General features: G+C 39.4%; 10 protein-coding genes and 1 non-coding gene across 13 annotated transcripts in view; 10 read left to right on the plus strand and 1 right to left on the minus strand.

Annotated features, from left to right (window-relative positions):
* Positions 1-2,198, plus strand: part of LOC114102002 (keratin-associated protein 4-12-like) — a 6,665-nt gene extending 4,467 nt beyond the window's left edge. The window contains exon 2 of one of the 2 annotated variants that reach the window (XM_027947224.2): positions 1,869-2,198. In XM_027947224.2, coding sequence (XP_027803025.2) covers positions 1,869-2,198 — 330 coding nt within the window. The remainder of the gene's footprint in view (positions 1-1,868) is intronic. The other variant, XM_071603988.1, reaches the window with a different exon arrangement.
* Positions 2,199-6,379: 4,181 nt separating this feature from the next.
* On the plus strand, positions 6,380-6,841 carry LOC139701340 (keratin-associated protein 4-5-like). Its single transcript, XM_071603335.1, has one exon. The coding sequence runs from the start codon at positions 6,380-6,382 to the stop codon at positions 6,839-6,841; it is 462 nt and encodes a 153-aa protein (XP_071459436.1).
* An 8,169-nt stretch (positions 6,842-15,010) lies between these two features.
* LOC139702436 (keratin-associated protein 2-1-like) lies at positions 15,011-15,403 on the plus strand. Its single transcript, XM_071603554.1, has one exon. The coding sequence runs from the start codon at positions 15,011-15,013 to the stop codon at positions 15,401-15,403; it is 393 nt and encodes a 130-aa protein (XP_071459655.1).
* An 8,761-nt stretch (positions 15,404-24,164) lies between these two features.
* On the plus strand, positions 24,165-24,581 carry LOC114084038 (keratin-associated protein 2-3-like). Its single transcript, XM_027925237.2, has one exon. The coding sequence runs from the start codon at positions 24,165-24,167 to the stop codon at positions 24,579-24,581; it is 417 nt and encodes a 138-aa protein (XP_027781038.2).
* A 3,358-nt stretch (positions 24,582-27,939) lies between these two features.
* LOC114084025 (keratin-associated protein 2-1-like) lies at positions 27,940-28,332 on the plus strand. The gene has a single exon (XM_027925227.2). The coding sequence runs from the start codon at positions 27,940-27,942 to the stop codon at positions 28,330-28,332; it is 393 nt and encodes a 130-aa protein (XP_027781028.2).
* A 4,900-nt stretch (positions 28,333-33,232) lies between these two features.
* On the plus strand, positions 33,233-33,625 carry LOC114101889 (keratin-associated protein 2-1-like). Its single transcript, XM_027947033.3, has one exon. The coding sequence runs from the start codon at positions 33,233-33,235 to the stop codon at positions 33,623-33,625; it is 393 nt and encodes a 130-aa protein (XP_027802834.2).
* A 3,259-nt stretch (positions 33,626-36,884) lies between these two features.
* LOC117794555 (keratin-associated protein 1-1-like) lies at positions 36,885-37,364 on the plus strand. The gene has a single exon (XM_034635208.2). The coding sequence runs from the start codon at positions 36,885-36,887 to the stop codon at positions 37,362-37,364; it is 480 nt and encodes a 159-aa protein (XP_034491099.2).
* Positions 37,365-43,259: 5,895 nt separating this feature from the next.
* Positions 43,260-43,751, plus strand: LOC114084040 (keratin-associated protein 1-3-like). The gene has a single exon (XM_071603455.1). The coding sequence runs from the start codon at positions 43,260-43,262 to the stop codon at positions 43,749-43,751; it is 492 nt and encodes a 163-aa protein (XP_071459556.1).
* A 5,213-nt stretch (positions 43,752-48,964) lies between these two features.
* On the plus strand, positions 48,965-49,486 carry LOC114084028 (keratin-associated protein 1-4-like). 2 transcript variants are annotated; one of them, XM_071603460.1, is made up of 2 exons: positions 48,965-49,027; positions 49,145-49,486. In XM_071603460.1, exons 1-2 carry the CDS (start codon positions 48,965-48,967, stop codon positions 49,484-49,486), a joined length of 405 nt encoding a protein of 134 aa, XP_071459561.1. The 2 variants fall into 2 exon arrangements, with proteins under 2 accessions (XP_071459561.1, XP_027781029.2); XM_027925228.2 differs by having other exon boundaries at positions 48,965-49,486.
* Positions 49,487-51,740: 2,254 nt separating this feature from the next.
* LOC114084041 (keratin-associated protein 9-3-like) lies at positions 51,741-52,115 on the plus strand. Its single transcript, XM_027925240.2, has one exon. It carries the CDS (start codon positions 51,741-51,743, stop codon positions 52,113-52,115), a length of 375 nt encoding a protein of 124 aa, XP_027781041.2.
* A 15,553-nt stretch (positions 52,116-67,668) lies between these two features.
* On the minus strand, positions 67,669-67,741 carry Trnal-caa (transfer RNA leucine (anticodon CAA)). The gene has a single exon. It is a non-coding gene; the product is annotated as a tRNA-Leu (tRNA).
* Between the last annotated feature and the right edge of the window lie 3,494 nt (positions 67,742-71,235).

The following is a 71,235-nucleotide window of genomic DNA, read 5'->3' on the forward strand; positions in this document are numbered from 1 at the left end:
ATGTCAAATAATATTTGCAAGGCCTACATGTTTGCACAGAGCTTTCTTCCCATGAGTGATGATATGATAGCCAGTCTCTGTATAAATTCAAAAACTTTCTTAAAAATCTCCCCATCCTACCTGTTGAGCATTACCTTTCTCGACTTTCCTAGACACCTTATCTATACAGATTATTGACCTAGGCAAATGCCAAAAACATACCCCCATTCAACCACACACTCACTGAATGCTTTTTCATTTCTTATCCATCCAAGTAGATTTTATATAAATATGTTAAAGACTGACCAACCTTCACCCAAGGCCTTTACTAGGCACCATGATAATAACTGTAAGACATTTTTATGAGACAATGACCTTGGAGGCTTTACAAAAAGACTGGAAAAAGGAGATCTAAAACAATTATGATAAAGCGTGATAGTCTAGAGCAGAGACACATTTGGGAACAGAGAGAAGAGAAGGATTCATTTTAAGTTTAGTAGATGTCAAGAAAATATTGGAAATGAGTGAATATGCTAAAGGAGAAAGCATCATTCTAGGCAAATGGAATATTCCAGGCATGAGAAATGGCATGGGCTATCATTCTTCACACCTTCCTTGAACATCTTAGGAGGGATTCACCATCACTAATGACTGTGTGCTTCAGTCTATCTGGACCTCAGTGACCTCATGTGTAAAGAATTAAGAAAAATTGTGTCCACCAGATTGAACCCTTGTGAAGTATAAACAAGAAAACAATTATAGAGGACTCAGAAATATTTCTGACACACAGTAGGTGCTCAGCAAAGTCTAATTAGTATGAGCTCACCTTTCATTGGGAATGTATAAATTTTAATACACATTTCTATTTTGTTTACTAATAAAGCAGTCCTCTAAAATAGTTGCCAAACTCTTTCCTATGTATATCATTTGCCTTGAGTTTATGGGACAGAGATTAAAGTTTATCCTTTATTTCTTCTCAATATTGAATAAAATATCTCCAACATACATTGTTGAGAGAAAACAGTTCAGACTATGAAACAATATAATTTTATTTACATTTCAGTTATAATATGCACTTTGGATATATTGCCTTTCCAAAATGTAGGTCCAAAATGGTCCCTTATAATGCTCTACTTTTGAAAAGCAACATATCAATAAAATTTTAATATTTTATAAAAATCATGCCAATGTGATTTTTTATTATTTAAAAGTAATGAATCCATTGCATTATAATTCTTCAAACTGAATAGACTCAGTAAGACAAAATAGACAGGAACATCACTGGAATCCTTTACACCTCACTGGCCATTCAGAAAATCCAAAGGAATCACAGTATTCCTCATTGCACACAAGCTATCTCCCACACACCTCCAAAATATGGGTCTTTCAACTATTTTCATGTCAGAATTACATATTACTTGCTTTTAACTTTTTTCAAAACAGAGGGGATTTAATCACCATAAAATCTATTCCCCGTATATTTTCTGGAGGTGAATACATAAATGAAAAACAAACATTAAACCCAATTAAAGTCATGTAAGGGGTCTACCTTAGGAGACATATCAGACAAGATGAAAAATGGAGCTGATTCACATGGCTTCACCAAATTGGAGAGCTCATAATACAACAGGAAAAAGAAATGGTCCCTTTTCTATAAATAGCAATGTTTACCAGATAAACACAATTATCTAATTAACTAAACTAAATGATCTTTTCTTAGTATAAACAAGATCCTTCACATGATCATAGTAGCCCTCAGCAGGGTATAAAAGCAAGAGAGAGCAAGGAAAGATCAAACCTGAACACTCACCCACTTGGAAACCCACCCAGAACCTCCAGTCTCTGACACCATGTGCAACTCCTCTTGTGGCTCCTGCTGCTCTGGCCAGGGCTATGGCTGCTGCCAGCCCAGGTGCTGCCAGACCACCTGCTGCAGGACCACCTGCTGCCGCCCCAGCTGCTGCAGGCCCTGCTGTGTGTCCAGCTGCTGCCGCCCCTCTTGCTCTGGTGGGTCCAGCTGCTGTGGCTCCAGCTGCTGCCGCCCCTGCTGCTGCATCTCCAGCTGCTGCCGCCCCTCCTGTGACTCCTGCTGCTGCCAGACCTGCTGCCGCCTGCGTCCAGTCTGTGGCAATGTCTCCTGCCACACCACTTGCTATCGGCCCACCTGTGTCATCTCCACCTGCCCCCGCCCCATGTGCTGTGCCATCCCTGACTGCTGAATCTTGTCTTTGAACACCCCATCTCCTTATCTCCTCTCCCCCACAGATGTAGACCTTCCTTCTAAAAAAAAAAAAAAAATGTCATGCCCTAGAGAATTGATCTCCTGAGTCTCATAAGCCAATCTGATTCTTAGTTATTCTGAATATTCCACTTCCTGAATTTTGTCCAAACTCCTCACCTTGCAAATGAATTCACTGAGGATCTCCTCATAATTTAACACATTACCTCCAGCATTTTCCCCTTTATCTTCAGGACGTCCATTCGTCATGCTTAAAGAATTTGAGATTGCTTCTGTCACCTGTAGGGCCGTAGATGTTTAACAGTTTAACACCTCTGACATTGAAATCCAATCAAGTATCACTTTATGTTCCTTTGCAAGGATTTTCTTGTACCTTGTTATTCCTATATGAAAAAAATAAACTTCCATTCTATTGTCATTGAAAATTGAATGTGGTTGTTACTCTTTTTTTTTTACTATAAATTTTTATTTTATTTATTTATTTTTGCAGTAGTGGGAATGGAATCAAGGCATTTAGATTTTTAAAGACTATATACTTAACTCCAGCTGCTGCCGCCACTCCACCACTGAGCTACATCACCCATCCATTTCATTTTTTATTTTGAGATGTCATTGCTAAGTTACCGAGAGCAGCCTGGAACTTGTGATCCCTCTGCCTCAGCCTCTGAAGCTAGTGGGATTACAGGTGTGTACCGCCATGTCCAGCTTCACTAAAAGTTTTGAAATGAGATCTTAATACATCTTTTTTATAAGAAAAATAAGAAAATGTCCAAATATCTATTGATCAGTGAGTAGTTAAATACACCTTGGTAGCTTCCTAGGAACACAATATAACCACTGGGGAAAATGAGGTAGCCATACATCAGTGTTTCTCAACAAGGGGCAAATTTGCCCTCAGAAGATCTCAACAGTGTCTAGAGATATGGTTGGCACAAGTGGTGGAAGGAAAGTCTTGTTGCTGTTGTCCAGCGGGAAGACCCAAAGGATGATGCCAGCCATTGTATAAGGCACAGGACAGCCCCAATATCAAAGAGTGATTGATTCCACACCAGATGTCTATGATGTCAAGGTTTGATTTATATCTACACTGTGGACATCTTATACATTGAGTTAAATAGAAGAAATGAACAAACCTGTACATTAAATCAGGTATCCAAAATGAAATTATACAATCCCCCCACACCTATAATCTTTGCCATGATAAAATTGAGACATTCTATATACCAGGTCAAATGTTTCATATATATGAGGCTTAAGAAGATCCTATAATAAATATATAGTCTTTAAAAATCTAAATGACACAGAAGAATTTGACCCAAAGTAAGTTTTCTTTCATTAGTCTTTGCCAATATCATTCAAGAGCCATTGGTATGAGATAAACCCTTATTAAATGTATGTGTACTACATGTATGCCTTTAGTCACAAATCTGGCTTTAGTTATACATTTTTTTGTTCTGGTGTTTATTAAAATACCATTTGATGTCCTTCAGGAAATATTACTACTTTCTCCCATCGAGGCCAATTGGATTGCTCAGCAGATTTTAATATTTTTATTTATCATAAGAATGGTGAGTTTGGGGCCCATTACATTTTTGTGGAGGATTATTGCTAGTGCATAAGAAATCTGTTGATTTTTACAAGTTCATATTTTAATGAACTCATGATTAATGCCACTTCTTAGTTGATTTTCTAGAATATTCTGAGCATAAAATCATGGCAGTGAAATGCTTCCAGCCTCAGGCATGTACCCTCGGCTTGTACCCAAGTTGCTCACAGTGGTGACCCCATCATTAACACAAACATTCTTCCTCCTCTTACTTTCCATAATTCCTCACTTGCATCTCCTAAACTCACCCCTCAAGTATATTATTTGCACTCAAGTCTCTGTCCCAAGTTCTGCACTATATAAAATAAAAATGAAGACAATAGATGTTCAGCAAATAAATTTGGTTGACTGATATCAAACTAGTAATAGTGACTTTTTTTTTTCCTAGCAATAAGAGTAAAACAGGGAAGTCAGCAGGTGAAGGACTGGTGCTACCATTTGGTGTTTCCCGCCTTCCTGGCTTCTTCTGTGTGGATATGGGCATTTCAGTTAAGCACAGTATTCATGGATATCTATAAACAAGTCTCAATGCAAACAGAGTCTTAACTTCCACAACTTTTCACATGTCATTTATCAGGTGACATGTTACCACAAAAATGCAGTTTTCCTCAGATGGAACTGCAATCTGTTTGTCTGGAATGTTCCTTTTCTTTGCTCCAGCAGTCAAAAGATACTTCATTCACTCCACAAACACTTATAGCCAGTGTCCTCTCTCTCCACCTTATGGTAACAGAAATAAATGCCATAGCCCAGGACTTCAGGGTATTAGGATTGCACCTGTGGGAATGGCAGAAGTCAGTAACTAGGATACAGGAGAGTGCTAAATTAGAAACACAAGACAAAGAATAATGATATAGGTCTTATTAGGAGAGGCAGCTTATTAGGAAAGATATTGAGAAGGAAGCACTTCAGCTGGGTCATGACAGAGGAGTAGGTTTGCAGAGCTGACAAGGAACAACAAACATTCCCGGAAATTCAACAGCTTCAGCAAAGGCTTGCAAGTTTTATTGTTCACTCCTTCCCTGACCACTTGGAGACATACTAGGCTTAGTTTTTGTTTAATCTTGAACAACTTTTATTGAGAGCCACAGCCAAGGGGCCCCAGCAAACTTCCAGCTGCCAGCTGATTGGCTCCTCTGTGGTGATGCTCTTTGGGCTGTTTCCCCGGCCCTTTCAGACCACAGAGCTGCTCATTGGGGAACTCTTTTGGCTCCACCCACACGACCCAGCCAATAGGCCTCAAGAGCAGGAGGAGTGGGGGTTGAGAGGCTTGTGGGAAGCCCGTGGTGGCAGTTGGGCTCTGAGGGAATTCCTGAAGAGCTCCTGTGGTGAGGTGTGTGTTCTAAAAATAAAGTTCATTTCTGCTTGATAAGTGGCTCCTGAATTGTGCCCAGCCAGACTGCTGCAAACTTTTAAGTTTATTTAAACCTTTCTGTGTGTCTTTTGACTCTTCCACTAAGAGTAAGGACACTATTTCATAGGGCTGCATTAAAGATTAAAAACAATATGGATAAAAAATGTTCAGCACAAAGCCTGACACAGTGAACATGTCACTATGATACGCACACACCGAGGGTGCATGGAATGCATCCACAAACTGTATATTTTTATTTTAGTTGTGGAATTAAAGTAATTGTAATTCTTTAATTTTTGCCACATTGTTTTCTGGTGTGGATCTTATACAAGTACCCCGAGGAAAGACATGAGGGGTTATCTGTTCTGTTTTCAGAGGCGACAGTAGGATATCTTGAATACATATTTATTGAAAATTACTGATTCTAGAAATTAACAAATGCTCCTGTGAAAGAAAAATCCATTGTGCAATTTTAGCAATAAAAAAAAAAAAAAAAACTCCATGCTCCGATGGCTATTCTGGAAGACATACAGCAAAAATGTGTTTTGATTATGTCAAAACCATGAGTCATTGCCAAATGCTTCAGCTGAAGACCCTGGAATGAGATCTGACACAGAGCTTGGAACTTCCTCAGGTCTGACCCTGACCTTCTAGGGAGGCCACACAAAAATCACCATCATCCTCATGACAGATGGGACATCCTCCTCCCAAATGGGCCTTTTCTTCTAGTTCCTTTCCAACATTTCACCTAACCAGAAAATTCTTCAACAACAACAGATACATTTGAATTATGAAAAACATCCTCTATGATTTGCATACAGATAGGAGGAAATATTACATCTGAAAAAAAAATGTCAGAATTTCCATTCTTGAGTACTTCATAAAAGACCACTGCATAGGTCAAGGTCAAGTATGACACCAACTAAGGAAAAAAATGTCAAAAATGTTTTAATGGGAAACACAGGAGCACAACAGGAAAAGGAGATATGCTATTTTCTTTCTTTGGAGTACTTAATTAGAAGCATTCTATTATGTAATTAAATAATTAAGTTTTCCAGGAAGGTAAATAACAACAAGGAAATAATGATATGGTGAAAGAGAAGTTCAGTAAGATATAAAAGGGGGTGTGGGCCAAGAACACTTTCAAACCCAAGAATTCACTCTCCTGGAAACCCACCCAGAACCTCCAGTCTCTGACACCATGTGCAACTCCTGTTGTGGCTCCTGCTGCTCTAGCCAGGGCTATGGCTGCTGCCAGCCCAGGTGCTGCCAGACCACCTGCTGCAGGACCACCTGCTGCCGCCCCAGCTGCTGCAGACCCTGCTGTAGTGGGTCCAGTGGCTGTGGTGGTTCCAGTGGCTGTGGCTCCTGCTGCTGCCGCCCCAGCTGCTGCCGCCCCAGCTGCTGCAGGCCCTGCTGTGTGTCCAGCTGCTGCCGCCCCTCTTGCTCTGGTGGGTCCAGCTGCTGTGGCTCCAGCTGCTGCCGCCCCTGCTGCTGCATCTCCAGCTGCTGCCGCCCCTCCTGTGACTCCTGCTGCTGCCAGACCTGCTGCCGCCTGCGTCCAGTCTGTGGCAATGTCTCCTGCCACACCACTTGCTATCGCCCCACCTGTGTCATCTCCACCTGCCCCCGCCCCATGTGCTGTGCCATCCCTGACTGCTGAATCTTGTCTTTGAACACCACCTCCTTATCTCCTCTCTCCCCACAGATGCAGAACTTCTTTTGGGCCCACCATTAGGACACATGGAATCTGGTTAATGTCATTCAACAGAATGGGCTTCATGATTCCAATCAGCCCAACACTGTCCCAAAGAAGCACCTTATATTTCATTTTAAACTCTCTTCTTTCCAATGCTGTCATCAAATAAAAATTAATTTGTAATCCACTAGCAAAGAAATTACCTTCATCCTCCAAATTACTCATTTTCCTTTCGGCTTGGAGGGTCTACATTATTTTTCTCAAAAAGTTAAACATTAACTCTAGCCCCAATGTAGGCACTAATTTTATTCCCTCAGTCCTGGGGGTCCAGTTATATCATAGATTCTCTCCTAGAGTAATTTTCTTATGTTTTGCTGCTCTTCTGTTTTGAAATAAAATTTTTCTGCCCAAAAGAATTCTTTGATGTTGTTCTCTATTATTTTCAGAGTCATTTACTCAGTAACCAGGCAATTATATTTTATATAAAGACACAGAAAAGTTCATGTTGAAATAATTTTGAAAATAAGTGTTAAGTCAAATATAGACAACTTAGGATATTAACACAAAAGTGGTGCATTTGTAAGTGTAAAAAGTGGTGTGTGGTGTGTGCCCATGCATGCACATACATGTGGCCTGTGTGTCCATATCCTAAATTAGGACTTAAAAATCATTACATTGTTTGTACATTATGCCTCTTAATACCATTGGTTTTGTTTTGGAGAAAATGTACAACCAAATTTCTGGGGAAAAACAGCCAATGAAAGCAGGAAAATCTCCTACAAAGAAGATAATGTACCCCATTCATTCATTCAATAAACAACATTTCAAAGTGTGTTCACAAAGAGGGTTGTATTTTGCTAAGAGCCATAGCCAAGCAGTATGATGCGTGGCATTTTTGGTTGAAAGATGACGCCAGCAAGCCATTGAGATGACATGATTATGTTAAGATCTGCACTCTTATGGATATTAGATTCCTGCTGTCCACCTCGGCCTGCTACAGGACTCCTGGAGAGTTCCCATTGGTTGGGGAAGTACCGTAGGAGGCAATTCCGGAGGAGGGACTTCCTGTTGGGGTCCGGGGAAAAACGCTGCCTTTTCCCGGAGGAGGTATTGGCGGCAGTTTCAAAAATAAAGTTTGTTCCTGCTTGAGCGGCTCGTGATTTTGTGCCCAGCCAGACTGCGGCAGTATTTCCCATTGAGTTCTGATGAGAAGAAATGCAGATTTTGCTACATTTTTAAGAAACAACATTTCATCTGGATGGTGTGGTATGTTTCCAATTGTGGTCTTTCAGGGTTTTTCTTATGATTCAAACATCTCTACACTTCATATTCTAACATATATGAACCTAGAAGTCTAGAGTTTCAAAACTCATTTTCTCTATCTAAGGATTTTAAAAATTATAATTAGTTCCTAGTAGTTCTCAGCTGGGATGCACATTGGAGATAGAATGTCCAGGAGTGGTGGCTGCACTTGAATTTGAAAGACACAGTGTTATGACATGACCCTCCAGGAGGACTGACTGCTTCAGTAATCGTTACTGGTATCAAAATGAGCCCATGACCATGCACTGAAATGGATCTAGACTATTGAAACAACAGGGGTGAAGATGATTTGTGTAGACATCACTGGTAAGCTTCGTGTTTCTTCAGATGCCATTAGAAAAAGGCTTCCGAGATTTTAATCTTAGAATTAAGACACCCTCATGAAAGAAGAAAATTCCCCCATTTCACAACTCATTTGGAATCTGCCTTAGCTGTTTGGAATAAAGAAGGAATGTAGAGGGAAGGAAAGAGGAGGTGGGAGGGAGAGGAAGGGCAAATACCAGGGGTTGAATTAGAACAAATTATATTCCATGCTTTTATAATTATGTCATAATATATTCTATTGTCAGGGATAACTAAAAAAAGAACCAATCAAAAAAGAAGAAATAAATAGGATGAAATATACTTTAAATTTTACACAGAAGAGTTAGGAGTGTTGTTATGAAACCCTAAGTTCTGAAATCACAGATGAAATTATAAAATATAATATTGGGGTTTTACATATCCAAAACTTTTCGGTACATCAAAGGTAAAAATAAAAAACTTGAATTATTTTATTTTATCTGTGACATTGGAGCAGGCTGGCATTAGGAGTTAACCCTGAAGTGATGCTTTGAAATTCCCTCCTCTTTGCATTTCCACCACACTCTTGTCCATCAGTAAACCCCATGAAAAAGGAAGGTTATCACAAAACATGTAAAAAGTAATAATGAAATGTTTAAATGAAAAGTTCAATAAAATCAACTTCATAAACAACTAAATAATCCGTAAAGTAAGAAAAGTCTGGCAAAACTGATCAGAGAGAGAGTAAAGAGTGACTAAAGGGCTAATGGATAAATAATACATTTGATAGGAGGTATAATCAGCCACCAGGAAAGTGTTTTTTTTTAAAACAAACTAAAAAATTATACATAAATTTATATTAATATGTTAAAATATTATGATTGGATTGACTATTTCTATAAAAATATAGATTAGCAAAATTAAATCCTAGAAGATGTAGAAAACAAAAATAATAATCATTAAAGAAACTATGTATATGATTCAAAACCTACCCTCTATATATGTTGATATGTGTGGAGGGTAGGCACCAGTCTCATATTGATTTAGAAGTAAGTTTACTAAATCTTAAAGGAAGTTCACTTCCATTCAAACTGGAAAAATTAAAAAAATAGAAAAAAAAGAAAAATCTTCTCAATTCACTATTTTATAAGGTGAATACAAACATAATTTCAAAACCAGACAAGCACAGTGTGATAAAGGAAAATTACAGGCTTATATTACTGAAGATCACAGATGCAGAAACCAAATAAATGCTAATAAATGAAACAGCAATATCCAAAAAGAGTAATACATCATATCCAACTAGAGTTTGTTCTAGAAATTTAGAAGTGCTTCAAAATTAGAAAATATTTAGCTGGGTAAGGTGGAGCATGTCTATAATCCCGGTGGTTCAGGAGGCTGAGGTAGGAGGATTGAAGGTTCAAGGACAGATTCAGCAACTTTGAGAGGCCTTCAGCAACTTAGGGAGACATTGTTTCAAAATAAGAAATAAGAAAGGGCTTGGGGATGGGGTTTAGTGGTTGAGGGCCTCTGGTCTCAATCTCCAGTACCCACTCCTTGTAAAATGAAAATATTTAATTGAATTTTATGTTAGTACATTAACAGAAAAGTACAGGATGATCTCACCAGATGGCTCACATGACTGTGGAACATGAAAAGTCACAAGATCTGCAGTTAGCAAACTGGAAACCCAGGGGAATCAATGTAGTTCCAGTCCACATGTGGGTAGTCTTAAGGCCCACGAAGAGCCAAGGTTTCAGAGTTCATCTAAAAGAGGCAGAAAAGACTGATATCAGGGCAGTGGGAAGAAGGAATTCCTTGTTAGGCAGACAGACATTTATTCTATTCAGGTCTTCTATTGATTGTCTAAGACCCATCCACATTAGGGAGGGCAACATATCCAAAGTAATGTTTAATCAAATGTCCACTTTTAGATTTTCAAAAATATCGACAGTGGATATTTAAAGTATGACACATTGATTCATACAATGCAATAACAGCGATCAGGGAAAGCACGTGAAATAGAATGAAACTTTTCATCTTTTCCTATGGGCTAATGGAATAAGTACATCCAATGTCCCCCTCCCTCTCAAAAACGTGATTTCACTAAGGAATATCCAAGCAAAGGATTTCAGCCTCATCATTTTCACTATCATTCAGACAAACCATGTAGTTTCTAGTGGTAGACAATTGCATGGGTGAAAGTGTAGAGGAAAATCATGTCCGTCACTGTAACACCAAACTAACCAGAGTGGAAGCCATACTATTCACACATAACTGAGGCCAATAATTAGGTTTTGGTTATATATTGGTAAATGTTATAAAGACACTCCCACACCCAAGGAACATTCAAGACCCATAATAAAAAGAAATTCCTGTAGAATATTAACTCATGATAAATAATGACACCCCATGTGAGCAAATGGACCGGCTCTCCCCCACAATGGTTTCAAATTTGCTATTGCAAGAAGCTCCAGAGATTTATCTAACCTGAAACAAATATATTTCTTAGCTTGGTATTCTCACACACAGGGAACTCTAAAATTGGATTCCCAAACCATATTGCTATAAGTTTTAGTATTGATATAGATTATTTTCTTGTTCCAGCTATTTCCCTCAAAGAACAAGATTCATTAGTCTTCTCTGGATCAGTGAACTCTGTTTCCAGTTCTCCTATCTCAGGCAGGAGGTCCTCCCAAGTCTCAGCTTTTTAGTATCATTAGTCTCTGTGAGAGGACATTAAAATCCCAGCCCTGCATCACTGACTAATCTAAAATTACATTACCAGGTCACAGAGTGAAGAATCTGGTTTTGAGTTCATTACAGACTGAACAAAGTGGCAGCTGATATCATCTTCATTCGGGAATCTGAGAATTTCTTTCTTTTAGCTAAAAATTTTATTACTTTAAAATCAGAATCCTAGCGGGGTGCAGTGGCACATGCCTGTAATTCCAGCATCTCAGGAGGCTGAAGCAGGAGGATCAAGAGTTCAAAGCCAGCCTCAACAAAAGTGGGGTGCTAAGCAATTCAGTGAGATCCTGTCTTTAAGTAAAATTTAAAATAGGGCTGAGGATGTGGTTCAGTGGTTGAGTGTCCCTGAGTTCAATCTCCAGTACAAAATATATATATATCAGAATCCTTACATCTGTATAGTCAGAGGAGAGGCCCATATTAATGCAAGTCCCAAAATCATATTTCTCTCAAGAGAAAATTCCACTTGTCAATCATTAAATAATCTATTTTTATTTTAAGCAATGAAATAATATTGCTAATGAAATATTTGAGTAAGTCAATATTTTATCTCATAAAATTAGTGTTATTCTTAATAGGTATATTTTTTCCCTCTATTGAATGCCCAATCAAATATAAATTGGTAGGAGAGAAACAATATGAACTTCTTATAGAGAAATCAGGTGGTTCTTGTTAAGTCAATGACATTTCTTACTGACCAGGAAGAGAGGAGGGAAGAGGAGTAAAAGTGACCCACATGGATGGAGACCCTGGACATGATCTAATTTGACATTCTCAAACTTCACAATAGAGATCACTAAAATAATTGATTCTCCACTTCAGTAAATTAGATAAGTCTTTAATATTTTTTTTTCTCTCTCTCTCCCTTTTTGCCAAGAGAAATATCCTTTTCAGCTCAAGCAGAGACTTGAAATGTGCCTGCGTGACTGGAATTGCTGTGCTGTGCTAATATAGAAGAAAGAAGAAGGGGAGGAAGGGGTGAGAGCTCAAACAGGACACCTCATTAAATGTGAATTTCAGATAAACAACAAATACTTTTTAAATATAAGTACACCCCATCTACACCGGGACATAGTTATAAAAATTATCTACTGTTTATCTGAAATCCAAACTTAACTGAGAACCTGTATTTTTATTTGCTAAGTAAGGAAATTCAAATTCAAAAAAAAGTTCCAAACCCACCTGCAGCCTGAAGGCCAGCCTTAATCAGCCAACCTCAACTGACCTGCAGACACATGACCGAGAAATAAAGACTTATTATTGTGTGTGATGAGAGTTTGTGGTTGTTTGTCATGAAGCAAGAGCTGGCTCATTAAACCATGGTAGCAATGAGAAACTAGCTTAATACATCAGTCAGTATGCAAAAATAAGCAGATTGTTTTCTACAAAGAAAATAAAAATGGAGTAAATGTCCAAGAGTATGTGCCACGGTTAGTTATATTTTAATGTTTGATAAATTTTCTGGAGAGTTCAGATTAATAAATTGTAGATTAATACATAAAATGAAGCTAATATGAATAGTATAAACTGGCCTATTCATGTTAAATTGAAGGATAATCCATTTATTTTGTAAGCATGTTTGTTAAAACACAGGGTTCTAGGTCAGACATGCTTTGATTTGAATCTAGACTGTGTTTAGAGCTGTGTGACCTTGGGCAAATTAATTAATCTCTTTAAGCTCCAGACTCCTCATCTATAGAGTGGAGATAATAATACCTATCTCTATTGATTATTATGATCATTAATCAGATAAGATCTTTGTATCATCTGTGTGACCATCCCTGGGACATATGAAGTACTCAATAAAAGGTAACTTGAAGTTCTTGCATAGTAGGCAGGAAAACGGTAGCTGAAATCCATCATTGACAAATGAAACCACCATCCAGGGGAGATGAGATAAACTGCTTTTACAGGAAGAGACTAGCTTAAAAGAAAATAGAATTCCTCATAAAACTGTGTTATAAGACATAAGGCTCAAAGGATTGCTGGACCAAAAATGACCACAGAAAGTTGAGCATTCATAAAAATGATGTGTGTAAATAAATCAGGAAAATATTATCCTTCTATCAAAGCATTTTGCCAAGAACAGTGCCTTTAATTCTAGACACAGTATCTTGGATAATTATCTGTCTATAGTAAAAATCAACTAATATTATGAAGGCGTCAGGAAGAAATCTTGGCCTGAGGAAAGATGGAGAATGAATTTGACACAGTTCACATCTATGATGTCTTCCAGGGTATCTGAAGTGCAAAATGGGACAGATTCCCTCATGATGACAAAACAAAACAAAAACCCTTGAATCTTGAGATGGGGTGATTTTAGGACTAATGACATTTAAAAAGCATTTGAATGAGGTTTTGCAAGATTTCTGCTGTTATTTTTTTCCCTTTGGGGTTGTAGAGTTTAAGTGGGGTTGATTAGAAAGTATTCTCTTTTTTTAGGTCCAAAGGGAAAATGTAGATCTACTTCAGAAACAAGAAACTCATAGATGGAATCCATCAAAAAGCATAATGTACATGGTGAAGATGTAAATAACTTAAAAGAAATTAGACAAGGGCATGTTTCACAGCTTCACACTTTGAGACTGACATTAGGGAAACTAGTAGTCCAGCAACTCTCTATTGACCTTCCAGAGAGCCAGAGCCCAGGGCTGACCCCACTTGGAAGTCCTGAGACACTTTCTGGTTCCCTGTCACTGGAGTCAAATGCTCCTCTTATCCTCTTCCAGTACCACTTCTAGTGATGCTGCTTAAATAAAGGAAGATGTTTACTACTTACTTTAATAAAAACCCTGGTTCACTGAGCCTGGTAAGCAAAAAAAAAAAATTCAATGTCAAGGCCACTTACTGATGAATGAGGAGTCTTGGAGCTCAGTCTTCATAATGCAAGCTCACTGTGTGACCTTAGTCAACCCTTACAACCTCCACTCTAAAATATGGGGACAGACCTATATACCCTCTACAGCCCCTTCCCAGACTCCACAGATGCAAGGATTAATCCCAAGTAAATGACAAAGATAAAAATTGCAATGAATCTTTGCAGCAGGTTTTACAAACAGGGTAGACGTTGAGTTCAGATTAAAAGGAGGAGGAGGGCATTCCAGGTGAATGAGGGGACATCAACAACCAGGGTAGGGAAGCTTAGATCCCATTCAGGGGAGAGTGACAAAACCAGTGTGGCGGGATTGCATGTGGTCCATCCTCACATGGGAAACCGCAGGCCTGCCTTCAGGTGAGTCGTGGAAGGAGACATCTGGGAAGCAGATGCCTATTGGTCTGCACTGGAATGATGCTATTAACCTGTTACTGTCGTGTCCCTGTGTAATAATAAGCAAGTCACTGCTTGGGGGATAATCCTGAGCGTCTTTGAAGGGAAGAAATAAATTGCTGGCCTCAGGGCCAAGAGACGGAGTGATTAGGTACTACCTAGTTTAGAAAACACATTCTTTTCTCTTTAATGGGTTAGAAATATTTCAAAGGCAAATTCATCAGGATTGAATCCATTATCTAAATTTGCTAAAAACAAACAAAAGGAAGGAATATTTGTGGTATATATGCATGAATATGTATGAGGTAGGGGTGACCAAAAAAAAAAAATTAGTCAATGCTAACTCCTCACTTCATTGGCCAGAAGATGAATAAGGAATGCTCTTGTGTCCAGAAGTCCCACAGCACCTGGCAGCATATATAAAGGGCCCAGAGAAGGAAGAAGCCATCACACCTGAGAACCTCCAGCTCCTCTCAAGTCCTCAACACTACTCCAGCCCACACTCCACCATGACCGGCTCCTGCTGTGGCTCCTTCTCCTCCCAGAGCTGTGGAGGCTGCTGCCAGCCCTGCTGCAGCCGCGACCCCTGCTGCTGCCGCCCCGTGTCCTGCCAGACCACCGTGTGCCGCCCTGTGACCTGTGTGCCCCGCTATACGCGCCCCATCTGTGAGCCCACAGGCCGCCCCATCTGCTGCGACCCCTGTGGCCTGCAGGAAGGCTGCTGCCGCCCCATCACCTGCTGCCCAACGTCCTGCACGGCCGTGGTCTGCAGACCCTGCTGCTGGGCCTCCACCAGCTGCCAGCCCATCAGTGTGCAGGCGCCCTGCTGCCGCCCCCACTGCTGCCAGCCTGCGCCCTGCCGCACCACCTGCAGGACCTCCTGCTGCAACCCCTGCTGCTGAGCCCCTGCTGTCTCCACAGAGCACCAGAGCCTAAGCACCTATTGGGCATTTTAATCAAGTTGCAAGAAAATAAAACTTTTTTCAAAGGTGACAACAGTTAGTTTTACATCCTGCCATCTGGAGGCAGTCTCATGTAAGCGGATTTTCATCACCACCCTCTGCCCAATTCCCAGGCATCTACATCAGCCAACAATGTAGATGCTTTAAATGCTTCAGCTGACCCTTTAAATGTCCCCAAAATGGACTCTGCAAACCCATCCTGAGCCTAATGGTTTGGGCTGCCCAAACCCTCGCCATCATCCTCTGTAATGCATTGCTCACTGTTGTCAATAAACTAATTTTTCCTGGCATAGCAAACCACTCTGCTCCCTGATTCATTCACTAATGCATGCTGATGAGTGAGTGCACACAGATGGACAGGACTTTGGAATCTGCATAAGGAAACTAAAGCTCAACCTAATTGAAACTTTATCCATACAGATTCCACTTGGTCAGTCAGGCATTCACTGCTATAGAGGACCTTCTTCAATGGCCAGGGACTGCCCATTAGTGATTAGCTAGCCACATCCCGTACACTCCAATGCGTTAGACAATTAAGTAAACCCAGTGTTAGTAAAGAGGGGTGGAAGGAGTGGAAATAGACTATGCGAAGTCCACCGTGGCCACTGGCAGCAAGCTGACCAGCTTGGCTCCTCTCAGCTCCTTACCACAGTTCCTGGAGCAGTGGTTTTCAAAGCACAATCTATGCACTTTGAAATCACCCATACCAGAATCTCTTGGGTCACTTATTAAAATGCATATTCTTAGGCTCCAAACTAAACCACTGAATCAAAATCTCTGGGGCTAAAACCCACTAGTGTTCCTCTTTTCTATTATTTCCACGTGATTTTCATACACATCAGAATTTCAGGACCGTGATTCACTCAGAGGAAGATCTAGATTTGAGCTACTTTGAGGGTTTAATAAAGCATGGCCCTAGAAGTCATCCAAAAACTTCTGCCAGAACAAGAAATAATGAACACACTCTCAGTTAAGAAAAAAAAAAATGCAGACATGAGACTGAAGCAGCACTACTAGGCTGAAATCCCAAGGATCAGTTTGGAGGAGAAATGCCTCTAAATAAAAGTGAGAAAGGATGGCCTCTAGAGCCTCCTCTGGATGGAATAAAAAGGAGACTTGAAGGAAGAAAGAAGAGAGGGGCTCAAGAACAGACGGGAGAGGGGAAGGGAAAGCAATGACGAGGAAGCAAGAGGAAGAAGCAGAGGAGACAGAGATGGTGAGGAGGACAGGCAGGTGCTGCAGATCCCGGTGCCAGGATCTGAACGGCACACAGGGACCCCAAGCTAGTCTATGACGGCTCACATAGGTAGGACCTCTGTGCCTCTGTGGCCTGTCCATTGCTCACCTCTGAGATCCATGTCTCACTGTTCACTCCCCACCAAGCTTTGCCTCAAGCAACTCTGAACTTCTCATAGTTCCTGGGCATCTGTCATTCCCTGAGGTTTTGATTTTGATTTTGATTTTGTTTTTTTCATGTTCTTTTTCATGTTCTTTCATTTATCTCAAATATTCTTTCAGCTACCTATTCTCTCCACCTTCTTTACTTACCTAACTCTGATTCATTCCCAAGATTCAGATCAGTTATCTCCAGCAGACATGTCTTAAACCTCCTACCGCAAAAACACATGAATACATGTGTGCACACGCACAAACACACAAACACACACACATGTGCACACACACCCTTGTACAAACATCGGCTAGGTTAGGAGCTCCTCGCATGTTCCAGTAGATCTTGAGCTTATCTCCCTCCCCACAAAGCACTGTATCTAAATGATCTATTTCTCTGCCTTCAAGGAAAGGACTGTGGTTGGTTGATTTGGGTGTTTAGTACTGAGCTCAGAGTTCAGTACTACAGCAGGTACTTGATTTCTACTCGTTGAATCAAACTAAATTGGAAGAGAATTGTCTTCACAAAAAGAATTCCAAATGTATACTTCTTTAAGCAAAAACTTCAGCAGTCATATAAATTAACTTCCCTGACCCTCAGGTTTTCTATCTGAAAAATGGGAAAATTAATACTTAATCAATGTATATTGTTGGAAAAAGTTAACTGAATTTATGCACATAAAGCACCTGGGGCATTCTAAGTGCCCAGTACCATTCATGTTTAGTTCTCGCAGTACATCTGCACATCACTGTATCAAACTGGATAAAATATATATATATATATGTAACCATTACACATTCAATCTTCCTGAGAGTCAGAAAAAATTAGGGGGAAGATTTTACCAACCACATTTCAACAATTTTTTTTTCAATATAGTCCACATCCACTGTTAGAAATAGATTTTTCCAATAAATATAGCAAAAGAGGCAAAAAAAATCTGACTAGGTAATAGATTAAGGTTGTCTCAGGATGAAAGTGGTCTTTAAGTATTGACTCCACAAATCCATAAGAATGAGTCCTACATTATAAGATTTATAAGCAAGAGCTTAGCAGCAGGGAAAAAAAAAAACAAGAACTGGATATAATACGTGAATCTAATAGACAGATTAAGCCATCCAAGGGAATGAAACAACAAAAAGTAGAAAGAGATCACAAAAGATGACCTGTTTTAGTCTTCCCTGACTTTAGACAGATGAACACCAAAACCACTGAAAAAAGATAAATATATTTTAATTCCAGGGGGAAAAAAATCCACAAATTCCACCACTTCCCTAAGGATTGTTTTTCTGTATTTTCCAATTAAAATAGTTTCTCTCTTTCAGTCAAAGCTATCCATCTCTCCGTCTTCCACGTTTGTGTGGATTTTATAATAAACCAGCTCATGAAGAACACCAGGCCCTGAAGACTATGCCCACTTTACAGATGAGGCTAGGAGGATATATGCCATTTGTTCTAAGTTAGAAAACTGCTAAATGTTTTTTAGGGATTGGCTAGCTTCACTTAAAAAACATTTAGCAGTTTTCTAACTTAGAACAAATGGCATATTTGTTCAAAAAACAAATGCCAAATGTCTTCTTTGATATAAGGAGAGTAACTAAGAACAGAGTAGGGTCGAAGAGCATGAGAAGAATATTAACATTAAACAGGGATGAGAGGTGGGAGGGAAAGGGAGAGAGAAGGGAAAAAGCATGGAAACGGAAGGAGACCCTCAGAGTTATACAAAAGTACATACAAGAGGAAGTGAGGGGAAGGGGAAAAATAATACAAGGGGGACAAACGAATGTCAGTAGAGGGGGCAGAGAGAGAAGAGGGGAGGGGAGGGGAGGGGAGGGGTGATAGTAGAGGATAGGAAAGGCAGCAGAATACAACAGACACTAGTATGGCAATATGTAAATCAATGGATGTGTAACTGATGTGATTCTGCAATCTGTATATGGGGTAAAAATGGGAGCTCATAACCCACTTGAATCAAATTGTGAAATATGATATATCAAGAACTATGTAATGTTTTGAACAGCCAACAATAAAAAATTAAAAAGAAAAAAAAAAGAATTTTAGGGCTATAGAAATATCAAAAAAAAAAAAAAAAAGAAAACTGCTAAATGGTGAGAAGAATTTGAGACCTTTTTCTTTTCTTGTCTTTCTGTTCTTTCCCTCCCCTCTTCCTCATCCCCATCTCTGACTCTTATGATTAGGAAATACTTCTACAATTATTTCTGAGAGCGAATTCCCCAGGGAGTGCACGTTCTATTTCGACAATTTAGAAGTTCCCTGACATCCAGCAACCTCCAGCAACTTCCAGACACAACAAAACTCCTGAGACTATTAATTGGCATGTCTCACTGTCAAAGTCACCATCACTACATTCTTTTTCAATCAAACACAAAAATTCCACAATAACTATTACTGCTGTTAAAGTTTAATTACTCCCACTGGTGATAATGCTCTTGCAAAATGTGTGGAGCTGGAGTGATATGACTAAAAAAATTCCATGCCATAAGGACCAGGGACACACCTCTTGTCCAACACACGTAGATCTTAATTGGGACAGCAAGGGAGTCCACACAGCAGAGAACCATGGGAAGAGAAATGTCATTATGGGATTCTTTGTTTTTATTAGTGCATCATAATTAGACAAATAGTGGGGTTCATTTTGACATAAACATAAATGCATGTAGTACAGTTGGCTCATCCTCAATCCCCAGAACTTCCCCTTTCCCTACCTTCATCCTGCTTCCCTTCCTCTACTCCACTGGTCTTCCTTCTATTTATTTACTCTTTTTTAATTGATGCATGAGCGATATACATAAAAGTGGAATTCGTTGTGATACTTATACATGCATAAAGCAAGTGTTGGCCAATTTCATTCCACAGTGGCTCTTCCACCTTCCCCTCCTCCCTTTCTCTTGACACCCTCCCTCCACTCCACTGTTCCCCATTTAATTTTCGTGATATTCCCCCCAACATTTTTCCCCTTATTTCTTTCCAGGTTCATATATGAGAGATGACATTCAGCCTTGGACTTTCTGGGTCTGGTTTATTTCACTTGACACAACATTATCAAGTTCTTTCCATTTGCCAGCAAATTATATAATTTCATTCTTCTCTATGGCTGAATAAGACTCGTGTGTGTGTGTGTGTGTGTGTGTGTGTGTGTGTGTCTGTCTGTCTGTCTGTCCCATTTTCTTTATCCATTCATCTCTTGATGGGGACCTAGCCTGGTTCCATAAGTCGGTTTTTGTACAGTACACTGCTATGAACATTGGTCTTCATGGACCACTGTAGTACGCTGATTTTAGGACTTTGGGATAAATATAAGGAGTGGGATAGCAGGGTCATATTGTGGCTTCATTTTAACCTTTTGAGGAATTTTCAAAGGCTTTCCAAAGTGGTTGTACTAATTCACAGTCCCATCAACAATATGTAAATATTCCTTCCCATCACCCCCCACACACCCACATCATCACCAGCAACTATTGATACTTGTTTTGTACTTTTTTTTTCCTTTTTTGATACTGGGGATTGAACCCAAGGGGCATTTAACACTGAGCTATGTCCCCAGTCCCTTTTTATACTTTATTTAGGTACAGGGTCTTGCTAAGTTGCTTAGGATCTTGCTAAATTGTTGAGGCTGGCTTTGAATCCTCAATCCTCCTGCCTCAGCCTCCAGAGCCACTGGGATTACAGGCAGGCACCACCACACCTGGCTGCTATTTGTGTTCTTGATGATTGCCAGTGTGACTGGAGTGAGATGATCTCTCAGGATAATTTTGATTTGCATTTACCTGATTGCTAAAGATACTGAACATTTTTTATACATTTGTTGGCCATCTATGTTTTTTTGAGAAATATCTGCATAGATCATTTGCTCCTTTATTGTTGGGAAATTTTGTTTCATGGCTATGAAGGGTTTTTTTTAGTTCTTTATACAATCTAGATATTAATTCCCTGTTGGAAGAGTAACTGAGAAATATTTTCTCCCATTCTATAGGATCTCTCTTCATGCTCTTAATAGTTTCCTTTGTTGTGTAGAGCTTTTTAAAATTTGATCCTACTTATTGATTCTTGGTTTGATTTCTCGAGTTTTAGGGGTCTTCTTAAGGAAGTCTATGCCTGTGCCAATATGTTAGAGTGTTAGTCTGTACTTTCTTCTAGCAGTTACAGTGTTTCTAGTGTAATCCCTAAGTCTTTGATCCACTTTGAGTTGATTTTTGTATACAAGGAGAGAGAGAAATCTAGTTTCATTTTTTCTACATATTGGTAGCCAGTTTTCCCAACACTATTTGTTAAACAGACTATCTTCTCTTCGATGTGTATTTTGGGCATCTTTGTCAAGGATTAGAAGACTGTATGTGAATTTGTCTCTGTGTCTTCCATTTTATTCCACTGGTCTTCATATCCTGTTTTGGTGTCAATAACATGCTGTTTTGTTACTATAGCTCTGTAGTATAGTTTGAGGTTAGGTATTGTGATGCCTCCAGACTTGCTTTCCTGCTTAGTATTTCTTTGATTAGTCTGGGTCTTATATTCTTCCAAATGAATTTTAGGACAATTTTTATTTTCTAATTCTATGAAGAATATCATTGATATTTTGAAGGGGATGGCACTGAATAGATAGATCACTTTTGGTAATATGGCCACTTTGACAATGTTTTAAATCTACCTATCCAAAAAACCTGGTAGGTCTTTCCATCTTCTAAGATATTCTTCAATTTCTTTCTTCAGTTTTCTATAATTATCAGTGTAGAGGTCTCTCTCCTCATGGATTAGATTTATTCCCAAGTATTTTTTGAGGCTATTGGGAGTGGAATTGTTTTCCTGTTTTCTTTCTCAGCAGATTCATTATTAGTGTATAGAAAAGCTATTGATTTTTTTATGCTAACCACGTATCATGTTACTTTGCTTAATTTAATAGCTCTAGAATTCTGGGGTCTTCTGTCTGCAGGATCATGTCATCAGCAGAGATGATTCGACTTCTTTTTTACCTATTTGCATCCCTGTAATTTCCTTCTTTTGCCTGACTGCTCTGGCTAGAGTTTCAAGAAGTATATTGAATAGCAGTGGTGAGAGTGGACATTCTGGTCTTGTTCCTCAGTTTAGATGAAATGCTTTCAGTTTTTCTCCATTCAGTATGATGTTGGCTTTGGATTTATCATATATAGTCTTTATTATGTTGAGATAAGTTTTCTTTCCCTAATTTCTCCACTGTTTTTTAACATGAATGGGTGTTGAATTTTGTTGAAGGCTGTATATGCATCTATTGAAATGTTCATGTAATTTTTCTCCTTAATTCTATTTACGTGATAGATGACATTGATTGATTTGTGTATATTGAACCAACCTTGCATTCATGGGATGAAAACAATTTGCTTAAGTAATTGTTTTTAATGTTTTTTTGAATGCTGATTGCTAATATTTTATTAAGAAATTTCACATCAATGTTCATTATGGATACTGGTCTGAAGTTTGCTTTCCTGGATATATCTTTATCTTGTTTGATATAGGGTGATATCACTGGCATCATAGAATGAATTTGAGAATGTTCCCTCTCTTTTCACTTCATGGAATAATTTGAGGAGGATTGGCAGTAGTTATTCTTTAAAGAACTGGTAGAACTCTGCTGAGAATTCATCTGGTTCCAGATTTTTCTCTGTTAGAAGGCTTTTTATTATTGTTTCAATCTTATTGCTTGATATTTGTCTGCTTAGCTTTTCCATGTCCTCTTGGTTCAATGTAGATAGATCACGTGTATCCAGAAATTTGTCAATATCTTCTAGACTTTCCAATTTATTGGAATATGTTTTCAAATAGTTTTTAATTACCTCTGGATTTCAAAAATGTCTGTGATGATATCTTTCTTTTCATCTCTAATTTTGTTAATTTGGATCTTCTTTTTCTTTTGGTTAGTTTGGCTAAGAATTTGTCAAGCTTACTTATATTTTCTAAGAACCACTCTTTGTTGCAAAGATCTTTGGAGAAATCATTTAACTAAATGGTCTTCCAAAAATTGTGAAGGATCATAAACTCAGAGACCTCAAGAATCAGGGATATGGTGAATGAAAAAGTGTATTGAAAATAAGCACATAAAACAAAACACACCTCAGAGGCAAATTTAGCCCGAAGACTATCAGCCAAATTGGGACAATGCTACCTTTTATCTCCTTTATTTTCTAGATTCTTATTCTTCTTAGCTATGCCTTTAAAAGACAAAGCTGTTTATCAGCCAAGAGCCCACTTAATTCCCCTTGTCTTTTTTTTTTTTTTTTTTTTTTGTCTTTTTTTATACCATACCTTCATACCTCATATGCAACCAAAACCTCAGGCAACAGCCAGTGTCTACTGCAAAAAAGATAATAAATTCCTTTATAAATATTTTCAATAGATTCATGAATAAGTTAGTGGAGAGGGCTTATGTCCCATCTAGAAAGCAAGAATAACTCCAATTTTAATTGTATATCCAAGACTATAATCAGGAAATGGCATTCAAAAGACAGTATAAATAAAATCTTCATTTCATTGGACCTTATTGATCCATGAAAAGTTCTTCTCCTCTATTTACTTTATCTACTTTTGTATTGCCTTTTTAATATTTGTGATTAGTATATGATAGGAAACTATTCAGAATTTACTCTATTTCTATTTCTCTTTCTATACCCCGAAAGAGTTTAGCACTGTTTACATAAGTTGATTATGAATTAGAGACCTACTCACATTATTTGTTTTTTAAATCACACTAGTATTTTTGGTGATTGTTTCCTTATAAACAAGGAGAAGTAATATGTTCCTTGACAAAAACACAGGATCATTTTTCCCATAGGAGAACAAATACACATCTTCTTTAATGAGTCATTTTGTCTTTTAGAAAATTGCCCCTTGTCTCAGAGTCAACCAGAAACCAGGCCTGTGATTCATGAACAGCCTCATCACAGATGGTGAACAAGAGGAAAGTGTGGTGTGACATCACTAGGTCCTTCAAACTTTCAACCAGTCACATGACCTGGTCTGGAAGGATTGGCTGATGGCTAAGCAATTTTTCTGATGATACAAATCATTAAATATTCATTTCAAGGAAAAAGGCAGACAGGTGGAAAGGAAATCATCCTACCCCAGGCTGGAACTGCTGCTTCAGGAACTGAATCCAGAGTTCTTGTTTCAGTGGGCAACCACAACTCCAGGAAACGTCCTTGTATCCCGAGGGCCATCAGCACCTGGCCAGGGTATATAAAGGACACAAAGTGGGAGGAAGACATCACACCTGAGAACACCCAACTCCTCTCAAGTCCTCAGCTCCACTCCAATCCCCACTCCACCATGACCGGCTCTTGCTGTGACTCCTGCTGTGGCTCCTTCTCCTCCCAGAGCTGTGGAGGCTGCTGCCAGCCCTGCTGCTGCCGCGACCCCTGCTGCTGCCGCCCCGTGTCCTGCCAGACCACCGTGTGCCGCCCTGTGACCTGTGTGCCCCGCTACACGCGCCCCATCTGTGAGCCCACCGGCCGCCCCATCTGCTGCGACCCCTGTGGCCTGCAGGAAGGCTGCTGCCGCCCCATCACCTGCTGCCCAACGTCCTGCACGGCCGTGGTCTGCAGACCCTGCTGCTGGGCCTCCACCAACTGCCAGATCATCAGTGTGCAGGCGCCCTGCTGCCGCCCCCGCTGCTGCCAGCCTGCGCCCTGCCGCACCATCTGCAGGACCTCCTGCTGCAACCCCTGCTGCAACTCCTGCTGCTGAGCTGCCCAACACATAACATCAACAGGTGTGAAGAAAAATGCACCAACTCTCACCACTCCTGCAGGATCCAAGGAGAGATGCAGCCTTCCCAACCATCTGTTCTTCAACCCCTAGCTCAACAGTAACTGCCTAGTTTCCTACATAATTATGCAGCAAATCCTGGCCCTCTTCACAAGCTTTGGAAAAATCTCAGCTGTCAACATTTGAATTCCTGGATATTTTTTAAAAATGCATAAACAAAGATCAAAGTTTCTCTGGAATGAAGCTCTAACCCACTGACTCATCGTCTTTTTTCCACTATCTCAAGGGTCTCAGACGGGGTATTTTTTTTTCCGGGATATTATTTTTATGCTGTGAATTTTGCATGGTTCAAAATAAATAAAATTTTATTTTTGGGGAAGCAAATATGTTTGTTTTTATTGTTCTGAATCTTCAAAAGCTCCTTTTGAAAAAGAAAAAAAAATGTGCTATAACATAGGAACAGTTCAGGGGCAAGGTCTGTAATGGTAATGGTAAATCGAATAATTCAGATCATCTCATGTGCTGTACCTCCATCTTCCAATACAACAAATTTTGTGGAAACCATGGGACTACAGCAGGTCTCTGATCGTGAATGTGACTCATAAATGATTTATACACATAATAAGGGGAAGGAAGCTTAAGGTACAGTTGCATTTGCTTCCCCAGTATAGAAAATTGTGCAGTGATGGATGTCAAATAGTACTTGGAAACCCCGACCCCTGAATGCCCTACGCTGAAGCACCCACTCTCCCATTCTCTGCATGGCTCTCACAGCACCTCCAGGGCCAACTCTGCTTCCAGTAAATTGCTGCTGCTGAGAAAAGAGGGACAAATATAGCTTTGGATGGAACCATCCTGACTATGAACTTGACATACATTTTACTCTTTAAAAAATAGCACTGTGCAGGTATTAATCCATATTGGATACGGTTTTGTAGTTAGACACGTTTAGCCTGGCAAAGACGACTGATCAAGATTGTTCCCCTGAAATCGATGTTTTGAGTTCCCCACATCTAATCTGAAAGAGTTTGGGGAATGTGCTGTTCATATGCTTAGGCATACATCCTGCCTGTTGAAGACTCAAGTGAGTAAGCTCTGTGACCAGGGATCTTGATTGAATTTGTCTGCTACCAGATTCCACTGACCTGCACAATATTTGGCACATAAAAGATATTTGGGGATTATTTGTTGAAGAAATACATATTAAGGGCGTCAGAGGAGTAAAAGGCATGACACCCCATGCCAACTCTTGTCTCATTTTGGACATAGGCATTCTTACAATTATACAGTAAGTCACCTCATGTAGAAAGTTGTTTTTTTTTTTTTAATGTGGTAAAAGTTTATCAATGAGAAGCCTACTATACTCAAAATATTTACATTTTTAGTATGCCGTTTTCTCTTTATTAAGGGTCTAATAGTTCACCAATGGATAGGCTTACAAATCAAATTTCTTTCTACATGTTCTTGATCAGCGTTTTTAAAATTCTCTAACTATACTTGTTTTCCTCCTCTCAGATTTTCCTTCTTGAGCTTTTAGAGACTCCTTACCTTAGAGTGCTTTCTCAGATAGACAATGCTTTGTTTTCTCCCAAACTCATCATTATTATTGAATTTTTTTCCATGATTACCCCATGCCCTGGTCAACCACAGTGTCTGGTGGAAGTCCCAGTGAGCCTGTCAGGGACTGTGAAAGCAACATGGTTCTGAAGAAGGAAAAATCTTGAACCTCCAAGCCCAGATCTAGCTGTACAGAAAAAAATGTCAGACCCAAGCAAATCAAGATGTAAAATCTACAGAGTGGATCATGGAATATTTTCCTACAAGTCCTAACAGTTTGAAACAATAGAAAATCATAGCTGGTTTTGTAAGCAGAAATGAGCTCAAGCCTCACACACAAGGAGGTATTGGAGACACTGGGTATAGACAAGATGGGGCCTGAGATCACTTTCCCCTGGGGTCACTACTCAGACATTTTATCACATTGGAAGATGGCAACCTTCATCCAAATTAACTCAGGTTCTTTGATTTTTGCATTATATTGATGGCTTTTCTATTAGTGCCCCATGACTATTTAATTATGCCCAACTATACTATCTCATTAGGGCGTGTTTTAGAATTTTTAGAGGGCTGAGCAGCAGATAATTCTTTCAATTCCTGAGGATATCAGTAACACGTAGTCTTTTCAGATGACTCTAAAAATCAGTCATATCACAAATAACAATTGCTTTAAAATAAATACACTATTAAAATTCTTAAATAAATCAGATATTTCTTAACACCTGGGAATGCGGTTCCCACCTCTTACTATTCAGCTCTGTGGGCTTACAATGTTCCTGCAGATATTTCTGGAATAAGCATGGGCTCAAACACTAACTGGATACATGCAAGCCACTTATGTAATTCCTGAGATGGGAAATAATGCAGCCTCAAAGGAATGTTATGAAGAATAAACTAACACATGTGTTTCATGAAGCATGATGCTTGAAACATAATTAAAACTCAATGATATTCAATGAAGATTGTAAATAATAAAATTCACATTGAGACCTCAAAAAATATTTTTGATAATTTGGATGAAATGAACAAATTCCTTGAAAAAAAAAATGCAACTTTCCAAAACTGACAGGAAAAAAAAAAACAACAAAGAAAGACAGAATATCCAATAAATAAATTGAATCTATCATTTGATAACCTGGGGGAAAAAAAAAGAAATTCACCTTGCTTTGGAAAGATTTAAGCCCAGAAATCAGTGAGCATGTTTCTAAGACAAAAACTACTGATAACACAGGACTAATGCTCCAAAAGTAGATAGAAAAATTCTTCTCTTACTGGGGAAAAAACAAAAAACAAAAAACAACTTGGCTTTTAAAATATTTCTATAGTATTATTCTCAACTTGTTTCCCCAGAAAGCTTGCAGTAGAAAAGAATGCTCAAAACTTAATTAATTAACTTCCACTGTTAGTAACCCTAAGGGTATGACAGCTACTTCGTGCTATCGAAACATCAACGGGCAAAAGCATCATCAAATTCTAAAGATAATTGGAGACTTTGAAGTTAAGGTCATTAAGTTCCTATGTGAACTATAAATAGCAAAATATAATGAATCTCCATTAAAGAAGGAAAACAAATAGAATTTTATGACTACCCAAACACCTAAAAGATGTCTAGAGGACTTATTCAGAAGAAATACACAAAAACAAAGAAATGATCATGTGCCCTGGGGTCATGAGCACCTGGCCAGGGTATATAAAGGGCCCAGAGAAGGAAGAAGTCATCACACCTGAGAACCTCCAACTCCTCTCAAGTCCTCAACACTACTCCAGCCCACACTCCACCATGACCGGCTCCTGCTGTGGCTCCTTCTCCTCCCAGAGCTGTGGAGGCTGCTGCCAGCCCTGCTGCAGCCGCGACCCCTGCTGCTGCCGCCCCGTGTCCTGCCAGACCACCGTGTGCCGCCCTGTGACCTGTGTGCCCCGCTACACGCGCCCCATCTGTGAGCCCACAGGCCGCCCCATCTGCTGCGACCCCTGTGGCCTGCAGGAAGGCTGCTGCCGCCCCATCACCTGCTGCCCAACGTCCTGCACGGCCGTGGTCTGCAGACCCTGCTGCTGGGCCTCCACCAGCTGCCAGCCCATCAGTGTGCAGGCGCCCTGCTGCCGCCCCCACTGCTGCCAGCCTGCGCCCTGCCGCACCACCTGCAGGACCTCCTGCTGCAACCCCTGCTGCTGAGAGCCTATTATAACTAAGGGAGCCTCGGGAGATGAGTGGGTCTATCCTATGGCCCTTTGGGGCATCGTGAGAGACCACTCTGCATTTTTCTGAGAAGCCCATCCCTCCTCTTTTCCTACTAGCTCTGGCTATGTCCGGAAGACACTTCTCAGATCAATTACTGATGAAGACTCCTCTGTCCTCTTTGGACCCTCACCTAACTCCTATATCACGTTGTCTGTTTCTAATAAACTGAATACTTTCAGCATAGAATCATGGTCTTTGTAATACTTCCTTCTGCTAGATTGTCATCATCCAGAGATTTTCAAGGGCACGATGCAGAATAATTTTCTTAATTTGTTTTCTGAAACAATCTAAGTAGTTTTTTTTTTTTTTTTTTTTTTTTTTTTTTATGTTGTTGTTGTTTTCATAATTATGGTACATGGCAAGTACAGAGCATTGTAGCTGATGAGGAAGTTGGAAGTCAGTATTCCAGGATCAGCCAACTGAGAATTGTCCTCCATTGGAGGACATTAGGAGGCCAAATCTGGGTTGACGCTTAATTTCTGGCCTGAGGGTTTGTTTACTGAACTGATCCCTGTTGGTACACCACAAAGGCCTGGTAGCTTGAGAAGGAAGGAATCTTGACATTCTTTTTTCTTTGTGCCCAAGTGTAAATGCTATCCTGGATAAAGAATCTCCTTTTTTGTGTTTGAGATTTGAGAATGTTATTGACAACACCGACTCTTGTGAATACTATATCTGCACTTGCTGTCTGGGGCTATTTGCCTTTATGTTCAGAAATTCCACATTAGTGGTATTTTCCAAGAAAATGAATCAAGGATGACAATCTACACATGTTTATTGAATATCTATTATGAATGTGGCATTCAGTTCACCACCCTGAGAGGACACAAAGGAATAAAATGGTGTCCCAGCTTCAAAGATGTTATAGTCTATTTGGAGAGATGAGATATAAATAAGAAAAACGACAAATAATGTATAATATAAGCAATTAAATAAAAATAGTTATAATATAAATAAAAATATTTTTATAAATAAAAAATAGTAAAAAAACAGTTGAAGATTATAAACATATTAGGAAATATCATGCAATTGCTTCTCACATATATATTTAAGTGAAAAAATAAACAAACTATAAAGTATAAAACCACATTGTGAAGGAAATTTTTGTTGCATGTCTATATGTGTGTATGCAGGAAAAATTACCTATAACAGCCAGGTGTGGTGGCACATGCCTATAGTCCCAGATATTCAGGAGGCTGAGACAGGAGAATCATAAGTTTGAAGCCAGCCAGGGCAACTTATTGAGACACTGTTTCAAAAAATAAAAAGGGCTGGTAATTTAGTTCAGTAGTAGAGCAGCTGAGGTTTAATCCTCAGTACTTACAAAAAAAAAAATTGTGGCATTATATAACAAAATCTAACCATAGTTTATGAGAGCATTCATTTTCTTTTTTAGATTTTTCTTAATTATATAATTTTTAAATGCACATATATTTTATTTTTAATGGAATATATTACCTAACAGTTATAACTATTTTGGGAAAAATATTTAAACATTTCCCTTGACTATGTTTTACTTTGAAAAACTTACCTATCAAAATCTAAATGGACTTAAAGGAGATAAATTAGACAGCTATTGTTTGTATTACTAACAAATTTTCTTTGTTTAACAGAAAGGTATATCACTATGTTATTTGTAGTGGACTTCTCTGATGTCTTCAAAATGTGACCAAATTATTAAATCTTGAGTTTATCTTTTATCATTTTATGATCATCTCCACTATAGAAATCACAATGCTCTACTGTTGTGCCCCCAAATAAGTATTGTTTAAAAGTTGCTAACAACTAATAATAAAAAAAACTAATAATAAAAAAATAGAAATAAAAAAATAAAAGTTGTTAACTATTCACCTTAAATATACAATTGTTTTTGTCCATTTGTACAGGCAACCAAGAATCCAGAAAACTAGATGATATTTTTCAAATTAAAATTTATTTTAATGTTATTGTTGGATATAATGATTTTAAAAAGCCCTAGGATTTGTTATGACAAAAATTTCTTCAAATCTAAAACACAAGATAACATTTCACACATTAAAATGTATTCATAATATTATAGTTAATTAACAAAGCCCTATGATTTGTTATGACAAAAATATCTTCTACCACCACCAGCAACCTGTCTAAATTTGTTTTGCTTTAAAAAAAAAAAAGATTTTTGTCCCTAAGATGCCACCCTGCATTGCTGGGCTGTGGAGTTTTCAGTAAAACTTATATATTTTTTAATTGATTTTTTAAAAACTAAATGATGGCAGAATGTATTACAATTCTTATTACATATATGCAGCACAATTTTTCATATCTCTAGTTGTATATAAAGTATGTTGACACCAATGTGTGTCTTCATACATGTACTTTGGATAATGATGTCCATCACATTCCACCATCCTTGCTAACCCCCTGCCCCCTCTCTTCCCCTCCCATGCCTCTGCCCTATCTAGAGTTCATTATTCTATCCATGGTTCTGATATCTGTGTTTCCTGTTATCAAAATAACAACCTGATTCCACTTAGCAGAGATTGACAGAGAACTCTATATCTGCCTTCCAGGTATTTTAGTTTTACTTTGTGCTAGTCATGAAACTTGTCACTGAATAATCTTATTGAATGTGTATTTCTATAGTGACTGAGAAGACAACTGGTCATTTTGAATTTTTTGTGCCATATTAAGCACGTTGGGTTTTGTTCTAAATGCAAAATTTAGAGTTTATCAGGCACAAAAAGGATGTGACCTTTTAAATTACTTTTTTAATTTGATAAATATAAGACACTGTCCTCATGACAATCCTGACATGTACTTGGGTTATTATTATATGCCAGCATGTGGCACGGTTTAAATGAGTGTTGCCTGGTTGTAGTGGCCTCAGAAAGTAACAGCTGACTTGCCTCCAGTGTCAAAGCACAATGCCCACCTCCCTCAACCCTACAGTGTGGACACTGGGAACATGAGCCACATGTTCTCTGCCTGAAAATGAATTTTGGTCTGCGGTGGGAAAAATGTGTTAAGGGAGTAAACACTGGGACAGTTTACTGAGTGACTCTCAGATTCTTGATCTTTGTGGATCTTCATACATGAGAAAGAAAAATCTCTTTGGAACGACATTAGATGAGAAGTATTTGCAATAGAGAAATTAGCCCTGATAACTTTATGTGTTGTCTGAAGAGGCTCCCATGGGGTGGGGGGGTTGGTATTCATAAAAACTCCAGAGCAACATGAAAATTGATTATGAGGTATTGTGTCCTGAAAAGAATAGAATATCTAACTTTTTATCTAGGTTACTATTTAAAAAAAAAAAAAAAGTTCATGAATGAAGGCAAGAATGTGAAGCGTGAGCGTCAAAGGTCATTAGCAATGAGACTGCCTAATTTCTCCCTCCCCTGTCTCCTCAACTGTGGAATGTGTTCAGTCAATTTACATTCCTTTAAAAAATCTGAAATTCCATTTGGGAAACTTTAGATCCTGGGGCCCAAGCTACATTCTTTTGAATGGTGGAAATGCTCCTAAAGTGATCCAAATGCTACTAGCAAATAATAGGAAGGTTCAAGCTGGAAAGTAGAGATTGCCCTGTCATGCAGTCCTTACACTGCCCCTGCTGATGTTTCCTAAAGAAGTATGGCCATCACATTTCGAGCAGGGCCACAGCGGGATGACTGGGTGGCAATATCCCACCTGCCTCCCCTCAATAGTGTATTGTATAATATGTTTGCAAAGTAGGATGAGAAAACCTCCAAAATGTCACTTGGTAGTCATAACACCCATGTCAAGGTGTAGGAAGCAAAACCTTCCCATGATATAACTCTTATGTTGTAAAAGGCAAATATAAAAAAAAAATGTCATATGGTGGAGATAAAAATCAATAAACAATGTCATGTTGTGGAGATAAAAATCAATACCTGTGACAGAAAAACCAGAACTACACATAGCCTACACTGAAGAAAAGAAAAAAAAAATACATAAGTCTCAGATCTCTTATTTCAATAAATAAACATTTGCTTTTCTTTTTAGGAGCTCCCATCCTATACATATTCTTCTATATAAAATGATAAACAAATATATCCCCAAGGAATTGCATGGAAGCATGTGTCTAACACCTGTCTGATTCACAGGCAAGTGTTTTCAGATAACCTGCTGGAGAACAGGTATCTAGTCAATGTTCTGTGTATTCCTCTATTCCATTTATTTTAATAAAATGAGGTTCCTTGGGACCATTTTATCCAGGTTTCATTGGGTCCTATCTCCTCACAATAAGCAACAATCAAGAGAGGGAGATAAGGAAAGATGTTGGTTAAAATGTATAAACTCACAGCCTGAGAAGAAAATTAAGTTCTGGTACTCCATTCGACTGAAGATAGATATAGTTAACAGTATTGCATTATGTGATTAAAAATAGTTGGAAGAGAGGATTTTGAATTTCTCATCACAAAGAAATGGTGAATGTCTGAGATATGAATAGCCTGTCTTCTGGATTGATCAATACACAATGTAAAAATGTACCAAAGCATCATACTATGCTCCCCATAAAGATACACAATCATCTATCAATTAAAAGGGAGTGGCCACATCCCAAATGGCTATGAATGTTAGGTTTTCATGATAAACCGTGTGAATACATTCATATTTAGAGATGCAACAAGAATTCTTCAATGAGATCATGAGTATGTCACAAGGAACCATTAGTCAAAAAAATGTCCACTTAATTGGTCAAAAGACAAACAAGAGGGTCATCAGCACCTGGCCAGGGTATATAAAGGGCCCAGAGAAGGAAGAAGACATCACACCTGAGAACCTCCAACTCCTCTCAAGTCCTCAACACTACTCCAGCCCACACTCCACCATGACCGGCTCCTGCTGTGGCTCCTTCTCCTCCCAGAGCTGTGGAGGCTGCTGCCAGCCCTGCTGCAGCCGCGACCCCTGCTGCTGCCGCCCCGTGTCCTGCCAGACCACCGTGTGCCGCCCTGTGACCTGTGTGCCCCGCTACACGCGCCCCATCTGTGAGCCCACAGGCCGCCCCATCTGCTGCGACCCCTGTGGCCTGCAGGAAGGCTGCTGCCGCCCCATCACCTGCTGCCCAACGTCCTGCACGGCCGTGGTCTGCAGACCCTGCTGCTGGGCCTCCACCAGCTGCCAGCCCATCAGTGTGCAGGCGCCCTGCTGCCGCCCCCACTGCTGCCAGCCTGCGCCCTGCCGCACCATCTGCAGGACCTCCTGCTGCAACCCCTGCTGCTAAGAAGTGAGCTGACTCCCGAGCAAGCAATCAACCTTCTGAAACTTGAATTTCCATTTCTCTACCTAACAAACTCCTGACCTGAGCCACCAAGACCCTAAACCAACCTGCCTGCGAAAGGAGACCTGAGCTCATCTCTTAAGACTTGGGATGGTCTCAAGTCTCTGAATAGAAGTAATGTCCTTATTTCCATCTTGGATCTAAGGTCTTGGGGGATGCTTATTTTCTAATAAACTTGACTTCTTTGGCCTCACAAATGCTGCTTTGGCTTTATTTACTAATGCTAAATGTTACATTAAATTTCAACTCAGTGAAAACTGTGCTGGTTGCCTACCATCTGCATGGTATACCAGAGACATTAAAACTGACCTAAAAATGTTCCCCTCTCTTTAAAACATTTCTATGGGGATGAGTGAAATCCACCATAATTTGACAAAAGAGTATCGTATGAAAAAATAAAAGTAAAATATACTACACAGTGTCACCAGATAACTCACTGTTGATTGGAGAGAATAAGAAAGATTGAAAGAAGCTAGAGTTTTCTATGAGTTAAGGTTCTGGCATCCAGGAAGGGCACCAAAACTATGGGCAAAATTACAGAGGGAGGTACCATAGAGTCGTGCAGAGGAAAGTCAGGTTAGGAGCACTGGATATATGTAGAGTGATAGTATAAGAAAAATTTGAAAAATGTGTATGATTTACATATTAGTCAAAGGAGTGGGTAAGCAAACACTAAGGGGCTGTTGAAAGCTTTGGGGCAGGAATTGACATGATGGTATGAAGTCTATGGAAGCTCCTTAAAATGACAGAGGTCAAGTCCACAGATTAAAAAAAAAAAAAAAATACAGCAACTAATCAGGAGGCTATTGCCCTGGTGCAAGTGACATAGGAGCTGAATTAAGATGATGGCTGTGGATTAAGAACACATGATGAATATGACAGATTGGAAGCCCAGAAAGCATATTCACTAAGTTGGATACAGGAAACATGGAATGATTAGGGAACCAAATGCGATATGTTGCATTTCTGAGGGAAACTCTTCTGGTCTGCAAACAAAAGAATTTTAACATATTTGCATTTATTTACTATGAATTTAAAGTCACTGCTCCACAATATATTCTTCCCATCATCCCATATTTCTCTTCTTGAGCTATTCTAAAATATTCAAAATAAAAGCAGGAGACATGAAGTTTTACTAATGCTAATTAATACTGGAAATCAGCGTGGTATAAAGAAAAAAGAAGTGGTCTAAGAAAGAGCGGGTAGGAATTTTATACCCAATTCTTCTGGCTACAGACTGTAGCAATGCAGAAAGTCATTCAACTTTTCCAAAATGTATTTATTCCCAGACTCAATAGTATTCTAGCATAAACTAAAAAATAAAGTAGAAGTGGTCCATACCACAAGAGCAGTGTTCCAATTTAGAACTCTGATGCCATATGGTTAACACATTTTCTTGATTAATGCTTCCTATTGATACCACACTGATTTGTGCACTAGAGCAAGATATGAGACAGACAAATAAGATCTTGTTTTCTTTGCAAATCCTTAGTGCTCTGTGAACAGTAAAATTAAACAAACATGCTATTTATATTAAGAATGATGTCAGGCTGGGCATGGTGATACATGCCTATAATCCCAGCGGCTCAGGAGGCTGAGGAAGGAAGATCATGAGTTCAAAGCCTTAGCAATGGCGAGGCACTAAGCAGCTCAGTGAGACCCTGTCTCTAAATAAAATACAAAATAGGGCTGGGGCTGGGGATGTGACTCAGTGGTCAAGTGCCCCTGAGTTCAATCCCTGGTCTTCCCCAAAACAAAACAGATGTCAGTTTCTACACCTACAATATTAAGAGGTTGGAAATGATGATTTATTTATCTTTAACCTCCACTATTCAATGATTACATGTAATCATACCTACTGACATGGTTACCATAATATGAACTGGCATGAATCATATTCCACTGTAATTCTATTTAATATACAAACTGATATCTCATAAAAACTGTGTGCTTCTACTTATTATTGGAAGGAAAGAATAAACGTATCACAGGTAGCAACATGTTTTCTTGGTCAACACTTTTTTTCATGTAACCCTAAACAGTGAAAAGCCATGTTCTTTTTTTTTTTTTTTTTTTTTGGCAACTACCAGGAGTTGCTTAAACTTTTGCTAAAATTTGCCTTTTTGTTTTTTTAACAGTTACCAAATAATAAAGTCTACCATAAGAAACTATAAAGCAGCTGAAATTTATTCTAAAGTTTTTAAATTTATAAACTATTTAAGTACAATTGATCATTCATTTCCTAAACTGTCTTCTGTTGTGATCTAGAAAAAAAAGAAAAGAAAAAACTTTTTTCTTTCTTTGTTTCCTTTTCATAAGTCCAACTGTCATGCTCTTTGGTCCAATATCATTTTATAAAACACATATGTAGTAACATAAAGTGACCTAAACTGAAAGTAAATCCTGCCTTTGAGAAATAAATGCATCTAAACAATCCATATAGCAATGATGTTCACCTTTTGTGGAGTTGAATAAACTTCTCTACAAATATTATGATTTTTCACAGTTATTGAATATGAATTTTATCCTATTTCTTATTAAAGTGGAACGGAATAGCTTTGTTCCATCCACCCTCTTGAGTTATAGATGTTTTCTCAAGTATGACTGTCTGAAGTTTAGGAGAGATCCCAGAAATTGAAAGGATGCAATATCTAGAGCGATCTATGAATTTCTATGAATGTGGAGTTTATCAGAGTTTTTGCCTAGCTTATTGTAGAGACTATAATCTTACCAATCTAAAAATATAAATATAGCCTTCATCTAAGTGGCCTTACATGAAGGCATTCCTTGATTAATAGTTCTTTTCTGGAAATTTTAGTTCTGGTGAATATGATTTCAAAATCACAACATCGTATAGGTAAAGAGTCACCTTGTCAGATGCCACAACCACAAGCATGAGACTTGAGTGGGAATTACGGCATTGTTTGAAAATGAAACATCAATATTGCCACCAAGGACGAACACATTTAGTGAGCATTAGCTGAGCAATCAGGAAAAACCTATTTGGAGATATGTTTAAAGTAACTCAGCATTTGAATAATCAGAGGGCCCTTAAAAAAACTGGTTTAAAGACTAATAAGATAAAAATGCCGTCACAAACGGAGGAACTGGCTAAGGCTTATAAAAAGCCCGAGGTGGAATAAGAAGCCATAACTCAGAAACATCCTTTTGCAACACAATCCTCCAGCCAACCCCCGACACCATGGCCTGCTGCTCCACCAGCTTCTGCGGATTCCCCAGCTGCTCCACCAGTGGGAACTGTGGCGCCAGCTGCTGCCGCCCCAACTGCTGCCAGACAGGCTGCTGCCAGCCCAGCGGCTGCCAGGATAGCTGCTCCCAGCCCAGCTGCTGCCAGACCAGCTGCTGCCAACCCAGCTGCTGCCAGACCAGCTGCAGCCAGGATAGCTGCTGTGGCTCCGGCTGTGGCTCTGGGAGTGGAATTGGAGGTGGCCAGGATGGAGCCATGAGCTACCGCATCAGGTGGTGCCGCCCAGACTGCCGCGTGGAGGGCACCTTCCTGCCACCCTGCTGCGTGGCGAGCTGCACACCCCCCACCTGCTGCCAGCTGCACCATGCCCAGGCCTCCTGCTGCCGCCCATCCTACTGTGGACAGTCCTGCTGCCGCCCAGCCTGCTGCTGCTACAGCTGCCCACCACCCTCCTGCTGTGAGCCCACCTGTTAAAACTTCCTTCTGAGAAGAATATCAAGAAGATGGCACTTCAAACTAACCAAAGAAGAGTTCCAACAAATTTCTGAATTCCAATCCCCTTAACCCAGCTCACAACTCCTTGTCACACAGGTACATGATTTCCTAGGAGGTAGATTCATTCTCGGTGGAAGATCAAAAACTTCTCATAGACCTTAGCATCAACAGAAGTCCTACAATCTGAAAAGGGATGTGTGATATTTTACTATAAATGTCATTTAAATTGTTTCAACAGCTTCTTGGGACTAGAATTTAATAAAAGCCATCTTTTCAATGATGAGTCGTTGTTAGAACTTTATTTTCTTTGGAATCTGTTAAATATGGGTTTTTTCAAAATCTCTACAAAGCTCTATAGTTTTTCTTTATTTTTATTCTTTTCATAACGATCTTTGAAAGTGGTTTTTGTTTTAATTTGTTTTGCTAGTAAATGGCCCAATATTCTTCAGCCAAAGTATACAGTTAAAAGAACCCAATGCATTTATGTAGAATAAATAAATAAATAAAAACACAACAGTAGTCAGCAACTGTTTCCCAATGCCCTCACATGTACAAAGCTACACATGTACAAAGTGGTGGGCTCAGTATTAGAAAAGATCAGTTTTGCGAAAAAGGAAGTTCTTGTGATTCAGCTTTTTGAGGTGCTGCTAAACCCATCCATGCATCCATTTGAGTTGGTGTATAACTCTTTCAACATCAAAGGTATACAAAAGCAAATGCAAACTGGGGAAGATCATAAACTCAAGGTTGTAAAACATCACCATAAGATGTAGAGGCGTCCTGATTTCTAGTCCCAGCTTTGTAACTAACAATCCATGGCTTCCTCTTTCTTTGTTGTTCTTTCGTTTTGGTACTGGGGATTAGACCCAGGGACACTATACCACTGCTATATCTTTTTTAAGCTTTATTTTGAGAAAGAGTCTTGCAAAAGTGTCCAGGCTGGCCTTGAACTTTTTATCATCCTGCCTCAGCCTCCTGAGTAGCTGGGATTACAGGTGTGCTGTCCCTGCCCCCAGTTCAATTCATGACTTCTTGGGCAAGTCACTCCACTTACCAGGACAACCACTTCTTTTTTATTTTTTATCTCTTATGGGTATATATTAATTATACAGACTAATGAGTCTCATTGTGGCATATTTGTACATATATATGTGTGTGTGTGTGTGTGTGTATGTATATATATATCATAATTCAATCAGTTGGACTTCCCGTGACCTCCATGAATTCTCTCTCTCTCACCCCTTTCTCTACCCGAGTGGTCTCCCTTCTGCTTTCACGTCATCTCTTTTCTTTTTCTTTTTCCTTATAGATTCCAAATGAGAGGAAACACATGACACTTGTTTTTCTGAGTCTGACTTATTTCAACTTAGCATGTTCATACACAAATAGATAACTTCCTAAACAAGTGCCATACCGTCAATCCCTTCAGATGTCCCAAGGGGGAAAAAATGTTGAATGATCAAACAATATTCCATGCTTCATCACCATCTTTGAGGTCTATAAAGCACATTAAACTATATATTATATATATTTAATATACACAAAGCATATTAGACTATATGGTATGTAATGTATACCATATTATAAAGTTTCATATATATTTAATACATTAATACATATTTAATATAAATTTATAAGTATTAATACATTTAACACATACAATACATATATAATATATGTAATATAATAATATATACATAATATGTTTAATATATACATATGTAGCACTTTAGAAAACCAAGTGTCATTAAAGGGACTGAGGTGACCTGCAATAAAGAAATCTCTATAGCCATCATTCTCAAATTGATTTAGCCAAGAAATCCTCTGTTCATATTTTGCTTGTTAATATCCTGTCTCTCTAATGCTATTCCAAGCATGCTTTGGAAAATGATGAGAGGGAGTACCAACTGATATTTTCACAATATGTATACAATCCTGTCATGTATTGTGAAACAGAAAATATGATGTTGGACCATGCACTGTCGATATCACTCTTTTTCTAATCTCCAGAAAGTGTTCTGAAATAAGGCAAAGATAAAATAAAAGATACACAATGGGGTTCCCATTCCATAGGATACAATCTTTGGTCATAAAATCAACATGGCGATCCACCACTGGGAGTCAAGGGACATGGGAGGTGATTACTTTAAAGATCATGGGGTATTCTTCTGGGATGATGAAAAAGTTTTAAAACTGGAGAGGTGGTGGTTGTAGATTAAGGCACTGAATGTCACTCAATTATATACTTCAACATGATTAATTGATGTTATGTGAATTTCACCTCAATTTACAGTAACTGAAGGAATGTGACCTCCACTCATACAATTTTACTAGAACTAGATAAAGGTGCCACTTTTATCTAGTATGAAGGTTTGAAGGTGCCACATCATACCTGGGCATGCAGCTTATGGAGCCTACAACATCTTGGTATGAAGAACAATGCACTCCTTCCTCAGAATGGACAGAACCCCACATCAGGGCACAGCCTGCATTTCTGCACTTAGTGGCTCTATAGCATGGTCAACATTCAATTCCCCTCATACACAGATTTCTTTTCTCTCATTAGGATAAAAAGGTTTAGTATTGATGTACCTTTCACTTAAACGGGCTTTAGCTCAGAAGCACCAAAAAGAGCTGGGTTGGCATTCAGGTGAACTGAGAAAGATCCTAATACTTGGTTTATAATAAAAAGTTGTAGGTGAAAGGAGATCCTTGAAGTTTATTTGCTGTCCAGTCCAGGTCACCAGAATCCAGGAGCAAGGATGCCCTTGGTGTGCTCCCTTGATTGATGCATTCACCAGATCTTATTCCTTGGAAGTCTAAGTGAGGCAGATGCAACTGGATTAGAAAACTAGTAAAATGGAAGTGAAGGATTTGGAAGAACCCCCAAAATTTGTAACTAGAAAACATTATTCCTAACTTCTTTTTTAAATTTGTTTTGTTACCTTTTGGGTTTGGCATCACAGATTGAACCAGGGCACTTAAACACTGAGCTACATCCCCAGCCCTTTTTATTTTTTATTTTGAGACAAGGTCCCAGTAAGTTGCTAAGGGCTTCCCTAAGTTGCTGAGGCTGGCTTGGAACCGGCAGTCCTTCTGCCTCAGGCTCCCAAGCTGACATAAAGAAAGACACAAAGAAAAGACAACTCAAAACATTAGTGTCTCTCCTAAATAGAGGTCAAATGGTCAAAAATAATAGCCCCAAACATGTCCTTTCTTCTTATGGTACTAGAATGGCCTGGGCCCCTCAACCTGAAAGAAGTAGTGAAAACCAAAGAGAATAAGCACAGTAATTTTAAAAAATCTTTTATGTCAAGGTACTGGCATGTTACCCCCTAAAAACAATAGAGTTGTAACACCATGAATGCTTGTGACCTGTTCCTCTATTTCCGTGGACCCAATCAAGAAGACATGGGTTCAAGTGGTAGAAGAAAAGATGCCGGTTAATTCTCATTTTCTTGATTGATTGAGGGGAAGTAAGGGAATGATCAGATTAGTTTTCATTCTGTTGCTGAGGAATAGAATTCTCACTGTAATGCCAGTGGCTCAGGAGGCTGAGGCAGGAGGATTGGGACTTCCAAGCCAGGCTCGGTAACTTAGCAAGGCCCTAAGTAATTTAGCAAGACCATGTCTCTAAATAAAAAAAGTAAAAATGGCTAGGAATGTGGCTCGGTGGTTAAGTGCCCCTGGGTTCAATCCCTGGTACTAAAAAAGAAAAACATAATAATTCCCTAAGGGCAATTCAAAATCAGAACATGGAAACTGAGTTAAATTGAAGAAGATGTTGAAAGCATTACCGTGGCGGAAAAGCCCAGAAATTGAAATCCGAAGTGCAACACTTACTGTCTACAGTGCTATTATCAATAAAGTATTTCAACTCCTCAAATATCTAAACTTTTTGCAAGCGAAGATTTTTTATTAGTGTATTATAGCTATACATAATTGTGGGGTTCATTCTGATATAACTATACATGCACGGAATATAATTTGTTCCATTTTAGTCCCTAGTACCTTCTCCCTCCCTCCTGTTCTTCCCCTCCCTATTTCCCCTTCTCTACTTCTTTGGCCTTCCCCCTATATAATTATCTTTATAAACTGGTACTTTATAGGGTTTATAAAGGTGGAATTCACTGTGGTACAGGCACACAGTGTAATTTGGTCAAACTCATTCCACTGATCCTCCCCTTTCCTGTCCCTCTCCACTCCCCTTCCAACCCCCTTCCTCTGGGTTTTTTTATCATCTTCATAGAGCTGGTGAAATCTTCTTGAATATCAAAGATTCTGCCAAGTATAGATATAAATTCAATAGCTCCTACAAGAGTGACAATGACTTAAAGCGCATTTTAAGCATCCAAGGAAAGAATAGCACGTCAAAGAAACTTAAGAAGCAGCCAGAAATTCACAAGGAACATGATCTTCTATTTCAAATAGGATGCGGGATTTTCAAATATGTCTTAATTCTGACTTGGGAATAGTTTATGACCTCTGCTCAAAACCTTCATTTTTGGACAAACAGAACAGCACTCGGTATTCTGGTTCAAAGCCCCTGGCTGGCATTTGAACTTCCCTTTCTCTGCAGTACAGCCCATGCTCCATGGAGGCCTGGTCACCTTTCACTTCACCCTAATGAAACCTTCATCTTTAATGGGCTGGAAAAATTATATGATTTGAATGTGGCAACAGATGAAGGTAGACTAGTCTCTAACATCTACAACGATCCGCATACTGTAGTTCTAACAAACAACTGACACATACTCCATTGTAAATATATTGAATATAACTTTATGCAACTAAAACCATTTAAATTTATAGAATATCCTGAGATAAAAGATTGGGCACAGTCACAATTAAGTTCACACTTTTGGCACATGTTCATGAAGCTATTAAAAAATAAACAAAATCTCTAGCAAAGTCTCTAATTAACATTGTTATTATTTATGCTAAGCTAATACCTCTTCACCCTCAAAAATGTCTGGAAGAAAGAGGGCAAGTTTTCACATCTGGGTTCCCCCCTTCGATTTTCCTTAGAACAACTGCTTACTTGAGGGGGGAAAAACGGGAACTAGCTACTGCGGTTCACAATTTAGTCTGGAGTCAGAGAGTGGAGGGTCAGATTCCAGCTTCACATTGTGACCTTGGTGTGGCCTTGGACCTGTTAATTAAATCTGTCTGTGGCTCATTTTCCTCACCTGGATCATCAGAGTAGCAGTGATACCCACCCCATAAGATTGCTGAGAAAATTAAGTGAATTGATACATATAAGGTATTTGGAACATTGAGGTATTATAACAAGCACTCCCAAAACGTTACAAATGACAACCCATTCACATTTCCCAGTATGAAAGAAAGCATCCCTTTTCTGACCAGTTTAATCTAGTCTTGCTTCACAGCTAAAGTGAAGATGAGAAAGAGAAGGAGCAGCCATTAACATTGGGGGCCATCGGCTAGGAATTGAACTCCCATGGGAGACCCTAGTATCCAGTTATAAGGGTCAAACTTGAGTAATATTGACACTCCTTAAAGGTGAGCAGCATTAGTCAATTATCCTTTGGGCAATGGAAAAATTTTAACAAACATGAGGGATTAGGGGTATGCTCTCAACGAACGCTAGTGACTACTGCACCATGATACAGAACCCTAATTGAAAGCCAAATAAAATCAACTTTTAAAGGCTTTAAGAAGGTTGACCAAATAACTCAGGAACAGGACAATTAGCATTCAGAGGCAAATTATCTAAACACAAACAAGGAAAAGACTTTGGGAATAAGGAAAAGAGAAGCTGACCAAGGATTATAAAAGGCCCCATGTGGCAGTCACTGCTAAAATTCAAGAACTTCTCTAAGCAACACAATCCTCCAGCCAACCCCTGACACCATGGCCTGCTGCTCCACCAGCTTCTGCGGATTCCCCAGCTGCTCCACCAGTGGGAACTGTGGCGCCAGCTGCTGCCGCCCCAACTGCTGCCAGACAGGCTGCTGCCAGCCCAGCGGCTGCCAGGATAGCTGCTCCCAGCCCAGCTGCTGCCAGCCCAGCTGCCAACCCAGCTGCTCCCAGCCCAGCTGCTCCCAGCCCAGCTGCTGCCAGACCAGCTGCTGTGGCTCCGGCTGTGGCTCTGGGAGTGGAATTGGAGGTGGCCAGGGTGGAGCCCTGAGCTGCCGCATCAGGTGGTGCCGCCCAGACTGCCGCGTGGAGGGCACCTTCCTGCCACCCTGCTGCGTGGCAAGCTGCACACCCCCCACCTGCTGCCAGCTGCACCATGCCCAGGCCTCCTGCTGCCGCCCATCCTACTGTGGACAGTCCTGCTGCCGCCCAGCCTGCTGCTGCTCCAGCTGCCCACCACCCTCCTGCTGTGAGCCCACCTGTTAAGAGCCGGCCTGCTGATTCTCAACTTGAAGTTTCAAGTTTGCACTCAGGCCAGGAACTAATTATCTCTTCAACCACTCCTGGAACACTAACAAATCCTTGACCCTTTATTTGGCTTTTGTTATGGGGGTTACCAAATAGTTGGGACTCACAGAACTATGTTTTCACTCCAGAAAGACTTTGATCTCTCCTCTGAGGAAAACACAGATTTGACTGAAGAAATGGGAAAACCATTTGTGATCTTCTGCAGATATTTGACAACACTCTCCGAAGCTCATTGAGGAAGAGCCCATGGAAGAACTATCTCTTCTTCTCAGATACTTTCCCCTCTGCTACTTCACCATCCTGCAAATTGTTCCTCTTATGGAAGAAGAAGAATATGCCAATATCTAATAAATTATATCTAATGGTGCAGCAGAAATCTCTTTTCTTTATTGTGTTTGTGATAGATATTTCACACAAAGTCACATGGAAGATTTCAATCTGTTTTTTTATCCCACACTATTCTTCTTGTTAGGAAATGTGATGAAGTATGGTGGATGTTAAGCCCCATAAAAATACACAGTAAAGTCAATTACCCTAGGGTCTCGGAAATGTCCTAGGTTCTGTCACCACACATTGACTTCTCACAGTGCTTTTACAAATAAGACAGGTATAGAATCTAGAGCCTAAACATGACTTATTCTTCAATCACAATGTTGCAGGGGACAGGCGAGGCAGGACACCAAATAGAAAACTGAAAGGTAGGCTTATTTGGCTATAGTCAGGTTCAGAGGGCAAAGCTTTCACTGTAACCAATCAATCCTTCTGCACCCTGAGGAGAGGCAGTTTAGAACTTTATACCCAGCGTGTAAGAGGAGGGGCTCAGAAGTTCACAGTCTGCAGAACTTCACCCCAAAGCAGCTTTTTCTTTCACTGTTCTGGGCAAGTCAACCTTTCTTCTCTCCTCCTGCCAGTTGTTACCATGCAGTTACCCAATTAGTAATTTTTTTCTTTTATCTTAGAAAAGTAAACATCTCTGTGAAGCTCCAGCTCAAGGCCAGAGACCTGTCTTTTTTTTTTTTTTAATCACACTTTGCATTTGCAAACACACTTCTACAAACTACAATACCGGATAAATGTTTGTGAAAAACTAGTAAAGGGGCATTCAGCACCTGGAGTGCTGATCTCTTCCAGGCCAGAGGCCAAGTAAGATAGAGCAACAGGAAATGGAAAGTTTACCTTTATTGAACTCTTCTATAGAGACTCTTCTGCTGATAGTCCTAAGATCAATTATGGTGAAGATTTCTGGAGAAGCTTAGTTAAGAAAATGAAGCTTAATTTTCTGTGGAGCCACTGCAAGAGGGATGAAATTTCAGACCATCTTCAAACAGTGGTAATATGTGCTAATAAAGCACATTTTTCTGTTTGTATGGAATCTCACAAGTTAGAGCAAGAGAAATATAAGGAGGAGAAAACTGAAAAAAATACAGTCCCAATGAGATGGAGTATTTTACTCCAAAAATTTTTTCCCATTTCCTAAACAGAAAGTGAGAATAATATATATATATATATATTATGTATTGTATAATACATAATATATATAATATAATATATATACATATATACATAATATATATTATGTATATGTGTATATAAAATATATATATTATGTATATATGTATATATGCACATATATACACATATATGCATATTTATTATATATAAACACATTTGTATATCATACACATACACAACATATTTATACACTTTCCAACCTAAGTGTCAGGAAATGCTTCATGTGTTTAGATAGTTTTTCAGACAAGGTTCAGGATTAATTCACAGTTCCCTGGACTTAAACTAGAGGGTACTGAAAGTATTTTTTTTATATATGTATAAAGAATAGCACTTTGTTTAAATTCACAACACTTCATTCATTTCAATGTTAATGAGAACTGGAAAATTAGAAAGCATAAACAAAGGTAACAAATAGTCAAAGAATCATCCAATCCAAAGAAAAACCTCTGAATGACAAAACAGTAGCAGAGACACATTCTATCCTCTTTCCCCCTTGATTCTAACTACTGACCACTTTTCAATATTACAACCTAAATAGCTCTTGCTGAGAAAAAATAAATAAAGTAAAATTACAAGTGACTTTGGTAAAATGCAAATTCAGCTTTTCATCAGGACCATGAACTGCTAATCATTCCTTCAGTCTGCATTCCACAAGCAATTATTGAGCATCTACAAGCAAGGTAGTATAGAGGCACCATGTAGACAACCAAGGTGAATCTGACATGGCCTTAGGGATCATGCCCTTAAGGAATGGATGACTTAGTAGAACAATTACACATTTTTAGCCCTGGAAGGCGTCTGAGAGATCATCTCATTTTATAGATGAGTAAATCATTGTTCAGAGAGATTAAGTGACTTTTCTGGGCTCACACAGTCACATAGTTGTAGAACCAGTTTGCAAAGTTCACTTAGTTGAATTAAATGATTTCTCAGTGAAGATCTCAGTCCCCTAATCACCTAAAGCTTGGCCCATTTAATGTCTCTTTCAGCTTCAAATCCTATTATTATTTTAAAATTCAAACTCACCAACTAAAAATGATTGAGGTCTTATTGGTTGGGGAATGATTCAATAAATTCTGGTATGATCAGCATCTGGAAAATTGTATAGCTATTAAAATGAGTTACAAGTATAGGATATATTAAGAATTTGAATAACATAGATAAATCTTATCCATAGGTCCACAAATCTATATATGAATTCTTAGAAAAACACAACCTACCATGAAAAAAGGAGAAAATCTGGACAGACCTATAACTAATAAGGAGATTGAATCAGTAATCAAAACTTCCCAAGAAAGAAAATCCAAGAACCAGATTTATTCACTGTTGAATTCTACCAAAGAAAAATTAACACCAATCCTCAAAATCCTCCAAAAAATTGAAGAGGAGAGAACACTTCCAAAGTCATTCTGTTAAATCAGCCTTACTATACCAAAGTCAAGTTAAGTACACTCTAAGGAAAAAAAAATCCCTTATGAATAATCATAGAAAAAGCATTAACTTAGTATTAACAAACAATGTTCAATGGCACATTAGAAGGATTGAAAAATCACTACCAAATAGGACTTTATCCTAGAATGCAAAAATGGTTCAACATACACAAATCAATCAATGTAACACACTGCTTTAACAGAATTAAAGAGAGAATACACAATCAAAGGAAGCATTTGAAAAAATTCAAATTCCTTTCATAATTTAAAAAACATTCAATAAACTAAGAATAGAAGCAAACTACTCAATATAATAAGTGCCACATATGAAAATAATATACTTCCCTTATACTCGACAATGAAAGACTAAAACCCTTCTTTCCCCTAAGATTAGGAACAAGATAAGAATGCCAACTTTTATCCATTTGATTTATAAGAGTCCAGGGTGTTCCAGCCAAAGCAATTGAAAAGGAAAAAAAGCAAATTATCTCTGTTCAGAGACCATATAATCCTTGATGTAGAAATCCCTAAAGATTTTATACACGCATACTACAACCAATAAGTGAATTTAGCAAAGTTACAAATACAAAATCAGCACACAAAATATCATTTGAATTTCTATACATTAGCAATGAACAATCTGAAAAGGAAAGTAAGAAAGCAATTCCATTTATAATAGCATCAAAAAAAATAAAACACTTAGGAATAAATTAACCCAGGAGAAATAATTGTACACCAGAAACTGCAAAATATTAACTGAAATAAATTTCAAAAGATGCAAATGAAAGATTTCCCTGTTCATTGATTGGAAGACAATATTGTTAAGATAAAAATATCAACGAAATCTACAGACATAATGAAATCTCTATCAAAATCTCAGTGGTGGGCTGGAGCTGTGTCTCAGTGGCAGAGCACTTACCTCATATATGTGAGGCACTGGGTTCCACTCTCAGCACCACATAAAAATAAATAAACAAAATAAAGATATTATATCCATGTATAACTAAAAAATATTTTAAAAAAATATCAGTGGTGATTTGCACAAATAGAATATTAAAAATTCATATATAATCATGAGGGATCCAAAATACTAAAAACAGTCTTGAAAAAGAAGAATAAGGTTAGTCTCACACTTCCTGATTTTAAAATTTATTATAAAGCTGCAGTGATTAAAACATTGTAGAACTACTTAAAGACATACATATGGACCAGTGCAATAGAGTACTCAGAAATAAACTGTCAGATAAATGGTCAAAAGATTTTCACTATGAATAGTTTTTAAAATTTTCTAATTTAAATGTGTATTAGACCCAAACTTCACTGAAATAGAAGATGTTTGTGTGTATGTGCATACGTGTATTGCAGAAGCAGAGGTAAAGGTGTTAAAGAATATACAACCAAGTGCCAATATTGATTATCTTGGTGTATTAGTTTTGGAAAAGGTGTTGTGTGGGGTGGGGGAAATAATATTAATTTGTCTTTAATCTGTAAAGTTTGACTTGTTTCAATATGTATCTATCATTAGCATGTGGCATATATTTTTAATTGAACAACCAGTAAACAATTTTCAGGTAAAAGTCATTAAAGGCTTCAGTTGGTAATATGCGCATTGGTGACTGAAGGCAAGAATACAAAAATACAGTTCTAGGACCCTGTAACTTGCAGCTGATCACAGAAAGGCAAACTTGGTTTGGATGCTGATGAATTAAGAGATTGCTCATGTTTTGATGGCAATAATATCATTTGTCTTTTCGAATCTGAACAATTTGTTGATGAAGTCATAATCAGGATTGAATGTCAACTTAGGAAGAAATTTTCAGTTCAGATAAACTGTGTCTAAAGGTTATAGAAGGACAGGTATGACAAAGTGAGCCAGGGCAGTGTGTGCCCCAAGTCTAGTCTGCCATGTGAATTACATAAAGAGGTGCTGCTGGGATTGGCTTCCATGAAGCACCTTCTCTTAGTTTAGAGGGCAAAAAAGACACATAATGAGACTTAATTGAACATTGCCCAGAGCGGACAATTGAAATGCTATTTATAATTTTCTAAACAACTCAAGCATGAGCCAATCAAACACTGACAATTCAATTGGCAACAAGGAAAGATGCTAAACGTTAGGTAAACATGTAGCTCAGGGGACTATATAAAAGGCTGGGTTTAGAAGGTAGGTACAACCAAAACTCAGAAAAATCACTTAGCAATTTAGCTCTCAGACAGACTCCTGACACCATGGCCTGCTGCTCCACCAGCTTCTGCGGATTCCCCAGCTGCTCCACCAGTGGGAACTGTGGCGCCAGCTGCTGCCGCCCCAACTGCTGCCAGACCGGCTGCTGCCAGCCCAGCGGCTGCCAGGATAGCTGCTCCCAGCCCAGCTGCTGCCAGCCCAGCTGCCAACCCAGCTGCTCCCAGCCCAGCTGCTGCCAGCCCAGCTGCTGCCAACCCAGCTGCTCCCAGCCCAGCTGCTGCCAGACCAGCTGCTGTGGCTCCGGCTGTGGCTCTGGGAGTGGAATTGGAGGTGGCCAGGGTGGAGCCATGAGCTACCGCATCAGGTGGTGCCGCCCAGACTGCCGCGTGGAGGGCACCTTCCTGCCACCCTGCTGCGTGGCGAGCTGCACACCCCCCACCTGCTGCCAGCTGCACCATGCCCAGGCCTCCTGCTGCCGCCCATCCTACTGTGGACAGTCCTGCTGCCGCCCAGCCTGCTGCTGCTACAGCTGCCCACCACCCTCCTGCTGTGAGCCCACCTGTTAAGAGCCAACCTGCTGATTACTTAAAAATGGAAGGGGAAACAAGGGAAAACTATGTTCTTCTCTGAAGAAGTATACCATTTGTTGGATGCTAAGTATCATGATGTTGCTAAGCTACTCCTAAATAATGGAACTCTTGGTCAGGACCCCTAAGGAAACCACATATGGATCATCATGCACTGGAGACCCTGCCTGGCTTGAACAGGTCTCCAGGATGGGGAAGCTCCTCATCCAACAACACCTCAGCACTCCTCCCCATTTCTCTATCCCCACACATCTTCAGACCTGCTTTCCACTGTGACTTCTAATAAAACGTTGTAATGTCCAAAGCAAACAGACTTATGTCCTTCTTCTACCTTTAAGCATGTTCACCTACAACTGGAATTCAAGGAGACCACTCTCCTTTTGCATTCCAATAATAATCCTTGGGGATAAACATATAGGCTAAGCTAGAAATATTAAATGCAAGTTAAATTATGCTTAAATCCATCTATTACTAAAATTTTCCATTCATTACTCTTCATAGTTATTCAAATTTTTTCATGCTGTACTCTACCAAGATTGGGTCTAGACCAAGAGAGCCACTTTCCACTGAAATTTTCGGGTTGATCAAAGCTTTTGAGTTCCTACCTAGATATCTAATCTCTCTAATGTCTAACCTTCTCTAATCTCTCCCATTTAACATACCAGGTGTTTTCCTTCATTCATGCCCAACATAAAGAAATGGTATTACCTACTAAATAGGTTTGAAAATATCTATCAGATACTATCTATTTTCTAAGAGCATTTGGGTTTAATTCCTATGCCTTAGCCTGTCTCATTCATTCCTCAGACTCTCAAATTGGTCTCCAAACTTCAACTCTCAATATTCACCTTCATTTACTGTACGTATAAGAGGTATCTGTGGTCTAAATGACAGAACAAGCAGCTCAGCAGCATACCTAGTGAGTTCTACCATCACCATGTCAGACAGCTGCATTAGAAACCTGAAACAGCTATGTCATGATGCATAATTTGTAACCCAAGCAAATATTGTTCTCTTAAGAAGCGAACACAAACTTAGAACAAAAAGAAATAGCTTTTACCATTTAATTTTTGAATTCTTCTCTAAGCTTTTGAGTGTAATAGTCAAAAATACAAAAACACACAAACACAGGAAAAACATTAAAAATTTTTTCAAAGTTATTTTATAAGCTCCTAGCACTTACCTCTATCATTTAATTGATGGCAGGGACGTATCATACAGAAGATGCATTGCAGGAAATATAAAGCAGATGACAGTACATTCTTCAAAAGATCATAACTCCTAGACATTTTTTTTCCTGAATGTCAGTTCAACTATTGAATTCAGATAAAAATAATTCAACATTTCCCAGTCTCTTCTCACAGGAAATAACAAGTCTCCTTCACAGGTGTTACAACTTGAAAGTTCTGTTTAATAATTTATGAGTTGTGCAGGGCATTCATGAATCATGCCTTTTACTCCACCCCACTCAATAAACATTTATTGAATCAATAATAAATTCAAAAAACATTTATTAAGATGCTACCAGAGGCTAAGCTGGATACCTTCTTTTCAGTAAGCTGTTTGGTTCGCAAAAGTAAAATAAAATAAAATAAATAGTTTTCTGGCCTGGAACACAAATAGTATTTACTCATTTCAAATTAGTAGAAATCAAAGGAACTGTAATGGTAATTTGATATGATGTTGGAGTATTTGTGGTGGAAGTTTTAACTCTATGTGACCAAAGTACTACTTCATTTCAGCAAATATCCTGGTTCTAAACTCAATGGAATTAATTCTATATATCCAGGAGTGAAAAAAATAATACTTAAAAATAACACAATTACCCTAAGCTTTAGAAGTCTGGACAGACAGTCACGTGGAATGAGGACTGTCAAAATGAGGGTGTCAACTGACTGGTCTAAAGTGGGAGGAGTCTTTGAACACGGGAAACCACAAACATATTCTAAAGAGCAAAAGGCTGATATGACGAGTCCCCAAAACCTTATAAAACAGAGTAATTTCCAAACTGCTGCCCATAATATGTCTTAAGTATTTCAATGCAAGCCAATCAGAGGACCACTAAGGAACAAATTTAAACAAAAACAAGAAAAATATGTTAAGAATTTTATAAACAGCTGCTGGTTCAGATATATAAAGGCCCCATGTGGCAGTCACCTCTCAAACTCAGATACTCCTCCAACCAACCCAGGTCTCAACCCAACTCCCAGCTCTCAACCCAACTCCTGACACCATGGCCTGCTGCTCCACCGGCTTCTGCGGATTCCCCAGCTGCTCCACCAGTGGGAACTGTGGCTCCAGCTGCTTCCAGCCCAGCTGCTGCGAGTCCAGCTGTGGCATTGGGGGCGGCATTGGAGGCGGCTTTGGCCAGGAGGGTGGCTTCGGAGCCGTGAGCTACCGCATCAGGTGGTGCCGCCCAGACTGCCGCGTGGAGGGCACCTTCCTGCCACCCTGCTGCGTCGTGAGCTGCACACCCCCCACCTGCTGCCAGCTGCACCATGCCCAGGCCTCCTGCTGCCGCCCATCCTACTGTGGACAGTCCTGCTGCCGCCCAGCCTGCTGCTGCTACAGCTGCCCACCACCCTCCTGCTGTGAGCCCACCTGTTAAGAGCCAGCCTGCTGATTTTTGATTGCCCAGGATGCAGCATCTCTGAACTATTCATCCTCTTGACCATCCCTGAACCACTAAGATGTTCTTGGACCTCTATTTCATTTTCTCTTGTGTGGGCTATCAAGGGTCTGAGAATCACCATTCTGATTCTATTCTATAATGAATACATTAATCTTCACTGTGGACAGAAAAATGCTGTGAACCCATCTTCAGTTCATCAAATTGCATGATGATATTTCTGATCCTCTTGCAAGACTGAAAACTACCACCATATTCTGGAGTTTTTCCTTGAAAACTGTCTACAATGCTTATTTTCCCACCTTGCTTTATGATCTATATTTATCTTGTTTGCCTGCGATTATTTTACAATGCCAAGGCACCAGAGTATAGCCAAGAGACATTCCTAAGATGTCATCAGAGAGAAAGGAAGGTCTTCACCCAACATCCAGCTTCTAAGAAGTCAGCTGAACCTTTCTACAGTTCAGCATGAGACCTCTCCCTTGTTTTTTGGATCATAATGATCTTGCCTGTTGGCTATTTCAATTATATCTGTGGCACTGTGTCTTCTGATGTTTCTTAATAAAGGTTATATACTGGGCAAAGAAACCATGGTCTGTGTTTCTACTTTTACATCTAGTGGTTTCACTGCTTTTAATTCAAGAACATCTACTTGAAAAAATTCAGTTGTTTCTTTTTGAGAATGAAGCCATATAATATATAACATATCACATATTAACAATAAAAATATAGTAATCGCCCCTTCTAAAGCAGGGATGATGGCAAAAGATGAAGAGTGAATGCTTATCCCTGAGGTCCTTATTATCCAGAAAAAAAATAAGTATGAAAATAGCTATACAAAATATAAGGAGGTAAATTGTGTTCTCATAGCAACTCATAGAAGAATCCCTCTTGGGTGAATAGATACTTTTCAGTGAATCTTCCCTGATAGGACAACATCCAATAGGGTGTATCCCTACAGGACATGCAGCCCCAAAAGCCAAGAGAATGTTGGCAGCCCCAAAAGCCCAAGAGAAGGATGTGAAACAATGTACGAGGTAGGGAAGAATATTTTTAATCTAGAAATGTAATAAGGAGAAAAATAAAGAGAGGATTGATCTAGTCAGGAGGTCAGGAATTTTGCTATATGTTCCCCTCCCCATTAATCCTTGGGATGGGTCAACTTTCCTGCAAAAAACAGTGAACAAGCTAAGTCTTTTGTCTGGTTTGATGTCATGGGAAGATCACAGCCTGGGACCTATATAGAGCAAGGGGATCATGAAAAAGTAATACCTCAGGAATGTGCAGAAATTGTCAAAAGGCTTTGGAGTGCCAATGCAGTGGAAATTAATGCCTAGGGTCTGTGAACTGCAATGAATATGGGAGGGTCTTAAATAGGATCTGGAAAAGAAGAAATCACTTCACTTTAAGACCTGTAGGGGCTTGTGCAATGGGGGCTGCATCAAGGAAATCTTCACAAAGGAGGTAATCTTTGAGATGAGGTTTGAAAGTTATTCCAAATGAAAAGAAAAGAATGAGTAGAAAAGAGTCGGATGCACACCTGTTAGAATGGCTTAATCCAAATCAATGACGACACCCAATGCTGGTGAGGTTGTGGAGCAGCAGGACCTCTGGTTCATGGCTGGTGGGAATGAAAAATGGCACAGCCGCTTTGGAAGACACTTCAACACTTTTTCACAAAACTAAACTTGCTCTTAGGTTGCGGGGAAATGACAGGCTAGAGGAACCCACCATATAGTAACTGCTCCCCAAGATTCAATCAAAATGGCATGTAGCTGCATGATGGGGGAAAGCCTCGGAATGTGGCTCAGAGAGCCAGCAGCCAGGTGAGACCCAGAAATATGGGGTTTTTGGATAGGAAGAGAATTAATCAAAGAAATGGACTGCTGCAGCATCAGGTGGGCAGTGAGTGGCTCAGAGCGGGAGGGGTGGCTCCCCAGCAACCAGTGAAAGAAAGTTTCCCAGCAAGTTTAAGAAAAGTAGGCTCTGCTGTCCAGAGAAACCACAAGGAGAGCAGAAAAACAGGCCCAGATACTTTGAAGTGTGGGAGTGTGTCCTGGCACTTCCCAGCGGATGCAGTGAAAATAAGGAATCAGTGCCAGCTGAAAAAATCTTATTGTTCAAACTTTCTGTGTGGGAGAATTCTGTGTGAGAGATTTTTAATCTCCCACACAGCAAAGTGAAAGGCACCTTCCTATGAAATTGGCAATATGAACTCTGTGGAAAGGAGCAAGGCCAACAGGGGTTTAAGTGAGCTAGGTCTGAGTTGGGTAGAAAGCTGCTATCTGCGCATCCCACCCTGGGCCTGGTCCTGTCCCCCACACTGGGAAGCAACTGGTGGATCTGCTGATGAGACCTGGGCACTTCCCACATACCTCTCCCTAGCACATGGACAGAGGCTCTCCAAACAAGGGGTATCGTGCAGTCCAAATCAGAAATATAGGCTACCTAGGTTACAGGGCTGGCCTACCAGAGCCACACCCCCATGTCTAGATATCAAAACAGTGATACTGAGGCTGACTTCTCTGAAACACGCGTCTCTCCCCAACACTCGCTGGCAGGCAAGAGGAGGCACAGCTCAGCAAACAGACTACACTAACACGTTTGGCCAGTTTGGGTCATAGTTGAAAAAAAGATTACACAAACAGTATTATAATTGTGTCCCACAAACCTCCTCATAGCTGGGGGACTCCAAAATCAAAGCCCTGGGGGAAAAAAAAGAGTCTCCATTTTAAATACCTCAGCAAAGGGAAAACTGAATCTTTTTGATCGTTGCCTCATGTGCTATTTTGTGCACTATTCTGTTGTGTCTTCCCTCACTATTTGGTTTTTTTTTCATAATTTTATGGTTTTATTTTCAATTAACTGGATTTTTTTCTCTGTACCTCTCTTCTTTTTTCTAATCCCCGTGCCTTCTTTCTCATCCATTTTTCTTTCCCCCTTTTGTCTACTGTCTCCCTTCCCTCCGTTTTCTTCCTTTTTTATTTCCCTCTTCTTCCAATACAATTTAATATTAATATCCATCAATAAGGCTTAACTTTTCAGCCTATTTTATATTATTTCTTACCCACTTCTCTCATTTAGTAGAGTTAAAGGGCAACCCGGTAATAAGTATTGTAAATATATGTTGGTTTATGGTTTGTCCAACAGATTAGACCAAGTAGAAGATACAATCTCAAACTTGAATGCAAGATAGACTTGAGCATTCAGACAACACTAAAGAGAAATATTGAAAACTCTGATCAGAATATCCCAGAACTCTGGGACAGCATTAAGGAATTTAAGGCTCATCGGTATTGTGGAAGGATCAGAGACTCTGGCTAATGCTATTGATAACCTACTCCATGACATAATAACAGAAAAACTTCCAAACCTTGGGAATGAAATGGACATTCAGATGCTGGAGGCATTCAGAAGCCCAAATAGACAAGACCAGAAAAGAATCTCTCCACAACACATTATAATTAAAATGTAAAAAATCCAGAACAAAGGAAACTTTTTAACTTACAAGAGAGATATAAATGCCAGATCATATTTAAAGGAAAAACCAATTAGAATAATATGAAATTTTTCATCAAAAACCTAAATTCCAGGAGGGCTTGTAACGGTATATTTTAAGCCCTGAAATAAAATAAATACCAAGATTTCTATATGTAGCGAAGCTATCCTTCAGAAATGAACAAGAAATAAAAATCTTCCATGAACTAAAGGAATTCATGACTACTAATCCAGGATTGCAGAATATGCTTAAAGGAATTCTATTCACAGAAGAAGATAAAAACAACCAAGAGAGTTCAGAAAAGGAATTAATCTCAGGAAAGATTAATATCATTATAGGAGTAGATAAGCAAATGAGAATCAGGATTGAAGCAAACATTGGAAATAAATCAAAATGACAGAAGAAAATAACACTGAATGTAAATAGCCTCAATTCATTCCAAGGATGCAAGGGATGATTCAACATATACTACTAGTCACTAAACACAATACACACATAAAAAGAATCAAAGTTACATAATCATCTCAATAGATGCAGGAAAAGCCTTTGAAAAAAATTCAACACTCATTCATGATAAAAACCCTGAAGAAACCAGGGAGAGAAGGAAGCAACTTGCTTCAACCTCATAAAGGGTATATATGACAAATCCAGAAGCCAACATCATATTTAAAAGGGAAAAACTGAATGGGGAAAAGCTATTCTTCTAAAATTAGAAACAAAACAAGGATGTCTACTCTCACCACTCCTCCTCAATCTAGTACTTTAAATGTTAGCCAGAACAATTAGGGAAGAAAAGGAAATAGAAATGATACAAGTAGGAAAGAAAGAAATCAAATTGTCTTGTTTGTGGATGATATAATCCTATACACAGAAGACCCTAAAAGCTCCAGAAGAAGACTTCCAGAGCTGATAAATTCATCAAAGCAGCAGAATTTTAAAAATTAACATACAAAAACTAAGAGCTTTTCTATATACCAATAATAAATTTTCTGAGAAAGGTATCAAGATAATTCCATTCACAATAGCTTCCAAAGATAAAATACTTAAAAATAAGTTAAACTAAAGAGGTAAAAGACCGGTACAAGAAAAAGTAAAGAACACTGAAAAAAGAAGTAAAAGAAGACACCAGAATTAATATTGTTAAAAATGGCCATACTACCAAGAATGATCACTAGATTCAATACTAGCTTTATCAAAATACCAATTATATTCTTCTCAGATCTAGGGAAAAAAAATGGAAAATTCCTGTGGAAGAACAAAATACCTAGACTAGCCAAATAAATACTGGACAAAAAGAGTAAAGTTAGAGTCCTTATAATATCCAAGCTCAAATTATACTGCAGAACCATAGTGACAAAATACAGTTTGGTACTGGCATAAAAACAGACACATAGACCAATAGAATAGAAGACACACAGACAAGCCCACATAGGTACAATCATCTGAAATTTGCCAAAAACTTATTTTGGAGCAAAGGCAAAGGGTTCCAGGAAAACTGGATATCCATATATAAAAGAAGTTTGAAACTAGAGTCCTATCTCTCAACCTGCACAAAAGTCAAATCAAAATGGATCAAAGACCTAGGAACAAGAACAGAAATTTTGCAACTGCTAGAAGAGAACATAGGGGAAACACTCCAACATTTAGGCATAGACAGTGACTTACAAGGACTCCTCTAGCTCAGAAAATAATACAAGAATCAATAACTGGGGTGACATCAAATTAAAAGCTTCTTCATAGCAAAAAAGAAACAATTAACAGCATGAAGAGAGAACCTTCAGAATGGGAGAAAATGTTTACCAGTTACTCTTCCAACAGAATGTTAATATCGAGAATACATGAACAACTCTAAAAACTCCATGCCAATCCATCCATCAATCAATCAATCAATAACTCAATCAAAAGAATTGGCAAATGATCCAAACAGACATTTCTCAAAAAAGGAATTACAAATGGCCAACAATTGTACAGGGGAGAAAAAACTACACATAGAGATGGAAGAAGACCACATGCCCACTGAGAGGTGGGACAAATGAAAAACAGAGTGTACAGACAATGGAATATTATTCACTCTCAAAAAGGATGGAAATTCTGAAACATGCTACACCATGAATCTCCAGCATATTATGTTAAATTAAATGAGTTGGTCACCAAAAAAAAAAAAAAAAAAAAGACAAATACTGTACGATTTCACTTATGTGACATTCTTAGATTCCTAGAGACAGAAGTAGAATGTGATTGCCAGGGCCAGGTTGAGCAATTGTTGAATGGAAATAGACTATCAGTTTTGCAAGAAGAAAAGGTTCTAGGGGTGGAGTTATAGTCGATAGTAGGAAAAACAAAAAACAAAAAAAACTAAACATACGCTTACCACACAATCCAGCAATCATGCTCCTGAGTATTGACCCACATAAGCTGAAAACTTAATGTCCACATAAAACCTTCATGTCAATGTTTATAGCAACTTAATTTGTAATTGCCCCAAAGTGGATAAATAAACCCCTTCAATAGGATAAATGGATAAATAAACTGTGGGACATCTATGCAATGGAATACTATTCAGTGCTAAAACTAAATGAGCTATTAAACTATGAAACACATGGGAGAATCTTAAATGCTCATTGCTAAGTGAAAGAAACCAGGCTGAAAAGTCTACATACTATATAATTCAAACTACATGACATTCTATAAAAGCAAAATCATGGAGTCAGGCATAGTGGCTCATGATTATAGTGGCTCACAGTGGCCCATAATCCCAGCAGCTCAGGAGGCTGAGGCAAGAGGATCCCAAGTTCAAAGCCATCCTCAGCAATTTAGGGAGATCCTAAGCAACTTAGTGGGATCCCATCTCAAAAGACAACATACAAAGGGTTGGGGATGTAGTTCAGTAGTTCAATCCCTGGTACCCCCCACCAAAAAAAAAAAAAATGGAAACAATAAAAAAGTGCTTTGCCTACCATGCCCAAAGATGCCTGTAATTCAACACTGAAATACAAGCTGATAAATTAAAAATAAATAAAGTTGCAGAACTAGAGAGACACAGGGCAGTGCTCAAGACCTAAAGAGCAGTCAGCTAGTTTCAGAGAAAAACCTTCCTTTTTAGATAAAAGGAACATGCATTGGTTACATTTCCACTTCCTCTTCATGCTACAGATCTGACGCATGGAGCTACAACATACCAAGAGAATGGAAAAGTCAATAATCTTGACATATTGGAACAGCATCTTAACCAATGTTAGCAGCTTCCTTTCTGTGAGAAGAGTAAGCTCTATTTAATCAAGCCAATATTCATTGAGGTTTCCAAAACTTGAAACCTAGAACATTTCTAGCTATCATGTGATGCAATAGTCTGCAGTAAGCTCTTACATAGGACATCCAAAAAGAGGTACATACATGGTTCATGGATGGCAAAAGGACATAAATTGTAAATTCCACAGTAAAAATGGGAGCACTTCTTTAATCAAGGATCACTGACCATGGATAGTTGGAATCTTAGTCCTCATTTGAATCACAGTGGACCCAGTAGGTTTGCAGACTTTCCTGTACTGGTTAGTTCTGTGATAACTTAGTCTTCTTTTTATTCTTTTGATTACCTAGTTAATAACTCTTGAGCTAGTTAACAATTCTCTATGTTAAATTTTTTCTATTCAAATAAATGGCATTTCTTTTTCTTTTTCTTACTGGACCTTTTTTCTTCTTCTTACCTGATACAAAAGTTGGTGCCAGGAGTGGTCCCAGAAAGTAGACCTCCAAAAAAGGGATTTGGGAGCTGGAGGTCATGGCTCAGTGGTAGAGCACTTGCCTAGCATATGTGAGGCACTGGGTTCGATTCTCAGCACCACATACAAATAAATACAACAACTAATAAAAAAAATTTTTTTAAAGGGGGATTTGGTGGTTGGGCATGGTGGTACACGCCTGTAATACCAGCAGCTCAGGAGACTGAGGCAGGAGGATCGCAAGTTCAAAGCAAGCCTCAGCAAAAGTGAGGCACTAAGCAACTCAGTAAGACCCTGTCTCTAAATAAAATACAAAATAGGGCTGGGGATGAGGTTCAGTGGTTGAGTGCCCCTGAGTTCTATCCACAGTACCAATAAAAGTGGAGAGGGGATTTGGTGATTACTTTGGTAGAGTCCCTGGGTTTGGACACAGTATTAAACAACCTGTCAAAAGGAAACAGGACACATTGCATGCAATTGCATCACAGTTGTGACTTTGGTTTTTAATAAATCACCTACTGAAACAAATGGCTTGGGAGCCCAGATGGTTGTGTGACTTTTAGGACAGTCATGATGATTATCAGGGCCTCTAAGGAGGACACCTTCTCCTTCTACACTGTAGTGCTTTCAGACAGAAAATGATAAACTCAAGATCTTAGCATCTAAAGTAAAGTCATAATCAGAAACCTACAGAAGAGTTAATGAAAGCTCTAAACAAATCATTTATTTTCTGTACCAACTGATTTATATTGCCCCAAATGGGATACTAAATGTAATCAGAGGGTTGCACAATTAAAAAGTCAGTTAAATGATTCTCATCTGGGGGTCGGGTCTTCTTCCAAGCTCACTGTTCATTTTTGTCTCGTATTTTCCCCAAGCCCCCTCCATCTTCAATCCAGCAACGGCAGGTCATGTCCTTTTTACATTTTTAATTTCTCCCACTTCTCCCTCTGCAAACATCTCTCTAACTTCTTTGCTGTTCTCATCTTGGGAAAGTGCTCTGCTTTTCTAGGGTTCATGGGATTGTATTGGGTCCACCTTGATAATCCAGGATACTCTCCCTATCTTGATGTCAAATGGCTAGCAATTTTAATGATATTATGTCCCTTTTGTCATGCAACATAATATACTCGTGGGTATGGTACCAGGGCTGGAGACCATGGGATATGAAATTTTGCCATCACAGTACTTATAAAACACTGAGTTGACACTAATTCCTAGTGACACAAAATGCCATTGGTTTACCAACAAAAGTGGTGGCTTGCAGTGGCCAGGGAAGATCGGATTCAAATCCCCATCTGAATCATCGTGGACGCAGGCTGGTTACCTAATGTGTGAATTTCTAAATTGGAACATCCATATTTGACGAAAGGCCAAGAAAGAAATCCCTCAGAAGTGCTCCTCAATACAAGGATAGTAAAGTCAAAATTATACTATAACTTTGGGGGAATTGTGAAGATGGATGCCATTATAGGAGACCTGAAAAAAGTCAGGATAGTGATACCATATTTAGCTCAGTTGTTTGTCCCATAGAGAAAGCACATAGATTTTGGAGAATAATTGCATATAACTTAAACCGATTCAGGTGGTGACCCCAATTGGAGTTGATGTTCCAAATGTAGTTTTTTTTTTTTTGTTGTATGTTTGTGTTTCTGCATCAGCCTCCTTGAGTAGCTGGGATTATAGGTGTGTGCCACCAAGCCCAGCCAGATGCAGTGTGTTTAATGGAACAAATTAATACAGCCCCTGGCACCTGGTATGCAGTCATTAACATGAAGAATGCCATATTCTCCATATCAGGACATCAGAGTACTTTGCTTTGACCTAGACTGACCAATAGTAACCTTCCAAGTGATTTCCTCAGGACTATGTCAACTACCCTTCTCTGTCATAATAGTCGTGGAAGAGATCTTAATCATTTTGACATTTCACACCACATCATAATCCGTCTGCTACATTGATGACATCATGCTGATTAAATCTCATGAACAGGAAGTAGCAAGTACATCAAATGTCTTAGAAAAGCATATCTGAACTCCAGGATAACAACAACAACAAAAAAAAAAACTATAAAAATTTAAGCTCACCACCTCAGTGAAGTTTCTTAAAGGCCCAGTTGTCTGGAAAATGTTATGATGATATTTTCAAAGATGAAAGAAAAGAATGCTGTCCCTTAGAAAGCACAACTCCTGATGGTCTTTGAGTATTCTTGAGTGTGCTGTTTCAACCTATTTAAGGATAATTCAAAATGCTGCTGATTTTTAGAGGGAACAAGAGTTAAGGGAAGGCATTGAGGACAAGCCCAGGTGCAATGCAAACTGTTACTTCATTTTAGCCTTCCAGGCCAGCAGACCCAGTGATGTTCCAAGTGTCTTGAAAAATATAGTTACCATATGTAGCTTCTGGTAAGCACCAAGAGAAGAATTCCAGAGCAGACCTATGGGGCTTTCGAGAAAAGCCTCTTCTGAAAAGAACTACTCTCCTTTCAATAAACTACTTCTGGCTTACAAGAGATCCAGAATTTCTGGAACAGACAGAATGACCTACAAGCTGAGCTTCTCATGATGAACTGGTTGTCACCTGGCCCACCAAGCCATAAGGCTGGGTGTGCACAAGAGCAGTGCATCCGAGTGGAAATATTATACGAGAGATGAGGCTCGAGCATATCCAAATGGTTCAAGTAAGTTGAATGAGCAGTGGCCCAAACTCTTTCGCCACCACCCTTAACCACATTGTCTCCCCTTCCTTGATTCACATACTTGGTTTCACAGGTAATTCCTTATGAGCAGTTTGTGGAGAAGGAAAAATAAACAGTTTACAGATAGTTTCTAAATAATAATACTGGAAACACCTGAAAATGGATAGCTTCATTATTACAAACCCATTCAAGAGTGGCCCTGAAGAACAGTTGGGGAGGGAAATCCTCTCACTGGGCAAGACTTCCAAGTGATATTTTGGTCTGGATTAAAAGATTCCCAGAAATACAGATCCACAGCAATTCTTAAGTAATTGCTAGTGGTTCTGTTGGACAACCAGAGACTCGGGAACAGGATTATCATATCAGTGTCAAGGAGGTCTAGGGAAGACATTTGAAAATGGATGGTAAGGATATGGAAAACAACAACCCCTAGAGAAAAAGGGGAACAACAACCCCCAGGGGAGAAGAAGGACAATGAGTCCCAGGGAGAGAAAGAAAACAGTGGGCTTTGAACTTTCACAACTACTCCCTTTGACCTGGGCTTTGAACTTGCACAACTGTTCTTCTCCCTGATTGCCCAACCCAAGCATTCTGCTATGATTCAAGTCTTACTTAAACCTTATAAAAATCAGACCCCCCTTGTAACCGGTTGCCATATTCTCTCCTGAAAATGTGCCCCTCCCCCCCACAGTGCTTAATAAAACATCACTGGTCTGTTGAGGTCTGTCCCCGTTTGTTGTTTTTTTTTGTTTTTTTGTTTTTTTGTTTTTTGCTTTCAAATGGTTCTCATGATGGACACAGAGTATGAAGGTACACTTGTTCCTAGTGAATGTTCACCAAAAGGCAGCCCCAGCAGAAGAGGCTCCCAATAATCAGGTAGACAAAATGGCATGTTCTATATATGTCGATCAGCCCCTCCCAGTCATATCTGTGCTTGTTCAGTGGACTGTGTACAAACTGGCTATGTTGGCAGTGATGAAGCTTATGCTAGGGCCTCACAACATAGACTCCCCCTCCTCATTGTTGACCTGGATTCTTCTATCAGTGAGTATCTGCCAAAGGCACTCTTTAACAATGACCTCCTCATTGGGCACATCCTCTGGGTGGACCAGCTACACAGCTTCTGGTAAGTTGATTACATTCACTCTCTGCCATTATAGAAGAAAGAGACATTTGACTTAATTGGAAGAGTCATTCTGGATATGGACATGGGCTGAGAGCACCATCATCTAGGCTTAAGAAATGCTTTATCTTCCATGATATGATTCCATATAGCACTGATTATGATCAAATAGTTTATTTCATAGCAAAAGAAATGCAGCAATAGGTCCATATCTGTAGAATTAACTTGTCTTAACACATCCATCATTATCCCAAAGCAGCTATCCTAATGAAAAGGCCCAATGGCCTCCCAAAGACTGCTATGGCACCTGTGGAGAGGTGACACACTGAAAGGATATGGTTCTTTGCAGGGTGTAGAATAGGCTCTGAATCCAAGACCAGCATAGGAGACCTTATTTGCCACAGCCAGAATTGAAGGGTGGAAGTGAAAGTAACTGCTCTATTACACCTAGCAATCCAGAAGCAGATTTTTTTTTCTTTCTTTCTTTTTTTTTTTTTTTTTTTTGCTTGCTTTTTGCCCCACAACTTTGTGTTCTGCTGATTTTGAGGTCTCCATTCCTAGGAAGGGAAGAGGCTTCCACCAAGAGGGAAAACAATGAATTAGATGTTAAGACCTCCACCTAGCTATTTGGGGGCTCCTGGTGTCCCTGAACCACAGAGAAAGAAGGAGGTTACTCCACTGGCTTTTGATCCTGACTCCCAAAAGAAAGTTTGGGTTGCTGCTACACAATGGAGGAGAAAGGGCTATATCTGGAAACCAGGGCATTAATTTGATGCTTGGTAAAAGTTAATGGGAAACTAACACCAAAACAGGCAGGGCCTTTTCAGGAGTGAAGGTTTATATCACCTACAAGGTTAAGAACCCCAACAGCAGGAGGTCCTGACTAAAGGTAAAGAAAGTATGAAATGGGTGTTGGAAGAGTTATAAATATGGAGGACAGCCTCAGAACCAACCATAGAAGCAAGGATTGTCCAAACTGAATATGATTCCTCCTTGTGCATTTTGTCTTCCCTTTGCTTCGAATGCTGGACCACAGACTAAATTAACTTCCCATGAGCCTAATGTTAATACTTACATCCATCCTGTGGAACAGATTTTATCTCGGTTTGGTAGACGAGTAAATCAAACCTAAAAGAGGTTAAATAGTTTGTTTCTAGTCATTCAACACATAAGGAAAAACTGAAATATGATCCAATGCTGATCCCCAAACTCAGGTAGAGACAAAGAAATTAAGGAACTGGAAGTCAAGACTGGTGTGGGGTAGATTCAGATCTAGGGATGGCTCTTTGCGAAGCCGCGGGGTTGACAATTTTACTCTGTGCCCTTTGGGTACTGAGCTTTGAAAAACCCATTGCGGCTCTGCAGCGGCTCTGCTCGGCTTTGCCACTAGGGGGCGAGAGAGGAAAGCCGCAGGCCTGGAAGAGGACGCAGGAACTTTTTCCTTCCTTTTTGCTTGGTTCTGCTTAACTCTAGGCCAGTGGGTTGTCATCCCAGTTACACTGCTTCACTCCAGCAAGTGCAGACTCTTGCCATGGTGACCCCGGGATTCAGTTTGCAGTTTTCTCAACACTCCTAGAACAGCTTCGTTGCACCCTCTGTTATCAGCTCCAGCCAGTCTGTCCTCCTCTGTACAGGGCAACCCCTGTCCCTCTTGACATTTGGGAAGCTTTACCGACTTCCCTCTTCCCTTGACAGCTCAGGCTTTAAATCTTCCCTTTCAAACGACAACAGCTCCTACATTTGTGATACCTTAAGGTCCTTTCAACCCTTTCTGTCACCTAGCTAACTAGCACCCTTCATATAAAATTCATTCAGACCAAATAATGGGTGTGGTACTTGTCTCCTCCCTGGGTCCTGTTATACTCTTATTACCTTTAAAATTTAAGATTATTCAGTGAACAATTTGTTCAGACTTTCTGCTTAGGGACTCTGAGTAATTACGGTAGTTGGATATGGCTAGAAAATATGAATCTCTGGGCTTTGGAGGGTGAAAGCCAGAGAAGCGAACATTTTGGGTCAGACAGAACCTGGTTGAGAAAGTAGGAAGCTCAGCACCTTGAGTTCTGTGGTTACAAAAGTTCCATCAGTTCCCTCAGAATCCTCTTTGGGAAGTGGGCTACACCAGGGAGACTTGATTACTAACATCCCCAAATCATAACTCTAATAGAATAAATCTGCTTTCCATCATAATTATTCAAGTAAACACCTTTTTTAATTTTAATTTTAATTTTTTTTAGTCATACTCGACAGCAGAATGTATTTTGACATATAATACATACATGGAATGTACATACATCAATCATATTGTCTATTCTATTCTGCTGCCCTTCCTATCCCCCCTACTCCTCCCCTCCTCTCCCATCCTTTCTCTCTATCCAATCTAATGTGACATACTTTTATTTTCTTTTTCTCATTACAACATCATAAATGTATTCTGTATAACAATGAGGTTCTTCCATCTTCCTTGCAACTCCCCTTCTCCCTCTTTTTCCCTCCCACCTCTCTTCTCTATTTAGTGGTAGTTTTCTTCTCATGCTCTTCCTCCCTATCCTATTTTGAGTCACCCCCCTTATATCAGAGAAGACATTCGGCATTTGTTTTTTAGGGATTGACTGACTTCACTTAGCATAACCTGCTTGAATGCCATCCATTTGCCTGCAAATGCCATGATCTTGTTATTTTTTAGTGCTGAGTAATATTCCATTGTGTATAAATGCCACATTTTTTAATCCATTCATCTATTGAAGGGCATCTAGGTTGGTTCCACATTCTAGCTATTGTGAATTGTGCTGCTGTAAACACCTTTTAATATTAGCAAAACTAATATTAAAAGCCCAAGGATACAAAGGGACTTTGAAAACTCTTGAAGAGAGAAAATGTGACTCATCGCGTCACCTAAAGCATGAAAGCTTTGGGTAAGTCTGGAGATTTAAGAGGTAAGTAAAATCATTTTGGTGAGATTGAAAGAGACTAATCCAAAGCAGTAAGTTTTAGTACACGTAGGGTGTATTCATTTCTAATTACATTCTTTTTTGGTTTTATCAATACTTTATAGTTATACATAATAGTAGGGTTTGTGCTGACAAATCCAAAAATGCATATAAGATACTTCATTCTTTTTTAACTCTGTTCCTGAATTACAAATATGAGACATAGAAATAGGATTGATACGCTACATAACCCTAGATCAAAGTTCCTGTCTTTTCAAGGGCTAATAGTTAAAATACAAAATTTCAAGATTTTGGCCTTCTTGAATTTTTAATGTAGTATTTATTTTTGTTGGATGAGACAAATCAAATCTTTTCCCAAAAGGATGACAGGAATCTTGGTCATAAGGGGGCCAGAGTTAAAGAACTATAATTACATTTTCTATAATTGGTATTCACTTGTTCAAAAGATATACACCTGGAAAAAATCCTAGTGGGTTAATAATATTGTGGGATGAAGAAGTTGAGGTCAGGAAGCATTAGGAAGTTTGAGAAGAGTGAGGAATGACAGGGTTGGAGATCAAGAGCTTAAAGCAGAAAGAATTCAAGGTTCTTCACTGGGATGGGGGACAATGTAGTAGAATTCTAAAAATAGCATCAGGAAACTCTGAGGTTAGTGTTTTTACACTTTACTGCAACACTTGTTTTAGTGATCCAAAGAAATCAAAGTGCAAGAGAACTACACAGAGGTTCAGAACAGAAATGAGAGCTCAAAACGGAGGTAATAATAAACTCTTGTTTCATGCATTAACGTTTATTTAAGCAAAATAAATCCATCTTGTTATGTTGTATTGAGTATAGCTTGTACACTCTGATCACCCTAAAGATGCTTTTCACTGAGGGAAGGATAGAGGGCAGGATCTGAAAAGTAATCAAAAGAACCAAATTTAAATCACTGACAGACTGAGACCTTAAACAATTCTTGTGTCTTCTCCAGAGTTTTTGATTATTTATCAAATAAAGGGTTCCAGTACCTCCCAGTAATGCTACATCAAATGAGATCATTAATAATCGTTTTCCTGACATGTAGTAGGTACTCAATAAATCACTTTTTCCTATACATCCTCTTCATTCAGATATGTCTTTTGGAGCAGAAAACCTTTGGGCTATTGAGAGGGTAGTAATAGCCAGATAATCATGTGTGGAAAATAGCTGAGGAAACAGGAAGGAGATTGCTCACAGGCACATTTCACTCCGTTTGGAGGATTGGTCCATCTTTATCCCACACATCTACACTCCTAAAAACCCAAACAGTCAATATTTATGGGCCTTTTTCCTCATATCGTGCCCCTTCCTTTCTGCTGTCTTCTTTCTTTGCATACTTCTTCCCAACTAACCAAGAAGTCAAATTTCCTCTCAGGAACACAGACCAACTACAATGACATGCTGTTCCATTACCTCCTGTTCTCCAGCTAAAATGTCCAACTGCATTTAAAACATATTTCATCTCCACATAAATCACAGATATATATACGTGTGTGTGTGTGTGTGTGTGTGTGTGTATTTTGGTGGCACTGGGGATTGAACCCAGGGCCTTGTGCCTTTGAGGCAAGCACTCTACCAACTGAGCTATGTCCCCAGCCCTAAATCACAGATATTAATGAGAAATACAATATGGGGGGAAATTCTATCCTCAAGCTAATAGAGAAGTGCCTCCAGCCCTTCTGGGCAATAAATCCTACAGGGCATTTGTGATGGCCACCTCCCCAAACAGGCCACACATGGCAGAAGGTACTTGAGAAGGACAGAGTATCACGAAGACTCTGCCCAGGCAGAAGACTTAAGAGACTGGAAAGCTAAACTCCTGAATTTAACCCCAGATCGTCTCATTGTTGGAGAATATCTGGAAATGACATAAGAGCTCCAGCTTCTGTTGGCTTATTTAAAATAACTACCACACCTACTAGAACCTTTTACAGAGCACTTACCATGTTCCAGGCACTGCATTAAACATTTTAATGCATAATTTAACAAATCCCTTAAACACCCTGTTGATGCGATCATCGCATTAGCCATATTCACAGCAGAGCTTCCTTGCTTTAGAAAAACATATTCCTTGACCACCCAGGGTTCAGAGTCCTCCTCTTGGGAGTCGAGCCTCTCTATGTACCTTTAATCTCACGTGCTTGTTTTTCAGACACTATCCACTGCTTCTCGAAGACAATCTGTTCCTTTCTACTGTGTGTATTTACTGCTGCTGTTCCCTGGCACTGGACTCCCACTCCTCTGCCTTGTTTTGGAGACCTGTGTACCCTGTGAATGCCAACAAATGCCAAGATATCTGCGCGTGCACCTGTGAGCTGCTTGTCCTCGCATGTCCTGAACCTCCTCCCAGTGCAAGGCAAATGGCAGGTGCTCAGTGAAGACTGGCTAAATGAACCAATATTCTCTCCTGAAAAATAATCAACAATCGTGGGATGATAGGTTAACAGACAGTGATTCAGAACACAGACACTAAGGCCAGATGGCCTTGGTTCAAGACCAGTTTCACCATTTCCTGGCTATTGACCTTGAACAACTTACCCACTCTATGCCTCAGTTTCCCTTATCTTTAAAATAGATGATAACTTTAATACCAGCCTCATAAAGCAGTTGTGAGGTTTAAATGACATAATACATGTAAAGCACTGAGAACCATATCCTTTATCTAAAAAATGTTATATGAATTTGCTGTTACGATAGAGCTAACTATATATTTAGTAAACTAAACTCAAAATATATTGAAGTTATAATATCAGTTAATGTTTAAAAAGATAGCATTTAAGTCTCTTAAGCGTACTGCGAATAACTTTAAGTTTATATAACTTGATATTAGATTTCACATAGTAAATAACTAAAAATCTATTTTCCCAGTGCTGGGCATATATTAGACACTTAAATTTTATTGAATGTCCATTTCCCACCAAGTTGACTTTACATATTTTTTTAGCTTTATTTAACTATATCATTCTCTGTTACAATCTATATACTCTATAATGTACAATAATATGTAAGAACTAAAATGAAAACCGAGGGTTCCAGCCAGCAGAAGCTGTTAAGCAACAACTTGCAAAAAGATTCCATGTGTCATGTGATAGAACACATGTTGCAAAGAGTTCCTGTAAGTCCACATGAGACAGGGTAAAAGAGTTACACACCTACAGCTATGGTGAATATAAGGTGTCCTCAAGTGGAAAACACCACTACTTCCATTTTAAAGGAATCCAACTTGAGGGTAATTTTCAGTGCAAGATAATAAGGTGGCCAGAGTCTTATCAGACTTGACTATATCTGCAAAACTGGAAAAACATGTTCTGATGCAAAGGGGGAAAAAAAAAATCCAAAGTCCACCCTTTAACCCAAGCCCAAGATTCTTTCCTTGCATGCCTGGCCAAGAGCAAAGTGGTCATTCTGCAATAGAGAGATGGATGTCAATGACAGCCTGATACCAGACATGCTTTCTTTCCATTATATAAAGGAATTCACCAGCAAGTTAAAAGATCATGCAATTCAGGAAATAAAGACCAAATGTTTTCACTCAAAGGCACTTTTATTAGGATGACAAACTTGAAAGGTTTCTACATCCTGCTTGCGGGAAGGATGAAGCACTGTAACAGGCTTCAAAAACCTGGAGTGGCCTTGGAGTGGGAAGCCTCCTAACCTCCCCGCTGACTCAGGAGATGCTGCCGTGGGAGGGTTTGCCCAGCAGCAACCCAGAAATCCACTGAGTCGATGGGAGATGGGTGTCAGAAAGGCACAACAACAAGCCTGACTAATGCACATAAAAGGGATCATCTCATTCTCAGCCCAAGAACCACGCGGTAAGCAAAATCTCCATCTCCCTGTTGGAGCTTCCCAAGTCCCCACTGCAGCTCGGCTCCCCTGTGGGCTTCAGGTTGCTCACCTTGTAGGTTCCAAGGGGTCTCATCATCAACACTGTCTTTCCCACCCCTGATGACAGCTTTTTTCCTCAGGCCCCCCTCACCTCTGAGCAAATTGGACCTGGACTTGATCTGTGGGCTGTGTTGCCACACATCCCCTCCATCAGCATGACATCACCTCTAGGATCAATAAAGTCTCCCAAGCTCTGCCACCTCTTATCAGTTCATGGACCACTGGCATCGCCACTCATCCTGTCACCTGGGCTCCTCCTATCTCTCGGCCTGTTTCCATATGGGCTCTGCTGCACACCATTTTCCTTACACTGTGAATCACATCACTCCCCACTTTAAGTCAACCAGGGTGGGAGGAATCACTTCCAATGTTCTGTGTTACAGTAGGATAACTAGAGTTGACCACAAGTCATTGGAGATGTCCAAATAACTAGGAGGGATGATTTAGAATAGTCCCAACACATATGAATGATGTATAATCCAAGGTGATAGATCTGCCAATTGCCAAAGTCTGATCACTACACATTGAAGATGTATTGAAATGATACACTGTAAGCCAGGCACAGTGACGCACACCCGTAATACAAACAGCTCAGGAGGCTGAAGCAGGAGGATCTCAAGTTCAAAGCCAGCAAGACCCTTTGCAACTTAGTGAGACCCTGTCTCAAAATAAATATAAAAAGGGGCTGGTGATGTGGCTTAGCAGTTACTCACCTTTGGGTTCAATCTGTGGTATCTAAAAAAAAAAAAATAACACACTGTACCTCCTACATATGTACAATTATTATATTGATTTAAATATATATATATATATATATTTTTTTTTAAAGCATCCAGTGGATTCTTGCCTTTAGAATAAAATCTGAACTATGTACAAAAACTACCTGCCATCTGCCAGCCTCTTTGACCTCACCTCCTTCTTTCCAGCCACCTGGCAAAGACACCCCCAGTCACCCTAACCAAAGTAGGCACACCCCTGCCCTACTTCCCTGTCACTTTGACACATTACCCTGTTTTATTTTATTCTAAAGCTCTTGTGTATGCCTCTGTTTATTATTGTTTTCCCTCACCCTGACAATAAGGACCTTCTCTGAAGAGTTGATGCTCTATGCAGAGCAGTCTGGCATGCTACTGGGCATTTTGTTGAATGAAATAATAAATGAAAAAAGAAAAAGAATAAACATAATCTACAATTATATTA

The sequence above is a fragment of the Marmota flaviventris genome, chromosome 17 (genome assembly GCF_047511675.1).
Source record: "Marmota flaviventris isolate mMarFla1 chromosome 17, mMarFla1.hap1, whole genome shotgun sequence".
NCBI lineage: Eukaryota > Metazoa > Chordata > Mammalia > Rodentia > Sciuridae > Marmota > Marmota flaviventris.

What these genes read in the sequence shown, in the direction of transcription:
- LOC139701340 (XM_071603335.1), top strand. Translation starts at nt 6,380, where the DNA reads ATGTGCAACTCCTGTTGTGGCTCCTGCTGCTCTAGCCAGGGCTATGGC.
- LOC139702436 (XM_071603554.1), top strand. Translation starts at nt 15,011, where the DNA reads ATGACCGGCTCCTGCTGTGGCTCCTTCTCCTCCCAGAGCTGTGGAGGC.
- LOC114084038 (XM_027925237.2), top strand. Translation starts at nt 24,165, where the DNA reads ATGACCGGCTCTTGCTGTGACTCCTGCTGTGGCTCCTTCTCCTCCCAG.
- LOC114084025 (XM_027925227.2), top strand. Translation starts at nt 27,940, where the DNA reads ATGACCGGCTCCTGCTGTGGCTCCTTCTCCTCCCAGAGCTGTGGAGGC.
- LOC114101889 (XM_027947033.3), top strand. Translation starts at nt 33,233, where the DNA reads ATGACCGGCTCCTGCTGTGGCTCCTTCTCCTCCCAGAGCTGTGGAGGC.
- LOC117794555 (XM_034635208.2), top strand. Translation starts at nt 36,885, where the DNA reads ATGGCCTGCTGCTCCACCAGCTTCTGCGGATTCCCCAGCTGCTCCACC.
- LOC114084040 (XM_071603455.1), top strand. Translation starts at nt 43,260, where the DNA reads ATGGCCTGCTGCTCCACCAGCTTCTGCGGATTCCCCAGCTGCTCCACC.
- LOC114084028 (XM_027925228.2), top strand. Translation starts at nt 48,965, where the DNA reads ATGGCCTGCTGCTCCACCAGCTTCTGCGGATTCCCCAGCTGCTCCACC.
- LOC114084041 (XM_027925240.2), top strand. Translation starts at nt 51,741, where the DNA reads ATGGCCTGCTGCTCCACCGGCTTCTGCGGATTCCCCAGCTGCTCCACC.